This window comes from Cajanus cajan, chromosome 1 (genome assembly GCF_000230855.2).
Source record: "Cajanus cajan strain Asha chromosome 1, NIPB_CcT2T_4, whole genome shotgun sequence".
NCBI lineage: Eukaryota > Viridiplantae > Streptophyta > Magnoliopsida > Fabales > Fabaceae > Cajanus > Cajanus cajan.
Genome location: NC_138517.1, coordinates 3372818 through 3444906, shown reverse-complemented (window position 1 = coordinate 3444906; position 72089 = coordinate 3372818). Strand labels below are relative to the sequence as shown.

Genomic DNA, 72089 nt, shown 5'->3' with positions numbered 1-72089 from the left:
GAGGGAACGCCAAAAAGCTTCCCAGTTTTACTTGAATATAAAAGCACGCTTCAAAAGTTTCTTCTTAAGACCTTCCTTTTACTGCTTTCTGTGTGTATATTTAACTGTCATCATGTAGATAGTTAAGTTATAATTGTTTAGAATAAATAGGGGTAATTTAGTAATTTCGCACTATTATTTTTAGAAATAATCTGTCATAGGGAACCCGAAAGGGGCGCTGTGGGGTGCTAACACCTTCCCCACGCGTAACCGACTCCCTTACCCGACTCTGGTTGTCATGGCCGAAGTCGATTTTTGAATCGATTGCCTTAAACTTCTTTTTCCAATGTTTTGAGTAAAACATTGGTGGCGACTCCATGAACCCTTCCTTTTTATGAAAACCGCTAATCCATGGAGGGTCCCGCTTGGGATTAACATGGATTGGTGAGCCTTTTAATAAAATTGCTCGTTTGACAAGGTCTCAGTTTGAGAATAAGTCATTCTAGCAATCCATATTTTTAAACAAATAAAAGAGTCCAACCATCCTTCGCGAATGCCGAAAGCCCGTTTCGGGCCGATGGCGACTCCACTGGGGAAGCCTCGAGAGTCAGTCCCATTTAGTGACAGATTATTTTTAACAAATAATAGTTAAAATTACTTTATTACCCCTTATTTGTATGATAACATGCTTTATTTATTTGGCTTTAATAACTGTTGTTTGTTTAATTTTCCGCAATTGTTTGAAATACAAACTGCACACGAACCTTTGCACACAACAGTTCCCTCTATACCCGGGGGCATGAGTGGTAAGCCATAGGGAGTGGATGTTAGTACGGCCGGTTGTCGAATGGGTCTATAGGTGCCCGTAGACCGTTGTCGGAAAACATCACTCAAGGTGATAACCATGAACTCAAGTCCGACAGTGCGTTGGAGCTTTCCATCGACTTACGACGAGAGGAATTGGGTCCCTATAATGGGGGCACCTTGGGGGCCTCAGACCGGTGAGAACAGTTAGAACCACCTTGAATATGCACTTTTCTGCAGGATACCCCTACCTCGTGATTCGCTCGTGACTGTTCGTGGATGAGTGAATTGTTTGTGCATTTTTATGTGACATTGTATGAGCATACATTGCACCTTTTAAACATACAACATTCCTTTTTAAATAATAAGAATAAATAGAAATAAGAATCTTCCATTACATGGTGTTAACATCTACCTTCATCACATTCATATAGGTAGTTTCCCTTTTCACCCTAAAAATACAAAAAAAATATATATATTCAAAAAACAAAGAAAAATGATATTTACCCAAAACCAAGCAATATCATGCATCATCTTAGGGACATCCCGAAAACATGATAATGCTTAGTTCAATAAACACAATGCATGCATATTCAACATCATCATCTCATATCATGCATATAGATTATGGAGGGATCTAGGAGTCATTCATTTCATACATCTCTCCTAGTAATCCATTAAAAACATTAATAAAAAGAAAGGATCAATCGATGCGTATGTTCAGAATGGATCGCACGCCATTTGTTATTAAGTGTAAGCCAACAACCGCGCCAAGTGAACGCACATCAACTCCGTTGTTGGTAATCAAGACGAATAAAGGGGAAGGTCCGACACCGTTAAGGATCACCGCTCCAAGGCCTTTTCCCTACGAATCAAATAAGGCTGTGCCATGGATATACGACATCCATTCTTCTGCCGACAGCGATATTTCCAACATCGCTGGACTTGGGGGCATGACTAGGAGTGGCAGGATCTACACTCCCGAAGATCTTCATGATAAAGCCCCCAAGAATAAAGAAAAAGAAGAAAAGAAAACCGAGGAAAAAGAATCCGAGGAGGAGACAGACGAGCTGTTAAAGTTTATTCGACAGAGCGAGTACTTCATCGTGGATCAACTTCATAGGACGCCCGCAAAGATTACCCTATTGTCGTTGATCCTAAGCTCCGAACCGCATCGACAAGCTCTGTTGAAAGTCTTGAACGAGGCATATGTGTCGCATACCATCTCCCAAGACAAGTTTGAGGGGATTGTTAGTCACATCACGGCTAATGATCACCTCACTTTCACCGATGAAGAGATCCCCGCCGAGGGACCAAATCACAACAAGCCCTTGCACATCTCTGTAAAGTGCAAGGAGTATCACATCGCAAAAGTCTTGGTAGACAACGGATCTTCCTTGAATGTGATGCCAAAAAGAACGCTCGAGCAAGTGGCAATCAAGGGAGTCCAAATGCGCCCGAGCAACATGATCGTCCGAGCTTTCGACGGTTCTAAAAGAGAAGTGGTGGGAGAAGTCAATCTCCCAATCCAAATTGGGCCCACCATCTTCAACGTCGAATTTCAAGTGATGGACATTACTCCCGCATACAGCTGTCTCCTCGGCCGACCTTGGATTCATGATGCGAAAGCTGTACCCTCTACGCTCCACCAGAAAGTCAAGTTCATAGTGGGTGACAAGCTGGTGACCGTACAAGCTGAAGATGACATACTCATCAGCAAGCCATCTGCCATACCTTATGTGGATACAGCGGAGGAAGCTTTAGAAACCGCCTTCCAAGCATTGGAAATTGCCAATGTCGAAACGTTTCCCCGCGAAATGAAGAAGGTAGCCTCCATGCTCACCAAGAACGGATACTTGCCCGGACAAGGACTTGGCAAGGACTCCCAAGGAATTCCCGAGCTACCCACTATCAAGGATAATCCGGGGAAACAAGGGTTAGGATACAACCCTAATAAAGATCAAAGGACGAAGAGGAATCAAGATCCTTCTCGACGTTCTTTAAGCCAGATCTTTAGGAAGGCCGGTTCACAAGCGTCAAGGCCGGTCGTCGTCATCAAGTGCGCTTCTCCTTCCAATAGGGATGTATAGACCTGATGACTATTAGAGATTACTCCTCGGGGACAGCCCGACCCCCGAGCCTCGATAGGGCACATGTTTCCACTATGATTATAATAAAATCATTCTTTATATTATTTCTTATTGCTTCTTTTCTTGCTTGCAATAAATCTCTAGACCACATTATTTTAACCCTGTTTGAATAAGCATGAATGAGGTTAAAATTGTCTTAATAACAATAAACCCACATCATTTTTATGTGGAAGTGTGTGTGACAACTTGGAGCACCTTCCCTTGGCCTTGACAAGTGCCATCATGGATAAAAAGAAATCTTTTAAAATAAAAGAAAGCTCGGCAGGAAACCCAAAAAGGGGGCTGCGCAAAAATAAGAGCAAAAGACCCGCTAGGAATCCCACGAAAGGGTGACCTAGGCAAAAGTTAGGGTTGCAAAAATGAACAAAAACAAAAGTCCGTTAAAACGCCACAAAAGGGTGTTTTAGGCAAAAATAAGGACAATCAAAAAACGAAAATAAATCCATGATGGTACCATGAACTGAATTCAAAAAGAAAGGTTCAAGGGAAGTTATCTAAGTTGTCAAATCACAACGTCAATAACAAGATTTGATTAACTTCATAAATGCTTAAACAAACAAGCCTAGACACAATAAGCCTACCTTGGCCAGCCATTCTTACAAAAACCATTTTTCAAAATGAAAATAAAAACCCCTCTAAAACACAAACTTTCAAAAAATATATACCTTTCCTTTCTTTTCTCTCTTGTCCCAAGCGATTTTAGGATAATCTAGTGGAAACATGGAGATATAGTGGTCAATAGGAGGGTTGACATGTCTTCTAAAGGAAGGGAAGAATCACTGGGTTGGTGACGCCCATAACACGCATCATTCCTCGGTTACAGAAATCGGCAGCGCACAGCCCGTCTGGAGGAATGGCAAAATTCAAACAGAAAAACGCATCGGTTAATTCTTTTGAAAAATGAATCAAATAGAATTAGGTGCATCATACCGCATACATGCATACAGATGATAGGTGTACTGGAAGATCACTTATTCTCTGTTTATTGAAAAAACCAAAAATAAAAAAAATCAAACTTCAGAAAAAACAATGCGCCCGTACCATGTTCAGTACACCCGTACTAAAAATAGGGTTATGAACAAATTTTCAACTCAATACGGGCGTACTGAAATGGATATGGCCGTATTAGCCACAAAGAAATTTTCAAAGACCTCTTCATGAGGCAATTGCATAAAATAGAAAAAATAGAAAAATTGCTTGTGTATGACAGCGGCAAACAAAATGCAGAAATTCAGAAAATCAATAAAACGTACAGAATAATTGAGCCTGGAGAGGCTCGCCGAAATAATACTCCCTCGTCATACAGAATAATTGAGCCTGGAGAGGCTTGCCGAAATAATACTCCCCAAATCATACAGAATAACTGAGCCTGAAGAGGCTTGCCAAAATAATACTCCCCAGAGACATTTCTGTACAGAAAAAGCCAAAACCAACAAAAAAGGCAAAAATACAGAAAAAGCCAAAATCAACAAAAAATACAGAAAAAGCTGAAATCAACAAAAAAGGCAAAAACACAGAAAAAGCCAAAATCGACAAAAAAGGCAAAATACAGAAAATCCAACAAATCATACAGAATAACTGAGCCTGGAGAGGCTTGCCGAAATAATACTCGTACAGAATAACTGAGCCTGGAGAGGCTTGCCGAAATAATACTCATACAGAATAACTGAGCCTGGAGAGGCTTGCCGAAATAATACTCTCAGAATAACTGAGCCTGGAGAGGCTTGCCGAAATAATACTCTCAGAATAACTGAGCCTGGAGAGGCTTGCCGAAATAATACTCTCTCAGAATAATTGAGCCTGGAGAGGCTCGCCGAAATAATACTCTCTCAGAATAACTGAGCCTGGAGAGGCTCGCCGAAATAATACTCTCTCAGAATAACTGAGCCTGGAGAGGCTTGCCGAAATAATACTCCTACAAAATAATTGAGCCTGGAGAGGCTCGCCGAAATAATACTCTCTCAGAATAATTGAGCCTGGAGAGGCTCGCCGAAATAATACTCTCTTAGAATAACTGAGCCTGGAGAGGCTCGCCGAAATAATACTCTCTCAGAATAACTGAGCCTGGAGAGGCTTGCCGAAATAATACTCTCTCAGAATAATTGAGCCTGGAGAGGCTCGCCGAAATAATACTCCCCAGAGATATCTCAGCTTCCACTCACGGGCCAAATTTCCCAGAGAAAGCTATCCAAACCAGATCATCGAAATTCCCCAACGGAAGCATGATCCAAACAAAATATCCAAGTCAAAGGACCTAAACTTCCTCAGTGGAAGATAGCTTTCCAACTCAAACGAAGAGTGAAGCTAAGCCTGAAGAGGCTTTCTAAATAATACTCTGGGATACATAAGAACTTCAAATCCCCAGTCGCCTACACAGAGGCATTCCTACAAAAAGCAAAAATCCAAAAGATCAATAACAATTCCCCAAGCGGAATTTGGCTTTTCAGCCAATCATTGAACATCAAGATGATATGCCTAACAGAAGAGGCTAATCAAAATCAACGACAAAATCCCCCAGCGGATAACAGCCTACACAGAGGCAACAAAAATCAAAAAAATCAAAAAAGAGTCACCCGAATAAGGATAACCGGGATACTCCACAACGTCGAAAGGACGACAGCCAATCATAAGGCACCGCTCACATCAGAAAGAGCATCATTCGTGTCTACACCCCAGGGAAACAGAAATTCCTCAATGGGCACCAACTATGCAAAGGAAAGTTGGGACACAAGAACCTATGAGTAACTGCACATCCCCTAGACGGATCCCTGCGTTATCCAGCCCTCAGCGGCACCAAAATCAAAATCAAACCATCGAAGCAGCATCGTGGACTGTGGAGATAAAATCATCTCAAAGCCTAAGAGGCAATACTCAGCTACCCAGTTGTCGAGAGCACCGAGGTATGCACAAGCCTGGAGAGGCGGTACTCAGCTACCCAGTTGTCGAGAGCACCGAGGTATGCACAAGCTTGGAGAGGCGGTACTCAGCTACCCAGTTGTCGAGAGCACCGAGGTATGCACAAGCCTGGAGAGGCGGTACTCAGCTACCCAGTTGTCGAGAGCACCGAGGTATGCACAAGCCTGGAGAGGCGGTACTCAGCTACCCAGTTGTCGAGAACACCGAGGTATGCACAAGCCTGGAGAGGCGGTACTCAGCTACCCAGTTGTCGAGAGCACCGAGGTATGCACAAGCCTGGAGAGGCGGTACTCAGCTACCCAGTTGTCGAGAGCACCGAGGTATGCACAAGCCTGGAGAGGCAATACTCAGCTACCCAGTTGTCGAGAACACCGAGGTATGCACAAGCCTGGAGAGGCGGTACTCAGCTACCCAGTTGTCGAGAGCACCGAGGTATGCACAAGCCTGGAGAGGCGGTACTCAGCTACCCAGTTGTCGAGAGCACCGAGGTATGCACAAGCCTGGAGAGGCGGTACTCAGCTACCCAGTTGTCGAGAGCACCGAGGTATGCATGAGCCTGGAGAGGCGACGACTAATACTCACCCTGGAGAGGGCAAACTCAACCTGGAGAAGCTACTCAACAATTTTCCCACCTGAAGATACTACAAGTCGGAAGGATGGCCTTTTCCCCGGACAATTGGGTCAACTCCTTTACTTATCAAACGGTACACTAAAAGGCCGTTTGACTAAGTAAAGGGGGGGCAGCTGTAGACCCCTAAAATTGTCCGGGTCGGAAATAAGACTCGAAGACTCTCGAAGATCAAAGGAAAGTCAGCCAAAGGGACTCTTAGAAGACCGTGGGATGACAATCTGTAGGTTTAGAGGTCTTAAAGTAGCAAAAAATAAGAAAGTGGAGGGAATGAAGCCCAATACGGCCTCCCAAAAGTTCAGTACGGCCGTATTGAACATTTTAAACTACAATACGGCCGCACTGAACTCAATACGGCCATATTGAAGTTTCTGAACTTCAATACGGCTGCACTGAACTCAATACGGCTGCACTGAACTTCAATACGGCTGCACTGAACTCAATACGGCCGTATTGAGGTTTTTTGAACTTCAATACGGCCGTACTGAATTCAATACGGCCGTATTGTAGTTCAAAACTTCAATACGGACCGTATTGACCCCCAGAGGCCGTATTGCGCCTCATCCCTATAAATATGACGTCAATTGGACGTCATTCGACACTTTTACACTGAGTTTTAACCCTCTTCTTGAGTATTCTGGGTTTTTTTGAGCAGTGCTCTGCCTAGAAATCACTCGGAGAGTTGATCCGACAAAGTTCTCGAGTTCTGAGCTTTTTGCTTGAGTCTCGAACTGAGTCGAAGGGAAATCCTCCGGATTTCCATAGTTAAAATTTTCTAGGAGGGAGCGAGCGGGCTTGTAGAGCGAGGGAACGCCAAAAAGCTTCCCAGTTTTACTTGAATATAAAAGCACGCTTCAAAGGTTTCTTCTTAAGACCTTCCTTTTACTGCTTTCTGTGTGTATATTTAACTGTCATCATGTAGATAGTTAAGTTATAATTGTTTAGAATAAATAGGGGTAATTTAGTAATTTCGCACTATTATTTTTAGAAATAATCTGTCATAGGGAACCCGAAAGGGGCGCTGTGGGGTGCTAACACCTTCCCCACGCGTAACCGACTCCCTTACCCGACTCTGGTTGTCATGGCCGAAGTCGATTTTTGAATCGATTGCCTTAAACTTCTTTTTCCAATGTTTTGAGTAAAACATTGGTGGCGACTCCATGAACCCTTCCTTTTTATGAAAACCGCTAATCCATGGAGGGTCCCGCTTGGGATTAACATGGATTGGTGAGCCTTTTAATAAAATTGCTCGTTTGACAAGGTCTCAGTTTGAGAATAAGTCATTCTAGCAATCCATATTTTTAAACAAATAAAAGAGTCCAACCATCCTTCGCGAATGCCGAAAGCCCGTTTCGGGCCGGTGGCGACAGGGGCAAGGTCGAATCATACTATTTTAGAACCGAGTAAAGTACAAGGTTAAGGACCAAAATCTCTAACTAAATACTAAAAAAGGCACAATATTTGGAGGGTAGTCGACATACTAATTTCATATAAGCTTAGTTATGTATGTTAAGACTATGGTAGGCTCACACTAAAGTTGTTTTATCCTTGACAAGAATATTGAACTTCCCTAATTTAAGTGGCAGAATCCGAGAAATCATGTGTTGTGGGTTGATATCTAAATTTGTTATTGATCTAACAAGCCTAAAGAAATCACATTAGTAAGTTGGTTCGGTAGGGTCAAGTCACCTAGACTTTCTCCTTATGTTGTAAGAGATCTCTTATTTGAAATACGTGATGACGCATCATGTTGTTGTGTTGTTATGTTGACTTGTGTTAGATTTTGATATTGTTATCGTATTATGACATCTGTGTTATTATATTGTGAAGATGTTAGTTGCCGAGTTGATGTTGAATTGTGTTAGTAAACTATATTGTAAGTTAAGAAACTACCTTATTGTAAATTTGTACACATATGCTAAGCTCGTTGATAATTATTGTTAAGTTGAGTTTAAGATGTTGTTAAACTGCATTTTTGAAGTTGTTGTGTAGTTTATTCATTACTTCTATATTATTTTGTCTTCTTTTAAATTCAAGTTTACCCTTATATTTTTTTGTGGTTGGACTATGACAATCATACTTATTATGAGAGTAAGGTAGGAATAGCCTAAAGGATGGACACTTTTTAAGAGTTATGTTGGAGGATGATGGTATTGATTGGGCCACTATGATATATCTTGTAAATTGTAGTTAGTTAACCGGTAACTTAGGATTTACATTTTCAATTTGAGATTATTGTGTGTGTATATATATATATATGTGTGTGTGTACAAGAGTATTATATAGTTTCATTGAGGAACGCTTGCAACAATTTTTGACCCCTATCAATGCCAATACCACCTAGTCATCTCCATGATGACTCTCAAACATGGGGTTACGAACATGAACTCCTCAAAAACATATCTAATAAGCTCCAAACCATCCTAAACTCATTTGTAAATCCCAAAAACAAATAAAAATCATAAACTCACATGCATCCCATCTAAAAAAATTCTAAACAAAATATGCAAAAGACTCTAAACTCATTTTTTATATATGTTTTTTGATTAATATTTAAATAATATAATTAAATTCTTAAAATACTTATAAAAATAGTATAAAACTAATTTTATTTAATTTAAACATTATACTCTTAATTATTTTGACCCTTCCAAAATTTTTGGTCAAGCTCTACCAAGGACATGCACTTAATATTTGGGACTTGTCTATTTTCGTCATCTGCAGTACAAAATAAGAAATTAAGAAATGGTCTTCATCGTTCAACTGTCACAAGCCATCAATAACATATTCAATTCATAGGTCTGATATACCAACGTAGAATTTTGGAATATTCTTTCAAATTCCAATTCAAAGACAAAAGTTTTGTCGTCAAATTGATTTTTCATAATCACAAATAATCTTTAAATTGGCTTTTTTTCCTTTGTCTTTTTTACTTTTCTGTCGCATTGTATTTTCGGGAGACCTTCTTTTTTTTAAACGCAATTTTTTATTTATCTTTTGGGTCAGTTATATTAGATAGCAGTGTAAATGAGTCATGTCGGATTTTATGTATTTTTTTTATAATTACATTATAAACTATAAAATATTTATTATTTTTATTGATAACTAATTTTTGTTCAAAAATTTGATTCGTTATTTTTACTAAAACTTTTCATTTCAACTATATTTTTTTCAATTAAATATAACCGAAGTAAATTCACGTTTTAATACTTGTCTCCGATAACAATTATAAATGATATGTGACGTAATATATTCACATTGCACTAAAAAAATATAATAATGTTTCTAAATCGTTATCGATTATTTGAATTACATAATAAAAGAATTACAAATTAAAAAAACTGAAATTAAAGAGATGAGTGTAAAAGAATTTCATCTTTAATTATAGAATTATTAATTTAAGTCTTAATTGATATATTAATTACTAGGGTCAACCAAATTGTTGAGAACTAAGATAATATGAACAAGATTATAAATTATCATTTTTATGAATAAAAAAGTATTAATCGACATTATGTATATATCTAATTTTATGTGTTGTATCATATGTATTACATAATAAAAATTAACAAATTAAACTTAAAGAGGTGATTATGAAATGAAATTATTTTTCTCTAATTATTAGATTATTAACTTGAGTTTAAATGGTTAATTTTAACATCACTTATTATATTTATGTTTTCAAATTAACAAAAGTTACACTAGTCGTAGTTGAATCAACTTTTTTAAACTCAATACACTACGAGAATCTAAAAAATATTAATGTTTGCCTTTAATATTGATTTTGAGAATCTAAAAAAGATTATAGTGTTATAAAAATATTTATTTTATCATAAATATAAAAATATAATCAATATTTTTTAGTAAATTATTGTTAATTTTAGGTATGCATAATTAAACCAACTAGTAATTAATCTGAGTGACAATAAGATAAGCCTTTTAACAAATAAATCCTAATTTTATGTATAGAAAAATATTTGGTTCAAACTTAAGAAAGGACAATCCACCTTTGATTACTTATAGATTCTAAGGACAACTTTAATGGGAGTTGCTTAGCCCATCAAGTAACTCCAACCTTAGTTTCTTACCACTGGAGAGGTGTGACGTGGTAGCAAGAATTTCTTGCAAAAGAGAGAGTTGCTTAGTGAAACAATAGTTCCTTACCTTTGTGAACGGAAGGAGGCACGATGGTGAGGCGGTGGTTGGATGGCGGAGGCGCGAGGTTGGATGGTGGAGGCGCGCGGTTGGACAGCGGAAGCGCGTGATTGGACGGTAGAGGCACGTGATTGGACGGTGGAGGCACGTGGTTGAACGGCGAAGGCGCGCGGGTGGACGGTGGAGGCGCGGGTGGACGTTCTATCGCAGGTGGACGTTCCTGAGCTTTGCGAGCGGGTGGACGTTCTGCCTAGACCTAGGGCGCGCGGCGACGACGACAGGAGTTTGAAAGAGGAGTTGAAGAAAAGGAAAGGTGAAGAAAAAGGAAAAAAAACATCTCAGGAAGAAGAAGAAGAGACGTTGGGTTAAAGAAATAAAAATTAAAAATTAAAAATTAAAAATTAAAAATTAAAAATTAAAAATTAAAAATTAAAAATTTAAAAATTAAAAATTTAAAAATAACTTATGTATTTACTATTGCTTTATTTTATTTTTAATATCTACTTATTGTAAATTTTTTCTCATAATTTTTTTTATTATAGTGTAATTGTCCTTTTTAATAAAAATTTTAATTTAGTTCATAAATAATTTGAAAAAGAAATTCTAAAAGTTGAATTTCTTAAAATTTCTTATCATTTGAGTAAATTTCTGTTTGAGTTACTTAATGCTGACATAATATACTAGGGACCACTTTTTTATTTTTCAATATATGAAGCAACTCAAATAAATTGTTTCTATCGAAAATGTGTTAAGAATAAACTTATATTTTATTTTATTTCATTTTGTACACGAGCAAACATACTTATTGCCATGCATATAAAAATGATATTTATAACTAATTTTGAAGACCGATGTTAATATTTTTTAATCTATAATTTCTAAGTCAAGATAAGTAGGTGAATTTTAAATAGCATTTTTTTTAACATAGTTTGAAAAGTATTTTCCATGCTGGAGCCCAATAATTTTGACCAACTTTCACGCGTTTACACAACATGTATGTGGGTCCCACCATAGTTTCAAGATTTTGTCGAATTAATCACAGCCGTCAGATGTTCAACCACAGATTGGCTTTGGCCGACCAATCGACCATCACGTTGACTTCAAAAATTGTGCCCAACTCCATCTACTGTATCCATTTTTAATTATATTCAATTGAGGAATTAAAATTATATAAAAATATTACTTAATATATTTTTATTTTTATAAAATAAGTAAGTTCTAATTTTTATATGGTTAAATTTTCATTTGTGAAAATATAAAATAATTATGTTTAATCCTATTGTCATATAAAAATAACTAACTATTTATGTTTTTTTATATCGGAATATCAAGTAATTATTATGAAGTTAAGTGTGTGACATTATTATTTTTTTTAAAATAAAATTACAATGTATATATTTTGAAGAAATTAAAATGAAAAATGTTTTACAGGTGCGTAGATTAATATGTCAAAAATAAAGAAATTTTGTAATAAATGATTTTTATGGTTGGGTTAAATTATTTTTACATATTATTTCTATATTAATTTTAAAATAAATTTTTAATATACAGAGGAAACCTAAATTAAAGATGAAGATGATATTTTTATGGTTGAATCTATAATTACGTATTCATAACAATAAATTATACAAACATATTTACTTGAATTATTAAAATTAAATCTTAAAATTTTTATAATTAAAACAAATTAGTATTAAAATTTATAATTAATATGCGCAAATATTTTTTGAGGTGCCACAAATAATATTTTGTCTGCCTGTACGTGTTTCTTTCACAACTTGCAAGTACACTACCATTGTGTGACCGTACTATGTCTAAAACAGTATTTATTTTAAATTGATTTCTAGTTGTGAAGTTTTTTTTTAATAATTACTTTAGTTGTATATTAAAAAATTAATTATTTCACCAATGGAGGTCTCGTCCCGTTGTAAAAATGTGAAATTTTATTGGTGTGTTAATTTTATTAATTTAATTACATTTGTCATTAATTGTTTAATTGTTGTAAAATTTTAAAGATTTAGAGATTCTTATGAATTTAGTTGATTATGTGTTGTTTTAATTTAAGGTAAAAGTTAATTAGTTAGGAGAGAATATTTAAGATTTTCTTGAGATTTAAATTTTGTAAATTTTTTTTTTTTTAAGAAAGTTAGAGAGAGAAATTATAGAGTTAAAATTTCTTTTCTTTTGTTGACTTCTTTGAGTATTTAGGCTTGAGTTGTTGTGATTGTGTGCAGAGTTAGCTTGTGACGTCCTCCTCCTCCTTGTTTTGACTTGAGGTCAAAGTTCATTAGTTAGGAGATAGTATTTAAGATTTTTGTATGACTTAAACTTTATAAATTTATTTTCTTAAGAAAGTTAGAGAGAGATACTATAGAATTAGTTAAACTTTTTTGTTGACTTCCTTGAGCATTTAAGCTTGAGTTGTTGTGATTGTTGTGCAAAGTTAGCTCATGAGGTCTTCCTCTTCCTTTTTTTTTTCCTACTACTGTTACAATTCTTCTTCTTCTTTTTCTTGTGGTTTTTCTTTCTTTTTTTTTTTGTGTGGAAATTGAGGTAAGTAAAACTTATAGATTGATTATGGTTGTATTATGATTGTTGATTTGAACTTGAAATCCATATTTTGTGGTTGAGATGTTGAATTGAGAAGTAAAATCCTTATGTTTTGGGTTTTTGGTGGTTTTTGAAGAAGTTGAGAGGAAAATGATGATTTGGGCTATTGGTTGGTTGCATGTTGAAATTGATGATATATTTGAGTTGATTATGATGTATAGTTGTATTTTCTTGTGTTGAATGCTGGTTTAAGGCTAATTTTCAAGTATTTAAAGTCAAATAATGATTTACCAAGTGTAGAAATCGTCATCACGTCGAGCATAGTTTTGTGGCATCGAGCATAAGGCAAGGTAGTAGCTCTTTGTCTCATTGACGTCGAGCATGAAATTGGTAGCATCGAACGTGAGTCAATTGAGAGCTTTTTAACTTGTCCACACCAGCATGAGTTGAATAGCGTTGGGGGTGTGATTTACTTGTGAGCTCTCTAACTTGGTGATGTTAGGCCTAAGATCAGCGGTGTTGGGCATGATTAGGTTAGTGACTCTTTATTTTAATAACGTTGAACGTGAGTTTTGTGACACCAGGTGTGGTGTACATAAAGACTCTTTATCTCATTCACGCTAGATGTGGATGAGTTAGAGACTCTTTGCCTCACCAACGTCAGGTGCAAACTATATGGCATTAGGTGTGATTATGTTAAATGAAAAATTTTAACTTAGTTTATTTTGAATGTTGAATTATAATGATAATTGCTTCATATGAAGTTGTTCTGGGTTGAGTAAGTTGAAAATTGATTAATAGTAGAGTTGTATAATGATAAAATATATAGTGTTGAATGGAGTTGTGTTGTAAATACTTTATGCATGTAGTTGTATTGTGTTGTTAACTAAGGACTAAAGGAGAGTTGTTGTTTTAAAAGATGAATATTTTATTGTGAGAATATAATATTGTGGTGCTCTAAGAGTCTAGTTATTGAAAAACCCTTCTTAAGTATAATTGTCTTTTGAAGTGGAGTGCTAAATGTCCTCTAAATCTTTAGTTGATACCACATGGGGGCAAGGTCAAACTATACTAGGTTAGAAGTGATAACCAATTAAGTAAGGTACAAGGTTAAGAACCAAAATCCCTAACTAAGTATTACTAAGTGTGCAATATTTGGAACATAGTCGATGATTTAATTTCATATAGGCTTAGTTACATATGCTAAGACTATGGTAAACTCACATCTAAGTTGTTCTATCCCTTAGAGGAATATTAGGCTTTCCTATTTTAAGTGGCAAAATCTGAGAATCATAGTGCGTTGTGGGTTAATATCCACATTTGTTGTTGATCTAGCAAACCTAAAAAGATAATGTTGTTAAGTTGATTTGGTAGGATCAAGTCACTTAGACTACTTACCACATTATAAGGGATCTCTTAGTTAAAATGCGTGACAATGTATTATGATACTATGTGTTGTTTTGTGTTGTAAGTTGACATATGGTTAATTGTTATGTGAATGAGTTATTTACAAGTTGGGTTGCTATGTTATAGTTTTGTTTAAGTTGTTTTGTTGTTCATTGTTGGGTTGTTCACATGTTATGTTGAAGAATTGTTTTGTTAATATACTATTATGTGTTGTATACTATTATGTGTTACTTTGCATGTGAAAGCTTACCTTTTATAATTTCCTTGTTGTTGGACTGTGAGGATCATATTTATATGAGAGCAAAATATGATTAGATTGGAGAGTAAACTGGATTTTTAGGAGCCATGTTAAAGGTGACTGTGTCTGTTTGGCTATTCTAAAACAACTACGTATAATAATTTTTGATCGACAAATCTTAAAAGTTAATTAAACTAACTAATTAACTTTTACAATAAATTAACTTAACAATCACTTGCCCTTCGCAAATATGCGGGCAGCAACTAATATTAAAATTAACGAAGTTTTAGGTAAAAAAAGGATATTTATTAAAGAACTAAAAATATATTTTATTTTTTTACACTATTATATTTTTTTTATTGTTGGAAAGTGTAACATATTTGTTTTTACTGTAACATTAGTTACATTACACTTCCTATAATTTTTAATGCAATTTCAAAATTTCAATATAATTTTGAATAAAATTTTTAATTTATTGATTATTTAATCAATATTGGTACTCTAGTTAATAGGATGATTAAATTTGATGCATGAAGTATGGGTATTTTATTTTGTACGTAATGGTACCATACGCGTTAGATACAGTAACAGTTGGACGCGATTTATTATGTACGACTCCAATAAATCTAGGCGCAAATTGGGTGATGCTTTTTGTTCATTATCTATATTGTTTTATATATAAAAAAATGATATTTAAGGTAAATTTATATATTGTTTTGGCATTGTTCATTTTTATGTTTATTTTTTCTATTTAAGTAATTCCATTCATTCTCATAAATATATATATATATATATATATATATATATATATTTATATTTTTAATAAAAATAAAAATTTTATTTTATATAATTAAAATTTATAATGAATAAATATATTCAAATATATGAATTTTAAACTTAAATATATTTTTAGTATATATGAAATGAAGGCATTTTAATTTTAGTTATTGTAATTCTTTTTTTGTTTTTCATCCCCTAAAATTTATAATAATTTTTAGTCTTGGAAAAATAATCAAAATTGTAAATTTAAGATTTAGAATTTAGGAATTTTGGTTACTATAATTTTGTTTTATTTTAACTCTCTAAAATCTCAATCTGTTATATTTTATTTTTAATATTTATTTTAAAATCAATAAATAATATTTATGTTATTATTTATTAAAAACATATTTATTTTAAAGGTTTATGAAAAAAATTGGAAGCATCACATATGTAACATTGTATCATAAATCATTATGGAGCGTCACTTGAAAATGGTCACTCAACCTTATATGATAAACATATAAAAAATAATTAGTAAATAAAAATCACATAGTATATAATAGAAATTAAAAAACAGTACTTTCAAATTTTATAAATAAATAAAGAAAATTTTTATACAATGACCAAAATCGAAACATATTTAATGTTAAAATATAGTTTAAATTTATAATAAATAATTTAAATTTTGATATAAAATTAATTTTAACTATTAAACTTTTTTAAAATTTTTGAAATTTAAAAAGAGATAAAAAAATTAAAAGAACAAAAAACTAAAAATTAAAATATACAAATAAAAGTAAAAGGATTGTGATTTGAAATATTTGGGAGATTTTTTAACTAACTATAGAAGTAGTTTGAAATATACTTCCAGATAAGATAATAAAGAGAACATTGAGAAGAGTGAGAACATTCTTGTTCAAAGTTGACGATTTTAATTTATAAATAAGAATAGGTGCTTTATAACGAATATAAGTATATTATATTATTTATATATAATGTTTGAAAATTCAAAGAATGTATTGCATTTTCATTTAATAAGAACTAGATATATACAAAAACATTGTTGGATTTTATAATATATATTTCAAAAATTAATTTGAAATAGCTGATAGTTTTACTTTTACACTAATATTTCCATTTTAATTTTTAATATTTTGTATTGCATTCATGTATTTATGTCAAACAATGAAAGAAATCCTTTGAAGTGAAAATAAAAAGTTAAAAACCTGAGATTCTTAAATATTAAAATCTTAACATTAATTCTTTCAAGTCGTTATCTATAATAAATATTTATTATTCAATAATATATTTTAAATAATATAAAAAAAAGTCTCGATTCCGATATCAGATGCTAAAAGAATCTTTATTTGTAAAATTTATTGAAAATTAATGTATAAAAAAATTGTTGTTGAAAAGAAGTGTAAAAAAAAATGGTGACCTTACCAACAGATATTAGTTACCAAAGTTGGGAAAGTACATATAACATCCTTAATAATTTTTTTTTGATAAAAAATACTACCGTACAAGAATTCATGCATACATCCAAATTAAACAGTTTAATATCCTAAGATTAGTTAGAGGCAAAAATGATGTGACGCTGGAAATATTAAATTTGATGCAGAAGAGAAAAGTTGGAAATGGGACCCACGTAGGAACAGGAAGCATTACAAGGTGGCTGAAGCTGAATGAAGGACACAAGAGTACCACTTTGGAATTCAGATTTGAAACAGCATCTACCCTTTCCAACTTCCAAATTCACTGTGTGCACTTCAATTCCATCCAACACAAACGTCCCTTTATGCCTCTTTCAGCTGACTTTTCCTCTTCTGGCAAACAACCCTTCATGTTTTGACCTTGCTCATGCTACAGCCATGGATATGAAACGTTGACTGTCTTTGGAATTGAGAGAGCCAAACACCAAGATCACAAAAATTTGATCTTGCAACTACCCTTTTGTGTTTTTGGTGCTGGCAAAGAGGAAAGCAATGAGCTTGAAGAAAAGGGGTCTTTCAAATAACATTGAAGAGGCTGCAGTTGACTTCTTCAACCATCTCTTGCAGGAGAAGCCAAGGATTCCAGTTTTCATTCCTGTGATTCTGATTGCTTGGGCTGTTGAGAGATGGCTCTTCTCTGCCTCCACTTGGGTTCCTCTTGCACTTGCTGTGTGGACCACTATACAGGTTGTTTATCACTCCTCACTTTGATTCATTTTTACTCTTTTGTCTTTATTGAGCTTTTTGCCCTAGTATGTTTCCACAAAAGTTACTTTGTTATGGATCATCTTGCTTGCTCAATTTGGCTTCATGTTAAGATGCATTTATTTGTTTTTTTTGTTCTTGTTGAATTGGGGTAATTAAATTTACCAACATTTTCAGCTTTGAAATGTTCCTTGTTAGATGTGAGATGCCAGTTTGTTAATTTTTTCTAATTATATAAGTTTACAATTGCACAACAATTTATGAATGGACAAAACCTGGATGAAGTTCATGTGTATAATAAAAGTGTGCATAAAGATAAATGTAGGTTCCCAATGTGTTATTTCAATTGGGGAACAATACTAAAAACACAAGTTTTGTCTTGTAAATATATTGCATTCTTCATTCATGTAATATAGGTGGTATTTAAGCTCGAGCTTCCTATTCTATTGTATTACCCTTTTCAATAAATATGTTTAGTTGAATTCAAATTCTGTGCAATATTAGAGTTTGGATATTCAACTGTATTAAATACTCAGAAGGAAAACTTTGCTGTTTATAATAATCCTATCCAACTCGAACATAATTGATTCAGTGGAAGATACCTTGGTTTTTGAAAAAAAAATTCCGTGCAATATCATCTATGCGTTGTGAGTAATTGGCTGTTTGTCAAGTACTGTACTTATACTAGTTGTTAATGTGAGATTCTGCTCTTTCATTTTCAGTATGGGAGATACCAACGCAAACTGCTTGTGGAGGACTTGGATAAGAAATGGAAGCGAATCATACTAAATGTCTCGGTATCTTTTTCTCTACCTTTCCTCCCTTTTATATTTCCAGTGTGACTTTTTTTGAAGTTGACTTCAAGTACCTGTTCATATAGCCCATCACACCATTGGAGCACTGTGAGTGGCTCAATAAGTTGTTGACAGAAGTCTGGTCCAACTACTTTAATCCCAAGTTTTCAATAAGGCTATCTGCTATAGTTGAGGTGAAATTTCACTACCTTTTCTCATTTACCATATTCATTAAATTTTCATCCTTATTCAAGAGTCAAAGCTGAAATTGTTGATAAATGGATTCTACTTATTGTAGTTTCACTACACATACGTTCACATACGTACTTGTTATGCTCTCTTCAGACATGCATTTTATATTTTGATAGATGAACTGATTTAATTTCTTTCTTTTGTGTCTCTAGAAACGTTTAAAGCTCCGGAAACCAAGACTACTAGTAAGAAACCCACATTTTATTCTATGATAGAATTTTACTTGGTTTACCAAAACCTGAACACTTTATAGAGGATGAGTATTTGGTAGATTTGTACTGAACTAGAGCAATTCTTTTATAGGAAAGAGTTGAGCTGCAGGAGTTTTCACTAGGATCATGCCCTCCTAGCTTGGCTCTGCAAGGGATGCGGTGGTCAACTATTGGTGATCAGGTTTTAGTTTCCTTCGTCTTCAAATGTCATTAGTAAATAGCATTTTTATATATTCAATTAATATATATTATTCTTCCCATAATTTATAGTTTTCTAGTGGTAGGGATTGGATAAAAATTATCTATTTTCATTTCTGTGAGCAATGTGAGAAACATACTCTAGGCCAAATCTATTTTCATCTTTCCTTGATGTGATTGTACCAACACCACTACAAATACAATCACTATTTTCATTGCCACTGCTTTTGGGATCTTTATAAGCAAGTGCCAAGGAAATTTCTTATATCCATAGTTTGGAAACTAAACTTTTACTTACCAATTAAAACATTAAAGATCATAATTGACGGATCTATGAGCCTTTTGTACCGCTCAGCAAATGCCACCTAAAATGACTATATTTGACTTTCCTGCTTGTATTACCCCTGCTTTGTAAGCTAGTTTGCCTCCTTGTCCTTCATTTTTCTTGAGGTCTATGACTCTATGCTGTCCTTTTAGTATTGATATATTACTGCTTACTAGATATCAGAGATTTTGATCAAGCATTTCTGCTGGCCTTTTACAGCGATTCCTGCAACTGGGTTTTGATTGGGATACAAGTGAAATGAGCATTTTGTTGCTTGCTAAGCTTGCAAAGCCATTGATTGGAACTGCTCGAATTGTGATTAACAGTCTTCATATCAAGGGTGATGTATGTAAAGCAATGTCCTTTTCATTTTTTCTTCTCCAATGTAGATTAAATAAAAAAAATGTAAGGTGAAATAAGGGACATGTAAACAAATTTAATTTGATTTTTGAAGCATGTAATTAACACTTGTAGCCTTGAGAATTACCAACCTTGATTACCAGCTTATTGCAGTTTTTTTCTTCCTTTTAGAAGTTTCCATTAGATTTTTAGTCTTTATTTCTTCGGCCTGGTCACTGATTTTCCTTCATTACTTAGAAACTGGTTTAGTCGTTTCTTTTTTTTAAGCTAATCATCATTAATATTCATTTTGCAGCTTCTTATTACACCAATTCTAGATGGAAAAGCACTTCTGTATTCTTTTGTATCAACTCCTGAGCTGAGAATAGGAGTTGCCTTCGGAAGTGGCGGAAGCCAGTCACTTCCTGCCACTGAGTGGCCTGGTGTTTCTTCTTGGCTGGTGTGTTTCCGCTAAGTTTAATGTTTATACTCATAGAAAAGTGCCAACATTGTATTTCTTTGTGTTGAATTCCCTAGTGTCATTTATTTTTGGTGCTTCGTAGAAAGTTGTACGTGCTTTTGGTTCAGCTGCAACTTTAAGAAATAAGAACCCATTTTGACTAGCAGATATTGATGCTAATTCTACGCGTCAATGGATTTCAATCTGATGCTTAAGTTCATATGATACAAATATAAGGACTATATGTATAAAAAGTTTCCTGTTGCTAATCACGTATAATTCTATCAAGAATAGAAGATCAAGCAGGAAGTTTTTTTATATTTTCACAGAATCTAGTTTGGGATTAATTAAATTTTAATATAAGGCAGGATGTGTCCCTGTAGGTTAAACAGAAATTTAAACCAACAAGAAATAATTAATAACTAATAATATTGAAATAGGTTCATCCGTCAAGAACAGTTTCTTATAGAAGTATCAATTAGATCTTTGGTATCATATGCTCTTTGTCTCAACAAATTCTGAGATTTTTTTCTTCTAACTTTCTACGTTTTTAGCAGGAGCTTATAATGTTTTATGCTGATCGAAAGTTTACATATTATGCAGGAAAAGCTTTTTACTGACACCTTGGTTAAAACCATGGTGGAACCTCGGCGTCGTTGTTTCACTTTGCCTGCAGTTGATTTAAGGAAAAAAGCAGTTGGAGGCATTATATATATTAGAGTGATTTCAGCAAATAAACTTTCTAGGAGTTGCTTTAAGACATCTAGGAGGCAGCCAAATGGTACAACCAACGGTTGTTCAGAGGACAATTTTGATCACAAGGACCTAGAGACATTTGTAGAGGTAGAAGTGGAGGAGTTAACCAGGAGAACAGATGTCAGACTTGGTTCAACCCCCAGATGGGATGCACCATTCAATATGGTTTTACATGATAATGCGGGAACTCTTCGATTCAATCTTTATGAGTGTCTTCCCAACAATGTGAAGTGTGACTATCTAGCAAGTTGTGAAGTCAAGGTACTGTCTTTGATGTTCTTCTTTTTGAGCTAGCAACAGGAAAATATCAGTTACCGATAAGTATTATATACGTTCAGATATGAATTCTTTTTTCCAGCCTTTATTTCTTCCCAACAAGTAGTTTTTTGTCTGCAGTTGAGGCACGTTGAAGATGATTCAACAATAATGTGGGCCATAGGACCTGATTCTGGAGTCATAGCAAAGCAAGCAATGTTTTGTGGAGATGAAATTGAAATGGTTGTCCCGTTTGAGGGGGCCAACTCTGGAGAGGTACACTATTTTTTGATCATGTAATAATCAGTTCCTCCTACCCCTCTTCCTTCATTAAGAAATATAATACAGACACCTTGGTCATCTTACTGAATCATTATTTGCTTTTCAATAAAGCTAATGGGGTTTTTCTTTCCTATTATTTACAATTTACATATATCTTGATTAAATAAAATACAAAGCAAGAATCTGAATATGATTGCGTAATTATTCAATATTTTTCTTCATGTATGTCAAATGAACTTGATTATACTATCAATCTCGTTGGTTGATTTGTGAACTTGAAACACTGGTATTTAATTGTTTCAAATGGAGGATAGAGTTTCATTTTTGGTAGTCTTTCTGGTGTAATGCTTGTAATGTACCAGTATTCTGCTATCCTCTACAGCTTCAGTTTATTGTATCAAAATGTTCTTTGATCTTACTAAATTAATTGGCCTTTAAATGTATCATATTCTTACATGCATAGTCTTCTATTCTTCTTTTGACTAGTTTTTAGAGCTAAGAATGCTCTTTTGTCACATTTTGTACTTAAAAATGGATAATTGATTCACCTTTCTGATTGGGATCGAATCAGACATTTTATTAATTTCACCTTATCATTTTCCCAGTTGAAGGTGAGCGTTGTAGTAAAAGAGTGGCAATTTTCTGATGGTTCACATAGTTTGAACAGTCTCCGGAGTAGCAGCTCTCAGCAGTCAATTAATGGATCACCAAATCTTCAGTTAAGAACCGGAAGGAAACTTAGTGTAACTGTTGTAGAAGGAAAGGATCTTGCTGCAAAAGACAAATCTGGAAAATTTGATCCATACATCAAATTGCAATATGGAAAGGTGAGTGGCATTGCATGTCTGCAAGGCACTGACAGCTCTTTCATTACTTGATTAGCTGAGGTTCAAGGTTAATGATAATGCTTTATTTAATTTTGTCAGGTTGTCCAGAAATCAAGGACTGTTCATACTCCAAATCCTGTCTGGAATCAGACGTTTGAATTCGATGAGATTGGTGGTGGGGAATACTTAAAAATAAAGGCCTTTACTGAAGAAATTTTTGGAGATGAAAACATTGGTAGTGCACATGTGAATTTGGAAGGACTTGTTGATGGCTCAGTCAGGGATGTATGGATCCCTCTTGAAAGAGTGCGTTCTGGAGAATTAAGACTTCAAATAGCAGTTAGAGCGGATGACCAAGAAGGATCAAAGGTATGTTTGGAAATTGGTGATTCTTTCAATCATTTAGTTACAAGATGAATAAAGGATGCAAAAGGCTAAACATATTAAGTTGCATATTATCACTTCAATTAGTGTTTCTTTCAGTCATTTACTCATGATGTTTTTTCATGGCTGGGATATTCATTCCAACTTGCTTTACTCCTTTGGAATGGACAGGGTTCGGGTTCAGGGTCAGGGTCAGGCAATGGTTGGATTGAACTTGTTCTGATAGAGGGAAGGGATCTTGTTGCTGCTGATCTCAGAGGCACAAGTGATCCATATGTGAGGGTACACTACGGAAACTTTAAGAAAAGGACAAAGGTAGGAATACTTCATCCTTGGTTTCTTTTTCATAAAATTGAATGTTAAGATTTAAAAAAAAAAAAAAAAACCGTAAGTACTACATTATTATACATATAAAAGGGGTAGAGGGAGATTAAGAAGACATCAGAGGAAATTATTAAAAGAAATCTCATGGTAAATAATATCTGTTAGAATTTGGTTTTTAATCAAGTCCAATGACATTATGTGATTCAATTAGTAGGATAAGGCTATTACTGTTGTCATTGTCCTACATCTACATATTGAAGTGAGGTATTACAAAGTTATACAACTATTTACTATTGGGCTTTTCTAATTTCTCTTTTTCCTTTGGAATTTCTCAATGTTATCAAACTTTAATATATTTTACAGTATTTTCTAAAGGGAAATCACTAGACTTTTGATTCATATGTTATAGCCCTGTTTTTTCTCATAATTACGTGTTTCCTCTGTATTTCCAAGCTTTTATTACTTCACTCTTGCAAAACTCAAAATGCTTACTAGCTGTGGCATTGTCTGTAGGTCATATACAGAACTCTTAACCCTCAGTGGAACCAGACCTTAGAATTCCCTGATGATGGAAGTCCCCTAATGCTTTATGTCAAGGATCACAATGCATTACTACCCACATCAAGTATAGGTGAATGTGCTGTAGAATATCAAAGGTTGCCTCCAAACCAGACAGCCGACAAGTGGATACCTCTCCAAGGGGTGAAAAGGGGTGAAATTCACATCCAAATTACCAGAAAAGTTCCAGAGATGCAGAAGAGGCAAAGTCTAGACTCTGAACCTTCCTTGAGTAAACTACACCAAATTCCTAACCAGGTGAGATCTCCATACATTATTGTAAAGTGAAGACCTTTTATTAGATATACTGATATAGGTCATTTTGGATATACTTCTTCATAAACACTTTTAAAAAGAAAAATAGGAAAGAAAAATGACATAAATTTCTCCATAAGCTAAAATGAACTTATTAATAAATTAATTTATAGAAAATTTCTCCTATTAGCTTCTACAAAATCTTATTTTTAACTTATGTATAAGTTAATTTTAACTTATGAAGAAGTTTATTTCAATTTTCTTTTCTATTTTTTTCTTCAAGTACTTTTGGAGAAGTTTATCCAAAGAGACTCTATACTAATTCAACTCAAAGAATGAAGTTTTGAGCAATACAGATGTTTTTATCCTGTGAAGTTATCATTGTTATGATTTTCATATTATGCTGTTATTCTAATACATTGTGTAAACTGGACTTTATCAGATAAAACAGATGATGATCAAGTTCAGGTCCTTCATAGAGGATGGAAATCTAGAAGGACTCTCCACCACATTGAGTGAGCTAGAAACACTAGAGGATACACAAGAAGGGTATATAGTCCAACTAGAGACTGAGCAAATGCTTCTTCTCAGCAAAATAAAGGAACTTGGCCGAGAGATCATTAATTCTTCTCCTTCGCTGAGCAGGAGATCTTCTTCAGCTGGAAACTGATCTGCATCAACTTGGTATTTATTATTTAATGTTTTCCCATGCACAATATTTGCTTATGGGAATCATCAAGGACAGATTTTGTACATGTTTCACAAATAGATAGTCTTCTTATACATATAGGTTGTACATGGTTATTTGATTATTATTATTTTTTTTTGCTCTTGTAAGTTCTTTTCTGGGGAGGGGGATGCATAATAATGGAAGGAGTTACTGTACTCACACTTGCACAGGAAACTAGGTTCAATGACTCTGGCTGGATTTCTGTATAATGTCAATAGAAAAAAGAATCATTTGCTGTTATATTGTGCTTCAAAGGAATGATACATTTCGTAAAGATGAATCTGTAACTGTTGTTATCTGTTTTTATTTTCGTAATACTTGTAAATTTTGACATATTTCATATAAGCTTTTTACATCCAATAACCAATATTTAGCCCATTTTTGGTAGCAATTTTTGTCAGAGAAATTAAAATAACCCATTATAATTTTTTTAAAAGACTAAACACGATTTAGTTATGCCATTCGATTAATGCAAGTGCAACTATTAGGTGGCATTATCATATAATTTTTTTGGACAGATCGGATACATGTATGTCTTTATATATATATATATATATATATATATATATATATATAAATTTTTCAGAAAAAACTCCAATTTAATTTAGCCTGGCAGGGATTGATCAAATAAATGGAATCACAAGAATGATTTGTGGAATGGAAAGAAAAATTTAATCAAATAAAATCTTGATTTAATACAAATATATATAATTGTTGCATTAAAATAACTATTACATTATTAGAATTTAACTTATTAAAATATTAGTGTAATGAATAATTTTTTGACGTGAATTTATACTTAATTTTGTTTTAAATTAAATTTTATCTGAAGAAAAAATTATAACTAAATTTAAATATAACTTTGTGCCTTAATTTTTCACATAACTTCAACACAAAATTTGTAGTTCTAAATTAATTCTGATTTTAACATAATTAAGATTGAAACTAAAATTTTAAATTATAATTCTAAAATAATTTTGTTTAGACACTAACAATTAAGACCAAAACTTTTCACTAGCCCTCGAATGCAGAGTCTGTAGATTGACACAAAAATGTTTTTATGAAAAAGTGAATTTTAGTTTTTCTCTTCTTATTTTTTCTATCTAAAACTTGTTTCAAAAAAATTCATCCAAACATGTGAGTGGACAATATAAAATAATTTTATACATGCATAGTCATTAAACTACTTATTTTATCATTGAAAAAGAATGGTTATAAGAAGAAATACTCATTTTAATAGAAATTTACTTATAATTAAAATTAAATTAAACAATTTTTAATTATATTTAATAATTAAAATTAATTAATTTAATTTTATAAAGAATGGTCTCTAATAAATTGTATAAATTAAAAACTTTCATAACACTCTTAACATTAACATCGATTCTTGTTAATTTTAAAATAATTTTGATGAATAAAAATTATTCTTCATAAGTATGAATTAATTTTTTTGGATTATCAAATCTGAAACGGATTATGTTGATAAAAAAAAAAACTGAATCTTTTTTAATAATATGTTATTCACTGGAAAAATTGATCCTAAATGAAGAAAACATTATCGTGTTAATTGTTAGTGTAAAAAAAGGAATTTAGTGAATAAAAAATTATGAAAAGCCTAAAAATCCATGTGAAAGAAGAAAAAAGGCATGATAATATCTTATCATCTTTTCCTTTGTAGTAGTTCTTCCACTCTCTGCAACTGTTCTCTCATCAAACAAAAAATAAAAATGCATCACTAACTCTACCCTCATCAACAACAATGGCGTTCACCAACACTTGTAATCTCTCTGAATTCTCTTTCAATTCATCACTCTCATCACTCAACCCTCCTCGCTCTTCCTCTCACTTCCTTCAATCCCCATTTCGCATTCGCACCGTCGCCTTCGCTTCTCTCCCAACCCCTAAACCTAACATCTCCGCACCCTGGCTCACCAAATCCCCCTCTCCCAAAACCCTCCCCGCCGACGACCCCCCTCCCCGCGCCGCCGCCAACAAGCCGCAGAACGCCGTCGAGAGAATCGTCCTCCGGCTACGCAACCTAGGTTTGCCCACGGAAGAAGACCAACAACAACAAGAAGAAGAAGAAGAAAACGAATCTCCGGCGAGTAATCCGCCGCCGGTGACCGGAGATGAGAGGCTCGTCGAGCTGCTCCGGCGAGAGTGGGTTCGGCCGGACGCCGCGTTGGCGGCCGGGGACGACGAGGAGGGGGAGGGGACAATGCTGCCGTGGGAGAGGGAGGAGGAGAAGGAGGTGGTGGTGGTGAGTGATGGAGAAGAGGGTTTGAGGGAGAGGAGGGTGAGGGCTCCGAGTTTGGCGGAGTTGACCCTGGAGGATGAGCTTTTGAGGAGGTTGAGAAGAGAGGGGATGCGTGTGAGGGAGAGGGTTAGTGTCCCCAAGGCTGGACTCACTCAGGAGGTCATGGAGAAGATTCACAAGAGGTGGAGCAAGGAGGAGCTGGTGAGGCTCAAGTTTCATGAGGAGCTTGCAAGGGACATGAAGAAGGCTCATGACATTGTTGAGGTTCAATTTCTTGCACTTTCATGATACGCAAACATGGCTCTTGCAATTATTACTAGTTTGCAAATGATCTATGGACACCCTAGTGTCAACACCTAGAAAGAGAGAGAAGAGTAAGAGAAGCTAATATCTGATAAGTGATGTGATCTGATAAGAAGAGAGATATACAGATAAATGCATAGTGTTAGTTGAGTTTTCTTAAAGGTGTCAAAAAATATTACTCTCACTAGTTACTTCATTTCATTGTGAGAAGTTTAAATCATTTTAACTTATGAGAGAAGTTTAAATCATATTATCTTTTTATTTTCTTTTCCTCTGATTACTTATTGAGAAGTTTCTCTAGATAGGACTTTGGTGAGTTGTGAGTTGCTTTGGAATGTGCATGTTTGTCTTCCATGTCAATGGAGTCAGTAGGTTGTTACATGCTATGTGATTCAGTGTATGTTGAATGTTTTGAATTTGTGTTGTGTTTGAGGAACACGTTGACTGAATGGATGTAGTGTGCAGCGTCGAACTGGAGGATTGGTTACGTGGAGGTCAGGAAGTGTTATGATGGTGTATCGTGGTATTGATTACCAAGGGTCTGACTCGCGGAAGGAAGTTGTTGAGAAGAAAGGTGAGGGCTTTTTTGTGCCAGATGTATCGTCGGGAAGTTTGTTGAAAAGTGGAGACAGTAATGCAACCTCGTCTCTGGACAAGAGTGAGGTGGTTGTGAGGGAGCAAGAACAGCCTAAGAATGTGACAGAGGCGGAAGCAGAGTACAATGCACTGCTTGATGAATTAGGTCCTCGTTTTGTTGAATGGTGGGGCACGGGAATACTTCCTGTTGATGCTGATTTACTTCCCCGGACAGTTCCAGGTTACAAAACACCGTTTAGGCTTCTTCCTACAGGAATGCGTTCTCGGCTGACAAATGCAGAGATGACTAATTTAAGGAAGCTTGCAAAATCACTTCCTTGTCATTTTGCCTTAGGTAAGATTCATCTATTGCAAGATTTTGTTAAATTTATTTTTCTTTTTTACTTATACAAGTTTTTTCTGAAACATAATGAAGGGAGAAATAGAAATCACCAAGGTCTGGCATGTGCTATCCTTAAGCTTTGGGAGAAAAGTTTAGTTGCTAAGATTGCTGTCAAACGTGGGATCCAGAACACGAACAATGAACTAATGTCTGAGGAGATTAAGGTTTGGTATTTGCAATTTCGCAATTATTTGCTTGTGCATTCATGCTTGTATCAAATATAGTGCATCGCATTCTCTAGAAGTGCTGACTGTTCAATTAAAAATTCACGATTGGATGTAAATTTATATTAATTTTTTTGGTTATAATCTGCTTGTCTTATTAAGCTGCTGGCTATGTTATATTCAGTAAGTGTCACCACTCACTGCCAACCAGAATTATAATAATTTGTTTATGCATTTATCTTTGAGAGTTGATTTTCCTTTTCTTATAATTTTATCAGCTAGGAATAATAATGTCTCACAATTATCATGCCTTCTCCATTTTTAATTTTTACCCAAAACATCATTCAGCACTAGTTATTTTATTTTTTAATTTTATCTGAAAACAATTCTGTTACATTGAAGATATTAAACACGTTATCTGGGCTGGCTGAACGTAATGTGGTCAAATCTTCTTTTCTTTTTCTTTATCTGTGGTCATTTTATTGCTAAGACATGATAAGCTAAGAATAGAGAACTAGCTGTTATTTCTTTCAATTTGAATTTCAGAAAAGTGATTTTTTTCCTGTTATGGTGCAGATGTTAACAGGAGGTACCTTGCTGCTAAGGAATAAATATTTCATTGTTATATACCGTGGGAAAGACTTTGTTCCAACAAGTGTGGCTGCAGTTTTAGCTGAAAGAGAGGAATTGACAAAACAGGTACAGGATGTTGAAGACAAGGTGCGGTGCAGAGCAATTGATGCAATTCCATCAGAGCAAGTTGAAGCAAAAGTGCTGGCTGGGACTTTAGCAGAGTTCTACGAGGCCCAGGCTCGATGGGGAAGAGAAATATCTAGTGAAGAACGTGAGAAGATGATGGAAGAAGCTGCCAAAGCCAAGACTGTCAAGCTTGTCAGACAAATTGAACATAAACTATCTATAGTAAGTATCTATATATTTTATAAAGATATATATGCTTGAGATAGTACTTGGTTTATATCATGAGAACGTCAGACTTGGAATTCTTGATTGATCAGAATATAAATCCTACCAGATTTTTTTTTCTCCTTAATTTTTGCTGCTGTTTGTTTGTCTGCTTGCAGCAGCCTGTAATTTATATCTGCAATATATGCAATAAGGACTGCAGCATAATTAGGTGGATCCTGGATAAAATATATGCATGCATAATTAGATTTAGATGTAACTTATTTCTACTATGTATGTGATTTTGCTAAGTGCAACGGTTAGAAACACACCCACCCACACACACACACATATATATATATATAGTGTTTTTTTTTATGGTTGTCTTAACAACTTTGGACTTTCTTTGCTCATATTTACCATTCTAATGTCTGAATAGGCCCAGGTCAAAAAACATAGAGCAGAAAAGCTGTTAGCCAAAATAGAAGCATCTATGGTTCCAGCTGGTCCAGATTATGACCAGGAAACAATCACAGATGAAGAACGTGTTATGTTCCGTAAAGTTGGTTTAAGAATGAAGCCATACTTACCACTTGGTGAGTAATTTTCAACTGTACAAAAGTTGCTCCATTCTTGCAATGCAAAGCTTACATCTTTCTATGATAATCTCCAGGGATACGTGGCGTTTTTGATGGTGTTGTTGAGAATATGCATTTGCATTGGAAACACCGAGAACTTGTAAAATTGATGACAAAACAAAAGACTCTTGCTTTTGTTGAAGACACAGCAAGGCTACTGGAATACGAGAGTGGTGGAATACTGGTGGCAATAGAGAAAGTTTCCAAAGAATTCGCTCTTATTTACTATCGTGGAAAGAATTACAAGCGACCCATTACTCTGAGGCCTAGGAACCTTCTAACAAAGGGAAAGGCGTTAAAGCGTCATGTAGCCATGCAACGTCATGAGGTTTCTGATTTCTATATGACAAAAATTACTAATCTATTCATGACTCTTATATCTTTGATGTTACATTTGGTCTTGTGTGAATTGTGCAGGCTCTGAGTCAGCATATTACTGAATTGGAAAAAACTATAGAACAAATGAAAAAAGAACTTGTAAGTATTGACTTATCATAATTTATTTGGTTATTTTCTGATGTAGAGGAGAGGTCACCCCAAAAAGTCAGGCAGTTAAATGACTTGATTGGTGGCTGAATAAATTGTTAGTTCATTATCACCACATGAAAGGACTGGCAACCCCCACCCAAAAATATCATGTTTTTCATATTTTATTTTCTGGGTTATAGAATTTTCAATCAATACTGACAGTTGAAACCCACTGCTTCTGCACATAGACTAACATTATGTTATGGGGTCTTCTTTAGTTATTTAAATTCCAAAATATGAGACTGGTCATTTGAAGAAGTCATCAAGTGGCTTCTGAATTCATTTGGGGTGTTCTATATCTGAATATCTTATATCCTTAGTCCTTACTTCTGATTTGTCCCAACGCTAGCATTTATATTTTTGAAGAGTTTCACACTGTTCAGTTAAATGTGAAGTTGTTGACCTATTAACATGTCAGAATTGTGGTTTATGCCCCATTTGGTTTAAAAGTTACATAGAATTGATTTTGAACAGTTGAATGTGATCTAGAAGTGTGCCTAAATTAATCTAAACTACATTTACGTTAGAATGTGTTTTTCATTGGAAAATGTGAGAATTGATTTTGTAACTAAAACAAACAAGGACTATCAACTAGGCTAACTTGGTCTTTTAAATTTAACCAGGGTATGACTCAAGATTCGGATGTTGAAGATGGGTGGAGCACAGAGGAAATGGATCATAACCAGATAGACAACATCTCAGGATTGACCCTAGTAAGATGCTCCTAGTCTCTGTTCATTCTCTTGTCTGATTTAGTAGTTTTTGCCAATTTAGTACTATTTCTAAATTGTAGCCCGGGCATTTGTAATTTCCTTGTAGTTGAGTTTCTCATCTAAACTCACTTGGTAAGTTTTGGAATTTAATAAGAAATAGTTAACATGCAATATCATACTGCTTATAACATTTGCTTATCAGCTGAAAGAGGGTAAGGAGGAGAAAGATTGATAAAAAGAAATAAGAACAGAAGTCATTTTTAGTTACAATGACAATTACATTGTCCAGTTGTTAATTTTCAGAGTGAGGAGGAAGACTCTGATGGTTTTGATGACGAGGAAGACTCTGATGGTTTTAATGATGAGGATGACTCTGATTGGGAAGATGATGATGAGGACTCCGAGTTCTCAAAATTCATAAATGATGAGCATCCTTGAAGGCAGGTTGACATATTTGCATTGAAGTTTCTTGGATCACATCTTCCATTGACTGCAGCTAGGAGGTATTAGCTTTGCTATTGATCATGTAGCTCATAAGTTAGCAACATTCTGCATTTTAGGAAAGTATAATCTCCAGTTATGCAATTCTGATGCCATACCCAACCTTAGCTCTGTGATTCTTGCATTGTCAATACTATAATTAGTTGACCTTATGGGCAGGTTGTAGTACTTGATGTTTGTTCAACGGATGAGGCATTTTTTTTCCCTTCATAGGGATTAATTGCATAAAATGCAGTAATTGTCCCTACATGTAGGATAATCAAGATGCAGGCTAAAAACAACTTGTGTGGTTCTTCCTCTATTTACACATTCTGCAGAGCTGAAAATATGGAGTTCCGTTTATTCAAAAGTTGTACAAAGATGTGCGTAGATATCATTTGTGGTCCTGCAGCAGCTAAAATCCGTCATCCATTATCTACTTGCCTCTGGTTTTTCCATCGTCTTTTTTGGATGCTGGCTGACTTCTGATCAGCATGGACAAAATTTCTGGTGTATACCGGAGTCTGCCTCTCATTGTAGTTGACCTCATTGTTGTAAATCCTTCATCACATTGTAATAGGTTACATGGTAAAAAGGATAATTCCTTTCTTGTATTTAATATATTGATATTATGCCTTCCTGAGATTTTATTTTATTTATTTTTTATCTTCAATGCCATGGATTAGACAATAAATGTACTATGTTGATTATTAAGAATCAGATCATAGAGAAGAATAATTGACTGAATACACATCGGATGAATGTTTATATAGATTTATTTCATAGATTACACATGAATATAAAAGGTATGATTTCTCATAATTTCTAACATTATCTCTACATACTGTATTCAAAATCAAGATAAGATGATATCAAAGATTCTTAACATTGATGCAACGGATGAGGCACAATTTGGGTTACAGCCACCAACCTCGCTCTGGTGCTCATCTACATACGTTGCTCGCGTGTCTCTGTAATAATTGATATCATGAATAAAGTACTTATGGTATCGAACTTGTGTTTTGTCCCTCAACCAAACTCATTGCAATGTTACTGTGACAAGATGAGTACTAACGAAGAATCATAATCGTCACCAGGTGTAGAACCAACAAATACTTGCAAAATGGGTACTTTTGATTCTTCATGTAGAAGATGTTTTATCCCATTTGAAGCATAGGCCGAGTCCAGCCATATATTATGCAATTTATGCTTACATTCATCTCAATTTTGGGACAAACTGGTATAGGACTCTATTTTTCTCAGGCTAGATTGAGCGTTATCAATATTTGACACGCCTACAGCTAAATACATTCTTAAGCGTACTAATTTGCCCCAAATTGTTGCTTTACTGTATGTTTGCTTTAACTTAATTTTAAGCAATTTTTTTTTTATAAAAAAAATTATAGCTTTTTGAAAACTTTAGGAAAGTAAGCAATTATTTTCTCCATTCCTTCATCTTCCCCCAACAAAAGCTCTCCCAAACATGCTCTAAATGATTTATTAATATTACTATCACATTACTTACTTTCACTTCCATTTCATTTCTATCTTTATACCCCCTAATTTCTCGTATACAGTCCAAAAGAGTTTACATTTATCATTTTCCTCTTCTAAATACATAAGAAAGCAAAATGGCTTTGAGTGAAAGTGACAAGTCCCAATAAATAGTAGCGTATGCTTGGATAAGCATAGGTTACGCACCATTACATTAAAATTCACTCAAAAACGTGGAAGCAACTCCTTATTGCTTCAGATAGTCATCGTGACATGGTAGCATGCATGCAACATAAATTAACTGAATTGAAATGAAGGAAGAAGAGAGAAACCAAGTTTTATGGAAGCTTCTACTTGTAAAAAAGAAAAAATACAAGCACCCAAACACCTGTAAATTGCTATTCAAGCATTGAACATTAAAGTGGAAATTAGATTGTTTATCTAACTTCATTTACCATACAAGTTCCCCTAATAAAACATGAACGCAAACTAAATTTAATGGCTACTTTTGTGGCAAAGCAATATCCCAAGGTGCTTAATATTTGTTTTTTCTGCTGCTATGCTCGTCAAGCCAAGATATAATATCACCAAGCACGTGAAATATAGTTTCATCAGGTTCACCCTCAAGTAGAGTATGGAAAGCATCCTTGTAGAGGCAGAGTTTCTTGTCCTTAACTTTAGCTTTCTCGTACAAAGCCTTGCTAGCTGATGGATCGGTTATTATATCAGACTCTCCATGCATGATCAACAATGGCAGAGAAACCTAGCAATTAAACTTCTTCAGTAGGTTTCATTGACAGAAAGTTATACCATATTATTTTTATGCATTGAATTTTGTTTAGAAATGAAATCACCAAAAAATGAAGAAAATTAAGACAAACTTGAATGCTGTTGTTTCTTTGGCTTTAAAGAATTTGGTAGTTTGTTTCCTTTATGATGTGTTTTTTGGGGTTACAGTTCACTTTTGAATTCTTCTTCAGCATTTCATATGTATAATCTATGAAGCACCAACTTCGACACAGACATATGACATGACACATGACATAATTACAAACACCGAAATATGGTTAATGTCCAAAAAATAGGACACAAAACACGATATGAATCATATTTCTTAAAAGTTAAAACATCAAGTAATTCTTATAAAAATAGTCTCCCAATAAATAAAAAAAAGTTATGATTCTTGCAATATTTATAATAGGTTGACTTTTTTATTTTATTTTTTAAAATAAGAGTGTTATATAAGTGTCTAACTAAGAACAAGATTTGACATCATTCTCTCACTTCGTGTTCAAGTCATGTTAAAAAGATGTTAAAGTTGTGTATAAGTGATGTTTAAACAAAAAAAATAAATTTAATTGTGACACGATGTAAATGTGTTAAACACGTGTCAAAACGTGTCTGACAAGTGTCATGTCTAAAATGTGTTAGACACACCGATACGGTACTATGTAAATGTATTGGTGTATAATTTATTTTCATATTAAGAAAACTAAGAAGACAATTAAATAGTACTAAAAAGCAACTCGGTGGAAAAGATTTCATTTACTTGTTCCAAACGCTGTTCTAGCTCCTGTGTGGCGTTTAACAACTCCAATGCAGTTCCTAGTCTTGGTTTATCCTTATAGAGTAACACATTATAGGGTGCCTGCATGAGCATGTCACTCAGAAAAATCATTAAAAGAAGAAAAGACCAACATGAATCATTTCCTATATTTAACATCAATCTAATTCAAGCATGTGGTACACCCACCAGTTTTCTCTTGTTCTCATCTCTATATATATTCTCTTTCACCTCTTCCCTTTGTGGAACTAACTTAGTTTTGGGGAGAACTTTAGCTACACCAATCAGTATTTGCTTCACCAACCAGTGTGGAATCATATCCTCTGCAAACTGTTCAAGAAAACTGGTTAGTATACTTACATATATGGATTAAGCAATCAAATAAATTTTAGCTCTAGTGGAAGAGTTTGTTTAGATAAACTTCTCCAAAAGCATTTCTAAGACAAGAAAATATGAAGAAAAAATGAAATAGATTTTTCTATAAATTAAAAAAAATTTGTATAAATTATAGGAGTTTCTATAAATTAACTTATGTATGGTTAATTTTAACTTATGAGAAATTTATTTTACTTTTGTTACCTAGTTTTCTCTCTCTAAATATTCCTTAAAAGCTTATCTAAATAGACTATAAATTTAAGGAGATACACCTTACACAAAGGTGCAATAAGAGCAGCACCGTTCCATGCATTTGGTTGTTTGAAGTGAATATTCAAAGCAATGGCTCCTCCCATTGATTCACCCAACAAGAAGCTTGGTACATCTTGATACTTCTTTTGTTCTGTCATCCAAAAGCACTGAATTATTCATACATATTCAAACAATGAAACTGTAAAACCAACGTAAGGATTTGTTCAAGGGGAAAACTTCATGCATGCATGCAAACATGCGAGAAAAACCAAGACAGAATGATACTAATAAAAATGAGAATAAGGTCAAGGAAGCATAGCTGTTGTGTGATCTGAAATCAAGGAAATTTATAGACCTTACCCTTAATTTTTGAGAAATGTTCAACGACATCATTCACTAGATTTTCAAAGCTAGGAATATAACCATGAAGACCATCAGAAAGGCCAAATCCAGGGTAATCCAATGCAAATACTCCATATCCCGATGATGCTAACTTCCTTGCAACTCCTAAAGGAAAATACAAAATACGATGACACTATTATCTATCGCATTTCTACATCAACAAATAAAACGAAAATTCTCATTTATTATAAATATTCTCATGCCTTCAAAGTAAAATGTGCAAGTGTCTGCGTAACCATGACAGTAACAAATGATTGCTTTCAAAGGAGATCTCTCAGGAATCCAACTTTTTGAGAATATTTTTAATCCTCTAGAGTTCACTTCATAAACCTGTAAAGAAATATTTGACATTATTCACTAAATTAATCATATGTACTTAATATTAGCTGGAGAATTGATGTAATTAACTAGAGCAATCAAGATAAAGTTTAAATTGATTGAGACCAGATGATATAATTAAGAATGAGAGTACTTTACCTCTTTCATCCTCACCCCATCTGCTGGTAACTGCATCGAATTTCAAAACAGAAATAAGCTACAATCTTCATTAATTGTTTTGACATTTTATTATATGAAAAAGAAATATGAGCACCAAATGGTTAAAGTAAGGGAATTTGATTTATACATTTAGGAAGACGATCAAGACATATGAAGACTTCGTTCATACAGAACAAACTAATTAATATAGATATTTGGTTGGGCATGGTCTTGCACCCGTAGTATAAACCTCAATTGTTTTCATACAGTTGAACTCAAACACTGTAAAACCAAAAAAATATAAACACAATTATACAAGAAATTGCTCAATGATAGTCATTTTCGTGCACTCTCGGTCTAATTTTTTTTTATATTATCAATTAATTAGAAATTATTTTAAATACGACTTTTAAAATAGTTGTTATATAAAAGTTAATAATTTTATTGGTTTATAATTAAATGATAGTATACAAAAATTACACTTGCATAATATAAAAGTTAATATTTTATTTTAGTTATATCATTAATTGCAAATTTTGCTCTTCATGAATTTAGTAAGACTTAACATATTGGATAGTTCGATAATGATTGGATGAAAAATGATCTAATAAATTCAATAATACTTACTTTGGATAGATTCTATTACTATTATAAAAATGAGTTGAGTCTCATAAAGTCAATGTTGTTCTTCTATTTATATACTTCCTCCATTTTTTATTAATAGTCGTTTTGATATTATTTTTTTTATTTTTTTATTGTCACTTTTTTAAAATTAATAATTTATTAATTTTTTTTATTTATACCTTTGATAATTAATGTGTGTTTATTAAACAATGTGTTTATTTATTTTTAATATACTTATTTCTTTTCTAACCACCTAAAAGGTATAACAGGAAAATAAGTAATAAATATTTTGAAAAACTAAAATATCAAGCATTTTCTTAATTCTTGTGCATAAACCTTAAATGTCAAATAAAAAAATAATGGAGAAAGTACTTTATGTTGACTTTATTTTTAATTGATGTGTGGCTTGAGATTTTGTATGGAGATGTTTTTGTAAGTGATTCTTAAGTGGAAGTCTAGTAATTTTGGGTTTGAGATGTTTCTTTGCCTATCCTATTCAAAAATAGAAAAGAAAATATTTGATATGAAAATTTAATGTAAATGTACAAAACTTAATTAGAACCAAACACACATGAAGTGTGTTTTGTTTCCAGTTAGAAATCTACCAAATCCCAGTTCAATAAGACAAAAAAAGCTACTTCCTAGTTTAGTGTTTTGCAATGTGGTGTTTTTTATTTGCAATGTTTCAAGTTTGGTTTCCAAACAGCTAAATATTGTGATCAATCGTAATTGTGTTGCGATATGTGGTTGTTGTGGTCTAGCACTCACCAACACAATCTGCAACCATGATGTGTACGTAGTAGATCTTCACTTAAAACTATACATTGAATCATAAAAAAAAAAAGGTTAAAAATAATTTGCTTATAAAAAAAAGTAATAGTTATAAAAACAAAAACAAATTTGTATCTTTAAAAAACATACTTCAGTAAAAACTAATTTAACCAATAATTGGCTTGATTGGATTCTCTCGAGTAAGTAAAATCAAGTGTATTGGTTATCGATATTACACCGATTCGTTTGATTTTAATTTCATTTTTTCCTTTCAAACCGACATAAACCAAACAAATAACCCCTTATAACTAACACAACCTTGAAGTTCAACTGTAGTTTAATGTTTTTAATTTGCAGCAAAACAAGATTAAAAAACAATTGTTCTTGTTAATTGTTCCTGTCTCTTTTAACAAGATCTCTAGTTCTTTTTCCTTAATGGGTTTCGAACGGAATGAGCAAATATGTTAGAACTATATTCACTCACCAATTTATAGTTTTGAATTAGATAATTGGTCTCACACTGTGATCACATTAATGTTGATCAAGAATTTTCTCCTTAACAAAAAGTTTTTTTACTTGTCAAGATTAGATTCGGTAACGGGGGTTTGTAACAACTTACACATTCTTTTCAAGTAACAAATTAATTAGACCCTTAATTTTTTTTTATCTTAAAAATTATTTTACCAACATGTTATTCACTTGCTATTATCAAATAAATAAATATATATAATTTAACATTAATCAACTAATCTTATAAAAAAAAACTTTCAACAGCTTATAATAAACTTAAATGGTATTAACTTAGTTTATAAATTAATTTTACCCCACAGACTGAGTGTAAGTTTGTGCATCATATATTAAGTCCATAAACCTTCTTTACATATGCATGGATTTAGCAAGTAGACACATTACCCGAAATAAGCAATGATCAATGGAAAATTGAACATCCTTAAAAGCCTCACGAGCACGCCTCCTAGCAGGTGCCTCATCCAAGTTAGACAGAAAAATAGTTTGCAACTCCTCACTCATAATGTCTTGTATCTCTTCTTTTGTGGTTGCAGCCATATTGCTCCTTAAATATCTCCACAAAATGCTACTCGTACAATGTGACTCAAATTATGAAGAAAAAGAAAGAGACTAACAGTAATATTGTGCAAGAAGTTGAGAGTGGGAAATGTGTCTCCTTGCTGGGAAGTGGGAGTTAGAACTTAGAAGGAAGGGTTGGGAAGAGAGTAGAGAGAGGTTCATGCATTAAGTAACAAGTGGGTAGATGGCAGTGGCTAGAGCAATGTATCACAGAAGTTTGGTTCCAAAAATTAATTACAAGTAGATGGAGAGTTAATATTTTCTCACCTTATGCATTTATGATTCGGATCCACTTTTCTTCACCACTTTCCAATCTCCTAGTCCATAACATTAAACAATACTACTACTACTTAATTAACGCATTTCCATAACTCAAACCCTTTTTAATTTACAACAATCTAAAAACATTATAAACGGATTAAAAACATGTTAATTGATTCAATAATAGAAATCTATAATTCCCACTGGGGAGTTAGGACATTTATTCATTATCAATGCATGCGGCTTCAGTCAAACCGAAATAGAAAGGCATGGAAAATGTCCCTGTCAGAACTGAATAGGAAATTATAGTAAGTTATTATGGTATGTATATATGGGTGCACATGCATGGTCACACCAAAATCAGCAAGTGGCAGATTAATTTCAGACGTACTTTAGTAACAAAGAAATTTTTTCGCCTCAGAGTCACTATAATTTATTAATTAATAAATGACCTTATTAATTAATACGGATCCTCTCCTGCAGAGGCAACACTTATATTTACTCTTTTATTTTAGGCTTAATTGCATTTTTTATCTCTCAAATATTGTAATTGTGCAATTTTGATCTTCAAGATTTTAATTGGGTAATTTTGGTCCTTAAGAAATTGTAATTGTGTAATTTTGATCTTTTAATTTTTAATTGAATAATTTTAGTCTCTCAAATGTCATAATTGTGTAATTTTAGTCCCTCAAATATCATAATTGTGCAATTTTAGATAAGATATGTATATTTCTAAGTAATATACTTATATTTTTGTAAAAGTATATTAATATATAATAAGTTATATTTATCAAATTATTAATTTATCTATAAATAAACTAATAATATTATTGATATTAATTTATCAGTAATATTATAAAAATAATAATATATAAATTTTATTTATTTAGTAATAATAATAAATATATATCATTTGATACATTAACGAAAATTATAATATACATTAATTTGAATAGATAAATAATTATATTTTTTAAAACATTGTATATATATATATATATATATATATTAAAATATTAAATTTGTAATGGGAGAGACTAAAATTATATAATTATGATATTTGAAGGACTAAAATTGCACAATTATGATATTTGAGAGACTAAAATTGTTCAATTAAAAATTAAAGGACCAAAATTGTACAATTACAATTCTTTAAGGACTAAATTTACCCAATTAAAATTTTGAGGATCAAAATTGCACAATTACAATACTTGAAGGATCAAAAATGTAATTAAACCTTTATTTTTTTATTTTATTTTTTGGTTAGAAAAATTTAAATTGTAAGACACTTTTAAACAAATATTAATTTTTAATTATCAACTTTAAAACACTACATAAATCATATTATATAATAAATAAATATTAAAACAATTTTTTAAGATTCCAACTCAACATACCTTCTTTCCGATGAACCTCCTGAATAAAACAAAAGTGCCTCACTTGATATACATGTCAAAATTCCTCGATTTGAATAAAATTGTTTTTATGAAGATAAAAAATACATATAATATTTGTTTATATATATATATATAAATATGAGAAGGATCAAATTATTTTAAAAGTAATTCTTGGTAAAAAAATATTTTAATTTAACGATTGGATTATTATAAAATTTAGCATATATTATGAATTATTGAGTGAAATAATTTTATCAGGAATTTGATCTCATATATATATATATATATATATATATATATATATATATATTTAGTCTCTCAAATTTAAAACTAGTTTTTTTAGTTTTTGAAATTTTAAAAAATCTTATTTTAGTCTTTATATTCAAATTTTGTTAAGGAATCTATTAAGTAGTGTCACATAAAATCTACTTACTAGTGTCCATATTAATAAAAATATTACATTAAATCCAACTAATATTGCACAACTATCTTAATTTATTACTTTTAAATATGTTATTAGTGACTTAAGAGATTAAAATATTTTTTAAAAATTGCAAAGACTAAAAATATATTTAAGCTTATAATATATATATATATATATATATATATATATATATATATATGTACATATATATATGATTCATTTACTCCAAGTATACTTTACTTAATAACTCATGTTCTATATTAGATTTCAATAATTCAATTATTAAATTTGAAAATCATTTGATACTTTGTTTCATTAATTCAAACAGATGAATAATCATAAAAATATTTTATACATTTATTTTAATTTTAATTGATGAAATGGAGTATCAATCAGTTTTCAATTATTTTTTTTTAAAAGGATGTTAAGTCTCATTTATACATATGTTTAGATAGGAATTATTGAACAAATCCACTCATCCCATGCACTCTTGCAATATAATTATTCTCTTTTTGATTCAATTTTTGTGCAGATATGGCTAACCCAAAACTCATCTAACAATACCCTGATACATCTCATTTTTTGTGCAGGTATTGAGTCAAAGAGTTGAGGTTGAAGACCCATTTGATTGAAAATTAAAAGAGCTAAGGAGCAGGAGAAGCATCATTGTGTCGGGCGCAGACTACCCGCACCGGGCTTGAGAAACACAGAGTGCATCACCTCTACACTTTAGCATTGCGCCGGGTGCAAGACTATCCGCGTCGGGCGTGATTCAAAACAGAGAGCACTCAAAACTCTCTGGAAGACATTACACCGAGTGCAGGAGTATCTGCGCCGGGCGTGCTTCGAGATAGAGAGTAATTACCCCTCTGGTAGACCATGCGCCGGGCATGTAAACCCTATCCTGACTTGATCAGTTCGTATTTGAGCAAAGCTTCAAGGATTTTCTACCTCATTCACACATTAGGTGACTTCTAGGAGTTGTGGAAGGGATTCCCAGTGCTTGGGACCGTTCGTGTGTGGGTCTTTCCTTTGATTCTTCCATCTCTTTTTGTTTTACCTTCATTGTTTTGAGCTGTTCTACCCATTATTTTGTGAGGTTAGATGTAACCAACGAAACTCTCTTGTAATCTTCACTTTATTAACGATATATATGTTGTTTCCACTACTAGAAAATTATTATTCTACGTCGGCAATTTTACATCGGTTATATGAAAATCGATGTAAAAAATAAACGCGGTGGCACTTTCGTAATTAAATGTAAAAGGTTGGGATATTTACATCGGTTTTAAAGGCGACCGATGTAAATGTTCAATATTCTACGTCGGTTTCTAATTAAAGGATGTAGTATTCACGTTGAACTTGTACATTCTCCCGCAACACTGAACCTCGACATCACTCAAACTCAAAACCCCACAACCTCAATATTCATCTCCCAAACTTAGCATCTTCAACGGAGAGTTCCCTCGTCAGTCCATTCTTTGAAGATTCCTTGAAGAGGCGGGTTTGGTCACCTCGCGAGGGATTGCGTGCGCGGAGGGAACGCTGGCGGCGGCGGCGGAGGTGGTGGAGCGAGCGGATCTTGCTTGAGGTGTGGCGGATTTGGACACATGGAGAGGGATTGCGCCACCGCGAAGGGAGGCAGCGGCGGCGGAGCGGGCGGTGGTGGGGGTTGTTTTCGGTGCAGGGAGGTTGGGCATTTGGCAGGGATTGTAGTGTTGAAGGAGGGAGGTTCGGTGGTGGTGGTGGCGGTGGGGTTTGGTCGTGGGGGGTGGTGGGGTTTAGTCACCTCGCGAGGGATTGCGTGCACGGAGGGAACGTTGGCGGCGGCCGCGGAGGTGGTGGAGCGAGCGGATCTTGCTTGAGGTGTGGCAGATTTGGACACATGGCGAGGGATTGCGCCACCGCGAAGGGAGGCAGCGGCAGCGGAGCGGGCAGTGGTGGGGGTTGTTTTCGGTGCGGGGAGGTTGGGCATTTGGCTAGGGATTGCGGTGTTGAAGGAGGGAAGTTCGGTGGTGGTGGTGGTGGTAACGGTGGTCGTGGTGGTGGCGGTGGGGTTTGGTCGTGGGGGTGGTGGTGGGGTTTGGTCGTGGTGGTGGTGGTGGGGTTTGGTCGTGGTGGTGGCGGTGGGGTTTGGTGGTGGTGGTGGTAACGGTGGTCTAAAAAAATAATTAATTTTTTTTTAAATTCACATCTACATCTACATCGGTTTTCTGACAACCGATGTAGATTTGAACGCAAATCTACATCGGTTTGTTCTACATCAGTTTTATAACCGATGTAAATTAGCTTCCAGAACCGATGTAGAACAGTGTTTTTGTAGTAGTGTTCATTCATTGTTGTGTTATATTTTTATTCTTAATGCTTGCTTTGGATTGATCCTCCTTTGCTTGATATAGAGTCCATTGGGTATTAGAAAATAGCCTTTTGAACTAGCTCTGAAACAAATACCTAGTGAAAAATGTATCTAGGAATGGAGCTTGACCCATTAGTAGTCTTAAACCCTAATCCGTAATGCGGGTGTAGGTATTGGATACTCAAGGAATTGATATTCACTATCTGCACCTAGGCTCTTGCTATAATGGATTAGGTTTGAGTAAACTTATGGGTTGACTAGGCAATGAATGTAACAAGAGAACAAAGATTCATCAGTGTGAAGTTTGGTGATACCTGACCCCACAATTTTACAAAATCACAGTACCATTTCTATATCTTCCACACACCCATACAAATAGTTTTATTGGTTTTAACATTCTAATAGTCATAACCTTTATTTGAATTGCATGACAACTTATGAAAAATTGAAATTATTCTTTAGTCACAAATAGTCATTAAATGCTTATTTTATCTATTAATTCCCGTGGATACGATTTAAATTTACTACTTGAACGGCCGGTATACTTGTCGTGTTTGAATCCGTTGATAGAACAAAAATGATTTATAACAAAGACAGAAACTAATGTCAATGAAAAACTCAACAAAGGACATCAACCATTCTTGGGAATTTATAGTATAGAGGAGTTAGGAATTAGATTGCTATAAGAATTACTTGAAAAAAGAATTACTTTTTATCCTTATAAATCAATTTAATTATTTAATCTAATGATTTTAACAAGTAATTGATTTTGAATTTAATGGTATATATTGGTATATTTTTTTTTCATTAAACTTGGTTCTCAATTGTACACAGGGCCGTGGCTAAGGAAAGGCCATTGCCTTGGGCCCCGATCAATTTTTTTTATTATTTAAAATAATAATTTTAATAATGCAAATGATTATGCAATATATTTTATTATATTATAATTAACTAATAAATGCATAATTATTTAAAATTTATATATACGCACATAAATATTATAATATATATAAAATTATTAATTTGTCAAATTTTATTATAATTTAAATTTTATTTTACATTTATTTTGAATTTCAATAAAAAAAATGGTATCAAAATGAATATAAGAATTAATTTCTATAAAAAAATTAATAAAAATAATTGTGATAAAATTGTAAGAATATCATGTTAATTTGATTCTTCTAAAAAAATATTTTATAATTTTATTTATTTTTATAAATATGTTAAATTAATTTATTTTATTATATTCACACCATATTATAAAATATTTTAAAATATGAAATCACTTTAAGAAAATTATTTGAATTTCAATAAATAAGATTTTGAAAAAAAATATTATCTTAATTTTATATTAGTGATCACAAATTTTTTCTCTAATTTAAAATTTTTAGAAATTACTAACAAAACAAATTGGTGTTCCACTAGAAGTATTAAATATATTAAAAAATTAATTTATTAAATTTATGCAATATATGTTTATAAAGTACATTACAAAATAGTGATTGAATTGGTTATCATTAGATATTGAAACTTCTTAATTATTAATATTTAATTAACAATTTAATTAATTAAAATAATAAAAAAAATTATTTAATTAAATAAAAGTAAAACATAAATAAAAAAATTTATTTTAGACCTAAAACTTATTGGAGACGGGCCTGATTGTACATAACTACTTGGTAATAACTCTTCTAATCGTTTATTTAACAAAGTTGGGAACACTGAATATGACTTGTACATTTTTGTTTTTTTATTACAACTTGTAAATACATGAAATTTCATGCATATATATAAAACACGAAATGAACTGTGTGTATGTGTTTAACTATTTTCATACTTTAAAGTAAAAAAAAATTTCAATATGATTACAGTTAGGTTGCGAGAAGCTGGCGAGCGCCGTGCGAGGAAGCGACGCTGCCACCACAATTTTTTTTTTTTTAAAATATATTTCTACATCAGTTTAAATAATAATTACTCATGCTAATAACGGGGAATGTAAAACACATAACATATATACAAATGGTTCCTTCAAATTTATTTAAATTAAATAGTAAATATTAAGTTACTTTTTTTTTTTTTTTTTTTTTTTTTTTTTTGTCTAACTTAATACTACAACACATGAAACCTAGGACGATTGAGGAATTTTCCTGCTAATGACAGAACAGCAAAGGACTTTAACAATACTAGCTAGTGATTTAAAAGTTGCCTATTTTGGCACCCAAATACAACATTTGACGATGAATGTTTACAACATCAACATTTGAGTTTAGTTTAGCACGAAAATGACAATTTTACAAAGTCCCAAATCCCAATATTTACTTTGGAAATGGTAACCATTTTATTCATAGGAGTTGTTGCAGTTGGAGGGTTGATGTTTACACAATGTTAGCTTCATGATTTAAACAGATTCACCAAATGGAGTCCAAATGGAATGGTTGCTCCTGTTGTTGCTGCTGTGGCATACATTCTAAAACTCTAGAAGAAGAGGCAGTGAAATTTGAAGTTAGATCAGTTCCAACATGGGAACCTCCATGAGGCATATATGATGCTGCTGATGCAAAATGATTTGTGGCTACCGCTGCTACAGCTTCTCTTTGTTGATAACTCCTAAGTTGCAGTGCCTTGAGAAGCAAAGAATTCACAGAAATACTTGGATTTATCAACCCTGAGGGCCATGTGAGAGATGGAAGAGAGGGAACCTCGCTTGCAACTGGCCAATTCATGGTCAAGTTCATGTTTCTGTTAACACTATTATTGCTGATATCAGCATTGAAAGTTTGTTCTGAAATGTTGTTGAGTCCACATGATGAATTTGCAATGTTATTTAGATTGGTAAACTCAACATCACCAAATTCATTGACCATTGAGGTTGTGTCACATGGGGACTCTGGTTGGGAGGAGGGTGTAATTTGTTGTGGTTTTTTCACTTGTAAGCTCTTTTGGAAAACCCTGCAAACCACCCATTCATCCTACAAAAGCAAACATCAACAAAATGCATGTTAATTCTCAAATCACAAAACCTAATAAACATTTGATGGACACATAAATTAACATACATATACTAGAGATATTATTGTATAAATCAAATGTATCCAAGTTTATTATGCTAATACCACATATTGATAAGTTAAGTATTTACTATTTACATATGATTAATTATGAATAAGAATTAGAATTATATATAAAAAAATTTATATAAATCACATATATTTTTTTTATGGAAGATAATTATGTTTAAGTCAAATACAATTATTTTAAATAATAAAATTTTCTTTTTAAGTATTTAACATAAATATATACTTAAGATTCAAATTCAAAATTATTAATTAAGTTGAAATATATCCCGACAAAGTGTGAAAAAGAATAATATATATGTTTAAAATATTTGTCAAATGTGATGCATGAAATAACTTGCTAACCTTGGATGGTCTAAAGTGGTGCTTGTTTTCTAGTCTATATTCATGCATGACCCAATTGCTTTTCTCACCCCTTGGAGCTCTACCCCTGTAAAAGACTAGGGTTTTCTTCATTCCTACCAAAACCCCAGCACGAAAAATTTCCTTGTCTTTCCCTGTGGTTTTCCAGTACCCTGATTCAGTGGCTCGGTTTGTTCGAAGTCCGGTTGGATACTTTCGATCTCTTAAGCTGAAGAAGTACCACTCTTTCTCCCCCATCGAGGCCTTGCCTGTTACCACACACACAAACACGTCAATCATATATGATCATTATTTAATTGATTTTTTTTTCCAATATATTTTCAATTTTGATTTTTTTTGGTCCAAATATATATTTCCGAATTAGTTATGCACTAGAATATTATAGTTTATTATGTGCATCGGTTGTAAACCACGCAGCAGAAGTAGAATGGGTCAAACATCAATTACGAAAAGAAAGCAACAAAGACTTTGTTGATTAATATAATTTGCTTGGTTGATGAAATTGAAAAGGCTCTAAAATGATCAATCGCAGACTCCAAAATGGATATAAGTTTTATATATATGTATCAGTTGAGAAACTTAAGCTTCTGGGATAAGAAGTGAAAAATTATTAAGACAAAGAATCATATAATCTTAACTCCTAAAGTTTTATATATGTATCAGAAAATGAATATTACTAGTCTTTCAATAATAAGTTACATTATAGTTCTTCTGAAAGAATCAATATGCCAGAAGTTTGAGGCAAATAAAGAACATAACATAAGCTTGCAAGTTAATAATCATGCAACCATGACAACAAAAAACCGAAGGTATATATGATGATGATAAATAACGTTGAAGAAAAAAGAACACTCTTAAACTATACCTGGGAGGTCCCAAGGTTCAGACTTATTGAAATCAACAACTGCTATAGCTTTGGATGTGAAGCTGGAATCAGAAACCTTCCTTGTAAGATAGCATGTGATGAGCTCTTCGTCTGTAGGATGGAACCTAAAACCAGGAGGCAGATTTTCCTCCATCAGATAGATTGATGAAACCAACCTGCAGCAGCTTTTGATGCCCCCTTGAATTGAAGAAGTTTGGTTTACCAAAAAGTGAAGAGGGGCACCACAAATATAACAAGTACACCAATGAGTGACCCTCAAAGTAAGCTCAATAACATCACCAAGATGAGCTTTTAAAGGCCTCTTCACTTTATGGTTTTATAGCTCACCCTTCAATAATAAGCATTTCATAAAAATAAAAATAAAATCCTAAAGAATTAACTTTGATTGATTCACCATCTTTAATAAAATCTTAACTTTAATTACATGTTTTTCATTCACAAGAATTAATACCTTAATAAAATAATCCAAACCTAGTTTCACTCTTATCAACTACATGTTAGTCTTTATATTTTTGTTAAATATAAAACTAACCCTTTGATTAATATGATATCCAATATGTAAACACGTACTTCTTTTTAATTGTTAATAAGGTTCGACAATGAAAGGTTTAGATTTTTCAAATTGTTGCTTGCATTTTCGTATATTTACTGAACAAACCAAGAATAATAGCTGCGACTTTGACTGTATCAATGTGGTGTGTTATGTGTCATATTCGATATGTGATGTGAAAATAGATTATATTTTTCGAAATTAATTAGGAAGACTATGTTAAGTTATTTGTGCACGAGGGGGGTAGAGTCTCTGTTACACCATATTTGAGATATATTAATTTCCATATTTTCTATGATCCTGTCCAACCACCTCACCCATTTCTACCCACCACAAAAACCTTTCACGCTAGTCCAATGGGAACATGGACTTATCATAGCCATATTCTCTTTAATTAATTTTTAATTATTCACACTTGTATGTTGTCGACACTCACACCGTCATATATCTATCTCTCATAGTGTATGGAAAATTACAAATATAATATATATACATATGATCTTGTAATTTAACTCATCAGATGTTTGCCAAGGCTGTTTAATTTTCTTAATTGCCAGTGTGTAGATTACATGTCGCAAATTCATAATAAATATGTGAATTATATGCTTCACCAAAATTTAAATAGCAGTAGTTAATATTAAGGGAAGCATATATACAGAAATCCCAAAGAGATAAATTCAGCAAAAAGACTAAGTAAAAATGTTGGCACAACCTAGGATAAATTTTATTTTACTTTTCATATATAAACAAGGTTCGTACCTTTTTATTTTTTTGGTGCAGACGTGCACGTGGTGACTAATATTACCGAGTGGTTAAAATGGTCACCAACCCATAAGACTGTGAATATAGAGAGCCATTTATTCAAAAAAAAATTCTAAAAATAAATACTTTTTTTTTTAAAGAAAAAAGAATATTTATTAAAATTTTAAATTCTTTTTAATGATCAGAACTATAAAACGGTTTTTTTAGAAGCAACTAGTAGTAGAGAGATGAAATTTTAAAAACAAAATACATATTTTATGATTTTAATCAAAGCACAAATCAACTTTATATATATAAGAGTTTCTTAAAAATAAATCAGTTTTTTTTAGATCACTTATTATAAGCAAAATCCCTTTTTCTTAAAACCTAAATAAACTGGCCATAAGTAAGCCTTAGACCTTAATTTCATGTGTTAATATTTAATTATTGTGTCCCATAAATGTCAATCCTAACCAGAATTTTGTGATTTCTACTTAATGCACACTAGGGTTTCTAGAAGCACGCTTTCATGTTTCCATACCCTTTAAGCTAACTCCTAACAATAATAGCCTTTTTAATTTGGCTATTTGGGAACTGAAATATAAACCACAAAGTCAAAAAACCAAAGATCAAATTACGGGTAGCTTCAAGCTGAAACTAATCAGAAATTTTCCATCTGTCCTTTCGTCTCATTTCATTTGCCAAATCCCTTCTTTCTTTCCAACCTAAACATTGAACAAGACTTCTAATATTCTCCTTCTATTTGTCTCTTTCTTCTATCTTTTTGTCTTCATTCAAGTTTTCAAACACACACACTCTCTCTTTCGAAGTCCAAATTAACGATTAAACTATAATAAAATCTTTCTTCCACCGGCTTAATAATTGTACTTTTTTACCTGAAAAATTCATCAAATTAAATGTGCTTCATTTTGGATTTTGTTTTATATCATTTTATTTACCAAAGTGAGAGTGCATGTCATAACTCGATTTAATTATTTGATTGCGACTCATGTTTCAGTGCTTATAAATAAATTCTACAGTCCTAAATATATTCTACAGTCTAGGCAAACATCTGACCAGTGTAAAGAATTTTTTTACATAAAGGTAGAAAATAGACAACCTTGTCTTTTCTGATTATAAACAAAACTGCATTATGTTTAGCCATGTGCTAATCTATAAAGGAGTATATATTAAAGAAACATGTAAATACTGGTAAAGGATATCAATGGAACACCTTTGGAGGCCAAACATTGTTTGAAGCACTTGTTACATAGTTTTCTATATAGCCAATCCCGGCTCTTAAAGAACCATCTAAACTCAAAACCATGTTTAATGTACAACTAATAAGATGAGCACCCTCACCCACCCAACTACACCTAGAGTGCGTTAGGGAAGAGAAATAGTAAAAATTTATATTAATTTAATTATTAGGTGATTACATTTTTGTTCTGATTAAAAAGAGTTCTTGAAAAAATATAATAAGTACTGATTTTTATAGTGTAGATATCTTTTATTGTCAATGGTTATAAAATTGTTTCTAAAACATCATAAAAGGAAAGTTTTTATATTTATTAATAATTTATTTGTGAGTAATTGTAAAGTCATTCCTAAAACATAGAATGTGTAATGATTTATTTAATTGTTGACAATTTCTTGAATTGTAAAATAATTTATTCTTAAAGTATAATAAAAATAGTTTTGTAAAGAACAAGTAACCATTATTAAAGATGGTACGTACTCTCAAAATCGATTTTCGTCATCTTTTAATATTTGATCGGTAAAAATCACACTTTATAAAAATAGATTAGTCATTGATTATTAATTTTAAAATATTGTGTAAATTATGTTTATAGAAAAAAAAAGTTCAATTAGTGAGAGTAATTTTATATTTCTAATTTACAATTATTAAAAGATATTTTCAAAAACAAGCGGACATCAACTTTAATTTTATAACAATGGGAACTTTATTTTACCTATTTATTTACCATAAATTACAATGAAACTTGTTCTCAAATTAATAATAGAAGCATAATTTTATAACTATTGGATAATAATTAGTGTAAAATAAACTATTGGATAATAATTTGTCATACGAAACAGAAAGAAAATTATATTTTTATAAATGAAATATTTTTCAAGTATATACCATAACTCAAGAAGATACATATAGTATTTTTTATAAATTAAATTTATCAATAATTTAAGTTACTTTTTCAAAATTAACTTTCTTACTTTTCATTTAATTATTTTTCACTTAATTAATTAATATTAGGAAAAAAGATATGTGTTTATTTATCTTTTCCAATTAATCTTAATAAGAGAGAGAAAATTTTTTATCCAATTAATTTTAAACATTTATTATCTTTTGTATAAAAAGATTGTCTTAAGTGAAAACAAGAAGAAAAAAAAAAAGTGAAAAGAGTTTTATATAATAAGATAGAGGTAAGGAAAACAAATAAGTTTGTACTCATAGATAATGACTGAACTAGTCTCATTTTTTTATAAAAAAATATTTGATTTGTAATATTTGATTTGACTAAATACAAATACAAGTACAAGTAATACCCAATTTAAAAAAGAAAAAAATATAATTCAATAACATATATATATTATTCTTAAAGTCAAGTCTCAAATTTTATATAGATCTACCATTAATTATTCATGATTATGAAATATGATGTAAGAAAATAATCAATATAATAAGAATTATGACTAAATAACAAGCATGACTTAGTAAACAATACACATCCATGTATTATTCCTCATGAAACGAGTTTTATCTTCACATAAAGCATAACTTAATTAGTGATTAACATTTCATTTTACTAAACCAACCGACAATTTGAGCAAAAGTTAAAATAAAATGTTACCTTCTTTTTTCACAATAATTGAATAAAAGTTGTTTATACATTTCAAATTAACATTTATAAAACCATGACATAAACATTCATCATACATTGTTGCAGTGTGGTCTCAAAAAGTGTTATTAATTGATCTCATACTTTTGGTAACAATAATTTTAATTAAATATAGTCACAATATAATTAGAAAAACCATTATTTGTGGCCACTTAAAAGACCCTTGAAAAATCATTGTCAAATCGTTATCTATATTTTTAACAAAAAATAATAATAATTTACAATGGTTTTTCTTTTTTACTGTAAATAAAAAAATAAAAAGTTGTAATGGAAGTAAAATGAAACACAATAAACTATGCTGGGCCTAAGCATGGTTTATTGAGTCTGGTTGGCCCAATTTGAGATTTAACTTTTAGGTTTGGCCACTTTCTCCTACAAAAAAAAATGGCACTGCCTAACTGTATGTAACACGATCCAATGAACGACCTTAATTGTAGGTACTACACTTTAATTTCTATACATAGATAAAGATTGTGGATGTATTATATCTCAGTTGCCCATGTTTCCAACTTTAAGGCAAAATATTTCACTTAAGATCAGCTCGATTGATTTATCAATGTTAATGATGTGAGGTGTGACGTGACTGTATTTTCTTTTTTCAATATTTCCTAATTCATTAAAATAAAAAACTAATCTCATTCACAATAATTTATGTTTAACTAATTATCACACACAATAAAAATTGAACATAATTTTTTTTGTTAAATAAATAACTCTTACAATACGTGAGTATAGTATCTAACCACTATATATTGATTGACTAGCTTAACATGTTAGGATGACATTAAATCATTAATTATACTTATCAAGTAGAATGTTAAATTATATTTTAAATTTAATTCAGTCTTAAAAATTAATGTATAAGATGGTATTTTCTTCCATCTATATATACTCGTTACAAGAATGACATACAAAAAATGTCTCTATAAATATAATATATGTAGATATATATATATTTATTTAAAATATAGTTACGCACAAATTTAATGTTGATTTTGAATGAGATTTAATAACATATATGTTATTATAGCTTAAATTCACACCTTTTATAAATATACCAATATATTATATTTATTGTGTAAATAAAAATAATTTTTAATGACATATTATATCACTATATAATATCTGTCACATATCACAATTTTTGACTATTTTAATTTTACTACCTGAGATGTTTAACATTAACGATTATTGCTGTAATATATATATATATCGATTATGATTAATGAAATGCAATTAAATACCATCTGATTGTTAACAACAAAAAGATGAAAAGAGGCACGATGTCTAGTAAACATTTAAAACAAATAATTTTTCAACTACCATGTGTATCTGAGGCTTTCGCTCACAAAGATTAACTTCGTTTGCTTCTCTAACAAATGATTGAAACCGATCAATTATTTTTCTCTTATGTGCATTATTTTCTTTTTATGTTCTTTCTAAACATAGTTTAAATTCCTAATGATTGGATCGGTGTGGGGATGTTAAAGGGGTTTGGTCAAATATACAAGTGACCCCTACTTTTCATTTTAAAAGTAATAAACAAAGTTGTGATGAACAACTAACAAGTTGGCAAAACTACATAAAGATAAAAGAAATCAAAAAATAATAATAAGACTTAATTAAAGATGTTTTAATTAGTTTAAGTTTGTTATTATCTCTTTAATATAAAAAAATTAGTCTATGTAATTAAAAAATTGTTTTAATTGTTCATGGCTGCATACAACTTATATTGACAAAGATAAATTAAGTCTGATGTATAATATTAATTGAATTTGATATGATGTTCTAGAAGGCTTTTATAAAAATTATAAGGGCTACAAAAAGTAATTTTAAAATTAAGAGATAAAAACAAATCTATTAATATATGAGAGACTAATAAAAAATATTTAAATTTAATAATAATAATAATAATAATAATAAATTGAAGAAAAAAGAAAAAAGAAAACTCTTGAAGACAACATCTGCACTGCTATATATCTGCAATATTAATTAGTAGCAAGTTGAAAACAAAGATCAATTATGGGGGTTGCTAAAAGTATTTGCAATTATCAATTTTAGGGGCAGAGCCAAAAAACCTTTAATACATTTTAATTTGGCAGACAAAAACTTTAATATATTTTAGTTTAGTGGAAAAAGCATTTAATACATTTTATATAAGCATGCTGAATATACAATAATAATTTGATTAAAAATTATGTTATGAATTCAACTTTTTTTCTGAAAAAATAATATATCATTCTTTCCATAAAGTGAGGTTCATACCTGTCAACCTTTTGTGCATGGTTTGGTTTTGGTCTCTTCTTTTTTGCATTTGTTTCTTATGTGATTTCACATATGTTTATATAGGGAAAAATAAAAGGACCCTATTGCAAACTTGGGTTTTGTGTGTTATATCCGCACTATAAAACAAAATTTACGTGCTTTCAATGAAAAGTATAGTAGAAATGATTCCCTTATTTTTCCTTTTCCTTTTCCTTGTAATAAGAAAAAAACTATGCTCCAAAGTCCAAATGGACCAAATTTACCAATTACTAAGACACGGTTTAATAAACAAAAGAGAAAAGCTTCTACAAGTATATCAATGAGCTAAAATCTCATCTCAGACCAATTAGGTTATTTAATTATGAAAGAAGACGAGGCATGAAATGATAATGCACTTAAATTTGAAAAATAGTTTTACTAACTATTAAAAGAGTAATTAAATTTTTGAAACCTAGTACAAAAATATTCTCTCCTCATAAGCCATGAAACTTTTACGTATATAACCATGAAATGAAAGAGAAGATGTCGCATTTTTTTTTTTGAGTTTTAAATATTTAAAAATAAACATATTTTATACTAAATAAAAATAAAATAAAAAGTTGTATTAAAAACTATTATAGTAAAAATTTAATAATTTTTAAGTTAATTTAATTTTTAATTCATATAAAAAAAATTAGAATATTTTGTTACTCTTTTTTCTACTGATTTAAATAAGTTGAGAAAAATTCTCCTAGTTCTCTTTTTTTTTTTCTTCTTATTTCTATTTATTCAAATAATACATTTTTCACTTCATTCCCTTTTTATTTTTATTTTCATTCATTTTTATTTATTTATCTTTATTTCACTCTAAATTCAAGTAAAGCATTAATGTTAAAAAAACAATTAAGGAGTTTGATGTAAACCCTAAACCCTAAACCCTAAACATGTAAATCTACGTAATGGGTCAGGTCTAAATTAACTTATTTGACCCAAATTCACATATCAAAAATGTTAATTAACAAATATATATGTTAGGGTGCACTAAGGGACATATCTATATACATGTTTACATTAGAAGTCATTGAATTTATTATAACATATATGAACCCACTTGTAGAAGTCATTAAATTTATAGTCGATCTTGTTACCACTTTTTTCTTCTTAATTTTATTTTGATTATCTCCCAAAAAGTCTCATTTCAAAAAGACATATAAACTTATATTTTCTACTTTATCTAAATGATATGGAAATTTATTTTTAATTTTTAACTATCCCAATTCAAATATAAGAAAAAAAGCCAATAATCATCCTTATTCTTCCAACATCAGTAATGTAATACATTTACATTGAATCTATTTGAATACAATTTTAAAAGAACTTGAGTTTCTTTTATTAAAATAAAAGGCTTTTTTAATAATAAAAAAATCTGAAAAATTCTTTTAAAATTGTATGAAAACAGAATCATTGCATCATGTATAGAAATATTTCTCAATGAAGGTTCAAGAATTGCAGGGGCCTGTATGGGTCTATCCCTCCCTTGTGCACGTTCGCAGTTAACTTCACTCTAGCTTCAAAGAAGTTACTTTACTATATAAACATGTAGTAGAACACAATTTATACGTTTACTCTAAATTTCTTGTTTACTCTCATCACCTCTCAAGAAGATCAATGACTTAAACATATTGAAGACCTTACCACATCTGAACTTATCTCGAAGGATCCCTTAAAGACTCCTTTAAAAAGTTTCAACTCCTATTCCACACACTCTTTGACCGGTGGAGAACGATATTAAAAACAAAATAATTATTATAAAATGTAAAATTAATATAATATTATCAACATAATCATATAATTTGTAATAATAATAAAAAATCTAAACTATAAATTCTTTAACCATTGTCTAAGGCCATGATTAGCAAAATCATTTGAAAAAAATAAAGAAACCAACGACCGAATTCTAAAATTTGTTATTAACTTATTATACATGTGGTTGATGAGAATGTCCTTCAATATCCTAACTAGATATAAAAAAGCATAATCCCAAGTCCCAATATATATACCTAGATCTAGAAGGCCAACGGATCCTATTGTAAGAGAGAAGCCACAACTGTCCAATCTTAGAAACATTGATTGAGTGCTACATGACAGATTTGCCCTTGTGTTTGCATCTTACAATCAGATCATGGCGAGGGTAAAAACTAAAACCCATTTGGGAATATACTAGAGATTTGTCAGTAATTTTATATTTTTGTTCCATGTTGACAGAGAATGATAGATGTTAATATTCTACGAAAGCAACCAAGTCCACTTTTTTTTTAGGAGTTGCTTTGCTTAGTGGAGGAGTCCTTTGAGCAAAACCACAGAAAATGCCATGTTCCAAAGAAGAAGCCCTTGTTAGACTCTTCTACAATGCCTCTAGCTCCTTCCATCTTCTCTTCCTCTTCCTCTTCTCCTCTTCACTTCTTCTCATCAAGTTCTTTAACTTCATTGCCAGCCTCACCATACTCCAAAGGTCTTAACACTGCTCTTCATCCATCTTTTTTTCTCTCCCTCACACACCGTTTCTTCTTATAATTTATTAGTTGGCCATAGTTTCTAACTAATTTCTGCATGATATGCAGTAAATTGAAAATTTTAAATAACATATCATATACTTATTAGTCAGAATTATAAAACATTTAATGATCCTAACTAAATAATTTCTTGTTGCTTTCGACTTCTGACTTAAGACTTTTCTTTTCACATGTTGCAGAGATCACCACTATGAATATGTGTCTTCTGAGTATGATGAAGAAGAAGAAGAAGAAGAAATTCAAGAAAATTACCCCTATGTCCATGATTCTAATGAGTCAGATCATCTAGTAGCTGACATCATTTGTGGTGGAGAAACCCTTTTGTTTGTGCACAAGAAGCAGCCTCAGAGGACTCATTCATCTTCTGAAGAATTCACAAGCCCCCGGGATAGCCTTGTTGAAGACTCAGAAGAAAACTACTCCACAGAAACGTTGTCCTTTCACAAGTCACCTCTGGTTTCAGACTTTGAAAACGAAGAAGAGGGAGAGGAATTTCCAACAGAAGATGCTGATTCTGTTCCAAATTCTGTTCCAGTTGAAAGCAGGCCCACATCACCCATCACCCTGAACCTCCACAAAAGCGACTTAGTACATAGTGACAAAAACTACAACGGTAACTTGAGAATTCACATCATACATAGGATAAAGTTTGTTACATTATTCACATGCGACACTCGAATTGCTGACTCTATTTTGTGCAGAAGATCATGTTGAAATTGGACTTGCTGAAAACAAGAAGGTGCATGAGGCGAGTCTCACACGGGATGAGAGATTCTTTGTCATTGGTCCCACCCAATTGGAGTCTAAGAAACTCATTGTGGAGGAAAAGGACGATGAAGAAATATATGGTGATTCATGCACTGTTGGGTCCACGTCTAAGAGCTCCTCTGATTGGAGGAGCTCCATTAATTGCAGAGATTCTGGAACTGAAGACCCTTTTTCTTCCTCATCAAGACGAAGTTGCCCCAAGTGGGAATCATACACAGTTTTCCAAAAATATGATGAAGAAATGTCATTCCTAGACAGGATTAGCGCACAAAAACTTCATGAAGCTGGTAACACATTAACTTTTTTTAAAATCTTATTTTTAACTTTTCTATATATATATATATATATATATATGATAGTCGTAACTTATAAAAAAAATATATATATATTTTGATTCTCTTCTTATTTTTATCTCCTAAAAATATTTTTCAAGAAATTTATCAAAAAAAAAAACTCCATATTTATATCTTTCTTCTATGTCCTTCTCTCTTTAGGTGTCTAGTAGGACATTGGTGTTCCATGTATCATATTTATCAATCATATCAATTACTTTTCTTTCTTTTCTCTTTCAAGGTGTGTACAGCCAAAGCTGTCTACCAATTTTTTCTTAATATAAAGCATGTATTATTAGAGATAAAATATCTGCATTGGTAACTTAATCTACATTAAATAAAACTTATATTAGTAGAAAGTAGTCTTAAAGTTTAATATCATGCACCATCAATGTAAAATAAAAGAATTTACACAATAAAAACATATTATTAATATGACTTTTAAGATAATTATTATAAAAATTAACAAATTTATCAATAATAGTACAAAATTATTTTAAAATGTTATTTTCTCAAATAATTTTTCCGGTTATAACAAGTTTAAATTATAGTTGAGGATTGCTCTGACTACATGTGATAAACAACTTGATTTCAGAGTCTTTAAGGTCCATCAAGGTATCTCCGAGGTCAATTTCAGAGCGTATTGTGTACAAGTTTTCAAGTGGGAATAAAAAAGCAAGTGATGTGCGTGAGAACCCGTATCGTGAACTGGAGGCTGCATATGTTGCACAAATATGCATAACATGGGAAGCCCTTAATTGGAACTACAAGAATTTTCAATCCAAAAGAGCTTCGCGTGGCCATGATGTTGATTTGGGTTGTCCTGCCACCATTGCACAGAGATTCCAACAATTTCAAGTGTTGTTGCAGAGATACGTAGAGAATGAACCTTATGAGCATGGTAGGAGACCTGAGATTTATGCAAGAGTTAGGAATTTGGCTCCAAAATTACTCCTCGTACCAGAATATCGAGGTATATATCATATTCATGTATAATTACTACTTCTTTATTTTTCTAACTTTTGTTCAATTAAAAATGTTTTTCAGATAAAGTTTAAGAAGTATACACTATGGATATATAAATAATAATAATAATATTGTTAACCAATAAAAATTAAGATATTGAGATAACTTTTAAGATAATTAATATAAAAATCAATATTCTTACCTTAATTACATAAAAACAAATATATTATTACCTTAATTACATAAATATTTGTGATCGAAGATGTAAATTTCTTTATATTATTAGCTCATAGATTTTTTTTTTCATAAAAATTTACCATATAAGATGAATTCATAGATAGATGAGTTTATTTAAAATTTTATTATTTATAATTTATATATATCTTTCAGAATATATGATATATACAATCTTTATATATTAATTTTAAATTTTATTTAACATGAATTTTCATAATTTTATGTCAATTTATTATGCAATGTATTTACAATATTAAAAATGTATATTATTACTATGATTTAATAGTTAGTATTTAGTTTTTAATTATTATAATTCTATGTTCAAATTAGTAAGCAGCGAACTAATTAATACCGAAAAATAATCTTATATTAAATTTGCATTCAACAATAGTATTTTTGTTTTACAAACTTTAGCTACCTCTGTAGTTGCAATTGGAATAGCGTTTTCAATTATATAACTATAATTGTAACGTTATTGAAAAACTTATAATAAATAATTAGGATCTACTGTAAAGTGAAACTCAAAACTATGTTGTATTTATCACGTACCAGTGTATAGAATCGTCATGATTAACTAATTAAGATTCTTTTTGCGTGTGTTATAGAATCAGATGATGATCAGAAGGAGGATAATGGAATTCACTCAAAAATATCATCAGCTTCATTTCTTATGATAATGGAAGATGGGATCAGAACGTTCATGAGTTTTCTGAAGGCTGATAAAGAGAAACCATGTCAGATTCTTGCAGCATACTTTAGGAGAAACCGAAGACACTTGGTTGATCCAACACTTCTCCGCCTTATCAAGAAAGTTAATCAAAAGGCAATTAAATTAAATTATTCCCAATCTCAAATTATTAAATTAACAATTTCCTTAAGTGCCATCCAGATCATTATTCATTTCATATTTCATACATTTTATATCTTATAGTTGATTTTTTCCTAAAGCATTTTGTGTCTTTACTAGTATTGCTACAAAATTTTTACTGATTTTATTAATGATTAATTTATCCTCATTAATATTTCAGAAGAAGATGAAAGTGAAAGATCTTCGCCGTTCCCGCAAATGCTTGAGGAAAAGGAAGTTGAAGGGGGAAGAAGAGATGGAGATTTTGATGGCTCTAATAGACCTAAAAGTTGTGTCAAGGGTTTTGAGAATGAGTGAGTTAAGTGAAGAACAGTTGCATTGGTGTGAAGAAAAGATGAGCAAAGTGAGAGTGGTGGAACGGAAGCTTCAAAGAGATTCCACTCCACTTTTTTTCCCTGCACATTGACCCACAAAAAAGATTTATATATAATGCTTGGTGACTGGATGATGATGATGTGCATGGCTGCACCAAAGGAATATCCATAACACACTTTCTTTATTGTAAATATATATGCATGGACAAAGAAAATGGAGGGGACCCCACAAATCAAAGTGAAACGTGGGGTGGCATGGATTTTGGAGCCTGAAATGAGAGGAAAGTTGGGTAAAGTGAATGCTTATGTCATTTGATGAATATTGAAAGTGAAAGACCAGAGACAAAGCAAGGAATGAAGATAGAGACAAGAATAGCTTTAGTTTGCTTTAGCTTTTTACTTAGGGTTTATCTATTAGGGTTTTGAGGTGATTCAAAAGAAGAATGAATTAACAAGACTGAAGCACATGCAGTTGAATAAAAAGTAGTCTTGCACTCTTGGAGAAAAAAAAAAGTAGTATATCACACGATTAAGGAACGGTAGGCTTAGTGATTTTATTCTTTTTCTTTTTTCCAAATAATATTAGAAAAGGACCCCACTTGTTGGTTTTGTGAAAGAGAAAAAAGATATAAGAAAGGCATAAATCAACAACCATCAAATTAAGTAGCACCAGAACCAGGACATCTTGTAAGGCTGGCTACCAATTTAATTACCATGATATGTAATATTAATTATTTCTTTACTTTCAAAATTTTGAATCACAGATTTATCTTTTCTTGTGGGTTATGAATTTTTTTTTCTTTCGTAGAAGGCTAGTTGCCATATTTTCTCCACTATAAAAAGTCATGTCTCATAATGTAAAATTTATATATATATATATATATATATATATATATATATATATATATATATATCTTTTAGTTAGGTTTTGTTTAGACAAAATCCTTGATAAATATTTACTAATAAAAAAACTAAGAAAGTAATAAAATGAATTAAAAAAATTATAAGTTAAAAAAATCAACTAATATAATTCAACTTTTATAAAAGTAGTCTCATTTAACTTCTCTAAAATTAAAACTTATTTAATTTAAAAATAAGCTAATTTTAACTATAATTTAGGTTATTTTCTTTTATTATTTGACAACTACTTATTGAAAAGTTATTCGAACAATATCTAATTATTTTTTGTCATATACAAACTTTTTTCAATTTTTTAATTTATCCCAAGCCATCTAATTAATCAAGTAACTATACTGTTAAATACTTTTGTAATAAAAAAAAAAAGTTGTTAAATACTATTTTTATGATTTTTCACATTTTCTATAATATTAAATCATATTCGTATTACTTTAAATGGCTCAGTTATCTTTTACTCAAACCTAACTATTGTAAAATGTTTCTTGAATGGATCCTATAATAATTAATTAAGTTACTCCACGCACATTTTCATATTTTGTTATTCTTCATATTAGAGGGGAAAAAAAAAAACCAACAACGATATATATCAATGAGATAGCTTAGTTGATCGATATTTTTTAATATTAGATTTCATTCCCTTGAGTTTAAAAAAAAATCTAGTTAAAACAAGGTGTTTTTTTAAGAACAACTCGAATGCAAGTGCTCTTACATTTCTTTATTCGTGTCCTTCTTATCACATCATAGATCATTCATTATATTTGTGTTTTTTTTTCCTTATTTCTCATAATGTGGATTCTGCAACTGGAAAAGTAAAGCTGAAACTTGGCCTTTATTTAAACCATACAAAGTTAATGAAATATAGAAAAGTTACGCCATTTGATTTTGACTGTTGTGCCTTGTGCGCCAATTCCAGTTCTCCTTCCCGAGCATGTAAATTCAAAAGTAATAGTTCAATGTATTTCTTAATTAAAAGTCAAATTTGATTCCTAATTTAAGCATGTAGTGTTACTTTACTCTTATATAGGTAGACTCCTGGAAATAAGTTATATCTCCCTTTAATAGACAATAAAAAATAAAAAATACCATCATTGCATTTTCAGTTTTTTTTTTTTTTTTTTTTACTGAAATGAGGTATTTTGTTTTCAAATTTATCAAACAAGTATACTTCTTAAAAAAAAAGTTATTAAAATGATGTAATTCGAACTTTTGAAAGTCAGTTGTGCTTTAGTTTTCTGATTTTACTCTTGTGTGGTGACACATTGTCACAATTTCTAGCGATATACAAAACGGCCAGAAAATTCTTTCACGGAACCAAAATCAACTTACACACCATTTTAGTAAAAAAAATTTTACAAAGGATACTAATTTTGGTAATTTTGAAAATAAACTACTCCCTTTTAGTTAAAAAAAAAAAAAAAAAAAAAAAAAACATGTTTTCTCATATGTATAATATCCTCTCTCAATTAATTCATGACTTTTTAGAAATTCTCAATTACTTTATCAGTCCGTCAGACATGGGCTTTATAGGACCCATTTTGGTAGGTTGATGCCGTTGTGTTTAACGTACACTGTTACTCCACACCCCTATTCCTGTACCCTGAATTCCTTTAATAGTTTAATTTGTTGAGTTCTTTGATTTTTTTTCTTCTTAATTCCTAATTTGCAAATCACAAATAGCATGAACCATGAATGTTTTCTTTACAATTGATTCAAAAGTCAATTATGTGTATTCATGGATGTTGTGTATGTTTAATATTCAACATTAAAAGTACTTATATTCCAATTCAAAAGAGAGTGTATTTTTTTCATATATAACAAACTCAAGATATAAAATTATTTTAACGATAAAATACCCCAATGATTTTATTTGATTGTCATGGGATGTTATTATTAGGAATATGGGTTAAGAATATGACTTTATATCTCATCATGCAAAATTATTCGAATATGAAAATTTTCTCTCAATTATATATTTTGTTATCATCATTTTATTGGTTAATTAGAAAGGGTAATAAAAAACAAAATTATCTTTATCTATATCTTACCTAAATTAATGGGTTGGGTTAGAATTTCAAAAGACTATTTTAGTGATTTTTTTTTATAAATTTTAAAATTTTAAAAGATTTTGAAAGAATATAATAATTTTTAAGATTTTTTAGTAAAAACTTTTAAAATATGAATTTTAATTAAGACTTTATGATTGGATTTTGATAGTTTGGATTTTAACGGGTTTTATGGATTTCACAAGAAAATATAGATTAGTAAAACATATTTAATGTTATAAAAAATTAACAAAAAAATATAACATAAATAATAAAGAAAAGTAAAATCAACACAATTTTTTCTATCTTTTGACAAATAGTTGTCTCTATCTTTTGATAAATAGTTGTCTATATCTTTTGACAAATAATTGATTTAAATATTCTCTTAACTAATACTTCTCCACATATCTAAAGTTATACTAACCTTCTACATACATTGATATATTCTATTTTATGCTCGAGTCTGAACAATATATTTAAAATTATGATATTCATTAACTAGTAGCACTGAAGATAAAGATTCATCCACTGATTTAATTGAAAATTCATTAAAATGACATTTTTTGCGAAGAAAATTATGCAGTAATATACATACTAGTACAAGTTCAGTTTATGTTTTAAATAGAAATGGAGGAGCTAACTTAAAAATTGTAAAACCTGATTTAAAAATATCAAATATCCTCTCAATCAGATTTCTTAAGGACGCATGATCACTTCATTTTCATTTTGCGGGTCATTACCATGACCTACAAAATCTTGGGGATGATATTACACACCTTAAAATAGAACTAAAAATTGGCGTTTATTAGAAAACCCACAATTCACTAAAAAATATTTACCTAATTACATATACAACACATATAAAAATTAGTATGAAATTAAAAAAATTTATTATTATAAAAATATTTACCATAAGTCACTTTAAGTCCATTTCTCCTTATCAAAGCATCACTTAATAACCTGAAATCATGAGCCGAACTCTCCCACCCATTAAGAACATAGATGAATTTAAAATTAAAGTTATAAGTTGTTAATAGATATCTTTCGTGATGATTACCATAGTTACTTACATCTTACCCTCTAATCCTTGCCAAAATATGAGTACCACCAATAGTTTTGATACAATCAAAATTTCTTTTATATATTATTAAAGTTCAACCATTATGGCTCCATCAAAATATAAATTAAACACTTCAACAAAAATACAATCAAAATGACATTTAAAAAAATTAATTTAACAAAGTATTAATCATCTCAGCTTAAATTTATCCAAAATAAATGTTTTTCTTATGACATCTTAAAGAAAGTGAAATTCTTTGCTTTAGTATCAACCAAATCAGTAGTTATAAAAAGAGTTTTGTCATCCAAGTTTGGGATCTCTTTTATAGCATCCCAAATATTATTATCTTTCTCTTTCTCTGCCTTCTTATCTTTTCTCCAATATATTAGATATTGTTTCAAAATTGACAATAATAGTCCCAATGCCAATAGAAAGAGTATCTAGAACTTTGGCATAATTGTTGGTACCAATTGAATTAGAACTCCCTCTACACTTGAATTTATTTATCTTCTGATGGCTTGATTTTTCAATGGGAACCTTCAAACTTTAAAGAAGATTAGACAATCGACTACATCCCTAAGGTGGTGAAGGTTGGTAGGAGGTTTCATAATTATCTGGTTGAAAAAGTATACATCAATATTGATAAATAAAAATGTAATAAAAAAGTATTAATAGATTAAAAAAAAAGATAGGAGAAAAAATAAAGAGAGAAAGAAGATAAATGAGAGAGATGAACAAAAAGAGAAAGAAAATGAGATTGAGAAGAGAGAGATGAGGGGAAAAAAAAGATGAGATAAGGAAAAGAGAGAGAGGAGAAAGAGAGAAAATAAAAGATTAGAGAGAGCCAAGGAGGAAAAAATTAAAGAGAAGAAAAAAGATGAGGGAACAAAAATTGAGAGAAAAAAGGTCATGTCAAAAACTCAAAGATTTTTGTGGGATTGTTAGATGAGTGAATTATATGTAAATTCTACTAAAAAGTCTCATAAAATTTATCATTCATAATAATTTGTTAAAATTTATATTTTTTTAATCTCAGCAGACTTTTTTTAAATAAAAAGTAATTAAATATCATGATTTTGACAAATATATATTCCTAAAAAATTATAATTGTCTTAATTAAACATCACCAAAATTTGAAATTATCTTAAAAAATCTTAATTATCTTAATTAAATATCACATGATTTTTTTAAACAAAAAAATATTAATAAAATATTACAAAACTTTTTTATAATAATTTTTTTAAAAATATTTTAAAATTCCAATCTAATACACCCCTAATACTCAAATTCACTAAATTAATTTCATATGAGAGCATATTAGTAGTTTGAATATGTACAGTATCAATTCACTAAAGACTTTCAAACGTTGTGATATATCGCTTTGTTTGATATATACCTGCATAAACACTATGATATCATTCGTCGTGTTAAGCTAATGTTAGCTCGGGACTGGGTAGTGTACGTAAGTCATATCCCTAGAGAGATAAATTCAGTTGCCCATATGCTTGCTAGTTGGGTGTACGGAACCTAGGTTCCAATGTAATTTGGAGGAGTCCTCCAGACTTTATCCTGCTATCACTAGGAAGAGACTCTATGTCTTGAGTTGATCTGTTTGTTTAGTTTCATCCTTTACCAACAAAAAAACATGTATTTATCAATGATTATCATCTTTACATTGGGATGCTTGCGAGAAAGCCCGTAACTATTGGACCGGACTAAACACAAACCTATAAATAAATGTAACGTACCAAAATAATAATAAGAGTCGTGATACATATACCTTTTTTTTTAATAAGTACAATTTCCTTTCTTTTTTTGAATTTTTTTAAAATATCTTTAACTTTTTTATTTTACATATGTAATTTTTAATTTAATACTTTCTTTTTCACACATGATAAACATGACACAACTTCTTTCATTTTTATTGCAATTTTTACATGCATTTTCTTATGTTTCATACATTTTTTACTTATTTTAGTAAGTAATTTTACTTCTATTGATTTTTACATTACTCTTTCCCCCTCCTCTTTTCAATTTTCACATTATTATCCTCTCTTTCCCCTTTTTAAGTTATACACCCACTCAAGACGTATAATTGATGTACAACGACGTTGTAAGCGTATGCGACTTCCTTGATCATGTCAAAGGTGTCGAGACAAACATATTTTTTTTCTTAGAACATTTCATCTCTTTCACACTTTTAAAAATCTCAACATTAATTATAGTATTAAAGAAAATACTTTTTGGAATAGAGAAATTACTGTTTCATAAAGTATTTTTCATAATTGTGTTTTTTTTTTACATATTTTTTAAAAGTATTTTCCAAAATACTAATTTTATTATTTCAAAAAATAACTAAAATTAATATTCCAAAAGTTACTTTTCAAAATTGTGTTGTCTTACATAAAAATAAATTTAGTGTTCTATAAAATATTTTCTAGAAGTATGTAAAAAACCAAATTTCAAAAATATTTTCCAGAACATTAATTTCACTATTTCAAAAAGTAATTTCTAGAATATTAAAATTAATGTTCCAAAAAGTATTTTCTAAAATACTAAACTTATTGTTGAGGTTTCTCAAAGTGTGAAAGGAGAAAAAGTGTTTGAAGAAAGAACACATGTCTTGCTTGCCACCTTTGACACTATCAAGGAAGTTTCACATGATTACAACGTCATTACACACTAGTTATGTAACCGAAATGCATGTGAAAACTGAAGTAAAGGAGAGAAGGAAGAGAGTAATGTAACAATTGAAAGAACTAAAATTACTAACTGAAATATGTAACAAGTGAGAGGAAAGATAATGAGATGCATGTAAAAAAAAAAAAGTAAAGAAGATGTGTAGAAAATAAGAAGAAAGTGTTAAATTGAAAGTTGAAGGTGTAAAATTAAAAAGACTTAAATATGTTTTTAGTTATTTAAATTTAGGGTAAATTTGTTTTTGGTCCCTCAAATTTAAAATTGTTATTTTTAGTCTCTATAATTTCAAAAAATCTTATTTAAGTCCTTATATTCAAATTTTGTTAAGAAATTTATCAAATATTATTACATAAAATATACCTATTAGTATCCCTATTAGTGAAAATATCACATTAAATCCGGTTGATATTGCATAACTATATTAAGTAGTCACTTTCAAATATGTTATTGGTGACCTAAGGGACTAAAATAAGATTTTTAAAAATTACTTGGACTAAAAATAACAATTTTAAATTTGAGAGACCAAAAATAAATTTGTCTTAAATTTGAGGGATTAAAATCATATTTAAGCCAATTAAAAATTAGAGATAAAAAAATGATTAAATATATTTTAAATTTTAATTTTCAAAAAGGAAATGTACTTATAAAAAAAGTGTATATATTATGAGCCTAATAACAATAATAAAAATAAATTTAAAAAAATCTATAATTGATATGCAAGAATAAATGCATAAAATCGTTGGGAATTGGAATGATCCAATAGGGCCCAACTTTAAACTATATTCTTTCTCAGCCCACAGATGAAGTACTGTGTCTTCAACTTGAGAACTAGTCGTTCCAAAAAATAAAATTCTTTTAAGATTGGCAACCTTTTTGCACAATGGAATGGCAACTTTATTTAGTTCTTTTTAATAGGACTCGAAGATTTTATGGGTAACGTATTTATTTTTGGTTGAAAAATATATTTGTTCGATTTTTGGTTAAAAAAGAAAGAGTTTGATAAAATATATAATGTAGTGAAAAGTATAGAGAAAAACGTCATAAAAAATATTGCCGGTTCGAGAAAAGAACTCAAATTAATTAGCCGAATTAGGTTTCTAATCAACCTTTTAAAATGATTTGTATTTTGTTCTCTAACTTTAATGATTGAATAAGTACGACTGAGTCAAAGAAACTCAATGAAATTATTGATTCAATATCCATATATCATAGAATAATTATGGGCTTCAGCAACATTTTAATTATAAGGATGGAATCTAATATTCAACTAATAAGATTGTCACACAATATATACCACACTCGTTCCAATGTGCTCTATGATTGTCAATTATTGAGAATTTTTTTTTAAAGAATTTCATTTTAGTCAAGATATTAGAATTAGACGGATGACATTTTAGTCAAGAAAAATCTCACATGACAAACTTAAAGAATAAATGTAATTATAAATAATGAGAAGGAAGGTACGTGGAAATGTATAGGAAGGTTGCATGTAATAAAAAATTACGAAAAAATCATTTACACTACAAAATTATATATATTTTTTTCGTAATAAATTAAGACAGAGAAATATAAAAAAAATGAAAAAAATTATTATATGAACAATATAACTCGTAAATTAATATTAAAAGCTAATAATAATGCAGCGTGAAAATATTGTAATACATTGTTATATGAGAGCTACCAATGTCAATTTTAAGTTTTGAGTATACAAATTCTTTTTAATCAATTTAAAGAAAAAAATACCTTACTGATTTTTTATTTAAGAAGAGAGTTCAAACGATACCGGTATAACTTTTACTAACCGCTCAATAACTTTATATTAAATGTGAATTTTAAAAATTCAATCGTTAGATTCAAAGTTCATATATCTTAGATGAGGAGGGTTCAAACGACACCGGTGTAACTTTTATTAAGTGTTATATCGGTGTCGTTTGAACCCTCCTCTTTATTCAAAAGAGATTTGTTTGTAATTTACGTTCATAATGAAAAACAAAAATAATTAAACACATAAATACTGCATTTAAGATTAACTAATTAAGATTATAAGTTTGAAATGTGTCACTAAACATGACTTAAATCCTTATGAATAAAAGCGACAGAAAACAGAAAATTAAGGGAAAGGCAAAGTGTGTGATCCCCACTTATAGGCATTCTCATTCGCGCATCACATGCCATTGCCAACATTCAAAGTGCTATTTGTCATTTTCACTTTAGAAATGGAATATATAAGCCCCATTTTCGACTTTGGATTCCCTTTCCTTTTCTCCCTTTTATTGATCACGTTACAATTAAGACTAGTGCAAGTTTTGACAAGTATTAGGTTTGGTTTGACGTACATGATAGAAATACAAAAAACACTCGTAATTTCCATCAAACTAGATATATCTTTTTATGTAACTTTTGTCCAAAGAAATATATTCTTGTGATTTTTGCATTAATTTGTACAATAAATGTTGTCAATATATAATATAATATAATATCACATACCCTATTTCTTTTTCTTTGGCTGATTATCATGTTCATGTGCTGATTGATTAGAAAGGGTGCAGTGCAGTAATTTGACCTATTCTTGAGATAGAAATAAACATGATCTTGAATCACATCACATGCATTGCACACCTAACATGGGGACTCATTCCTCAGCAAAAACAAGTTAGGTGTATGCAGTTATATATATAGATGATCCATCACAGCTGTTGTGTATTATAGACAGTCAATTTTTTTTTCCATATGAAGCCAAATACTGAGTCTGCTTCTCATGCTCCTTTTTTCTATTCTTCACCACTCACTCTACTTTGTCCTTTAGAACAAAAGGTCAAGATTTTAAATCCACAAAAAAGAAGTTCAAAACTTGCGACTAATCATTCTTTAAGAATAAAATTTACATAATTGTATAACTATAGAGAAAAAAAACAGTATAATTGATTTTTTAGTTATTATAAAAAAATGTGTTTATTCATCACATATTCGTCTAATGTGATAGATTTTGGAACTGTTAATTTTTAAATCAATAATATTTAATTTTTTTGTCATATCATTGTTTTTCACTTGTATCACGTAGTTGACTAGAAATATTATGGGCTTTGAATCTTATGAATCAATAGCCTTCTACATTTTGTTAAATCAAACTTAGGCCTCATTTGTGACACTACACTTGTGAGAATAATGAGTGAGAGCACCTCTATCTTGAAATGCAAAAGTAATACCTTCACATATATAATATCCCCAACAAAAACATCATTTACACCACCAATTTTTCGCTTTGCTTTGTGTTATCTTTTGTTTTAACACAACCTTTTGGTAACATTTTGGCTTGACCTCTCTTAGAATTTTTTATACACAAATTGTCATGTGTCAACATCAGTCTTGTCGCAAACACACTTTTCAAGGACAAATTCACCTTGGATATAATGGTATAATGTAATTGGGTAGTGAATATGTTGAAAATGAAAAAGACACGAGAAATATAATAAAAAGTAGAAAGAAAATTTTTAAATTTTGAAATTGTTTTTGAATTAAGATCGCATTGCCAAATTCGTCCATTAGAAACATTTTTCACTCTGTTTTTTAGGTGTTAAAATTATATCCTCACAATTTTATTGAATAACTAATATGATATAAGAGGGTAATTAGAATGTGTAAAGAAAAATCATGTGAACAAGATGCATATAACTGAATGCTAAAAGAAATTGTACCAAACCATTTCAATTTATCAGGATAGTGATAAACTTACTTGAATTTATTTATTTTTCCTGTCTATCTTATGTTATCCCAAGCAAAGGATTAATCTTGCATTATTTCCTTTACATTTCTTGAGTATTAAAAATATGCTTGAGTGCATGTTTGATAAGGCGTTAGTTACTCCCTAGACGCAGATTTACAGAAATAGTTGAAACTAGCTTTTGGATCTTTTTCTTATTCTTGATGTGAAAATGTACTATAATGCATATCAACAACGTGGAAAGTGGAAACAAACACGCAGGTAATGTTTGTGGGTACAACGTATTTATCGATTGAAAGCATCAAGATATTTTATGCAAAAATATGGGAACATGTTTTATTTTATGCGTGATTTTTAAACAAAGCACGAATGCTACTTTTTCTGCCTTTAATTTTTGCGATGATGGTGGCCTCGGTTTTGTAGATAAGAGATTCTGCTGCATTTTGATTTTTATGTTTTAGCAATTTAGCATATGTCTACATTATAGTTGAAAATTTGTTGGAGAGTGCCAAATGTATTTTTTTAATAAAGAATTGCTTTTTATCTTTTGTGTCTTTTGCTCTCAATTCTCATGTTACTTCACCGATTTAGAGCTCGTATATGGCTATTATATAGGGCAGGTAAAGGTTTCTTTACATGTTCAACTGAATAATCTTATGTTTTATTGTTTTATATGTACAATACATAGACATTCTCGTAATATATATATTTTACACACATATATATGTTCATACATGTTAATAAGCCGGCCATTGCAATCGATGGGATCGAATTCAATCAATGAATCACAAACATACAAACAACATATTTATATAAATATTATCTCTAATATTTGGTAGTTGTACGATTCCTTGTGTTACGTACACGAGACATTATATAATATTGCATACTCTTTAAGTATATAAGTGGATTGTGTCCTCTATACCATAGTTTTTAAAATCGGTTTGGATTCATCAGTATGAGAATGCGATAATCACATAATTCAATTACTTCGATTAATTTCGATTGTTAGAATTGTTAAGTTCAATACACAAAGTAATTAATATCTGTTGTATTGACTAATGATTGTCATTGTTCGACCAGTTCTACGATTGAGATGGCCAAAACGTGTTATTATATAGTTCCTTTCCGGTTCATTGATCAGTTAAAAAAAGAAGAAAAAAAAATGTTAACACAAGTTAACTAAATCGATCTTGTTTTGTCATCCTAGACTTTCTTTTTCATAATTTAGTTTATTGGAGTCGTGAAAGGAATAAGATATTCTATTCGATATAGTTGTATCATGATCATGTAGCAAATATAAATGAAATAATGGCAGGATCCTCCTTTGTAGTTAAGTTTGTTTTATATATTGTTTTTATTTACAGCATGGGGATATTCTCTCTATTATTACAAAGGAACGTCATCATTTATGTTGTTTGTGATTATATAGTAATGATATTGAAATAAGAAAATTACAAAGGATTAAACTGAAGTTTAAATATGATTCTAGTAAAAAATAATGATGTTTTTTTTATAGAGAAAAATAATGGTATTTAAACCTAGCCAATAACTTATTTTACATCATTAATTTTTTTTATCATCGTATTATTGATATTTTTTAAAAGATAAAAAATTATAAAAATCGT

At 31.2% G+C, this 72089-nt stretch overlaps 5 protein-coding genes across 14 annotated transcripts; 3 read left to right on the top strand and 2 right to left on the bottom strand.

The window, feature by feature from the left end:
- Positions 1-17262: 17262 nt before the first annotated feature.
- Positions 17263-24978, top strand: ATSYTF (C2 domain-containing protein). Of its 2 annotated transcripts, XM_083072982.1 has the most exons (14): positions 17263-17769; positions 18510-18584; positions 18668-18775; positions 18986-19018; positions 19137-19226; positions 19788-19913; positions 20224-20367; positions 20971-21384; positions 21520-21654; positions 22266-22487; positions 22587-22856; positions 23043-23186; positions 23709-24011; positions 24451-24978. In XM_083072982.1, exons 1-14 carry the CDS (start codon positions 17575-17577, stop codon positions 24676-24678), a joined length of 2487 nt encoding a protein of 828 aa, XP_082929108.1. In that variant the 5' UTR covers positions 17263-17574; the 3' UTR covers positions 24679-24978. The 2 variants fall into 2 exon arrangements, with proteins under 2 accessions (XP_082929108.1, XP_082929110.1); XM_083072984.1 differs by lacking the exon at positions 20224-20367.
- A 1410-nt stretch (positions 24979-26388) lies between these two features.
- On the top strand, positions 26389-32450 carry LOC109796220 (CRM-domain containing factor CFM3, chloroplastic/mitochondrial). Of its 8 annotated transcripts, none has more exons than XR_014433374.1 (10): positions 26389-27259; positions 27764-28229; positions 28311-28441; positions 29018-29362; positions 29784-29940; positions 30018-30310; positions 30400-30459; positions 31134-31223; positions 31513-31726; positions 32042-32450. XR_014433374.1 is itself a non-coding variant. In XM_083072979.1 (9 exons), exons 1-9 carry the CDS (start codon positions 26498-26500, stop codon positions 31642-31644), a joined length of 2436 nt encoding a protein of 811 aa, XP_082929105.1. In that variant the 5' UTR covers positions 26389-26497; the 3' UTR covers positions 31645-32450. The 8 variants fall into 8 exon arrangements, 2 of the variants coding, with proteins under 2 accessions (XP_082929105.1, XP_082929099.1); XR_014433373.1 differs by having other exon boundaries at positions 31979-32450; XR_014433366.1 differs by having other exon boundaries at positions 31884-32450.
- A 1059-nt stretch (positions 32451-33509) lies between these two features.
- Positions 33510-38937, bottom strand: LOC109797378 (caffeoylshikimate esterase). The gene is made up of 8 exons (XM_020357400.3): positions 38575-38937; positions 36268-36297; positions 35994-36120; positions 35749-35895; positions 35409-35539; positions 34951-35091; positions 34747-34845; positions 33510-33960 (listed from the first exon to the last, which is right to left on the bottom strand). The coding sequence occupies exons 1-8, from the start codon at positions 38725-38727 to the stop codon at positions 33733-33735; spliced, it is 1056 nt and encodes a 351-aa protein (XP_020212989.1). The 5' UTR covers positions 38728-38937; the 3' UTR covers positions 33510-33732.
- Positions 38938-45359: 6422 nt separating this feature from the next.
- LOC109798032 (protein CUP-SHAPED COTYLEDON 1) lies at positions 45360-47804 on the bottom strand. Its single transcript, XM_020358221.3, has 3 exons — positions 47489-47804; positions 46606-46871; positions 45360-46155 (listed from the first exon to the last, which is right to left on the bottom strand). Exons 1-3 carry the CDS (start codon positions 47640-47642, stop codon positions 45595-45597), a joined length of 981 nt encoding a protein of 326 aa, XP_020213810.1. The 5' UTR covers positions 47643-47804; the 3' UTR covers positions 45360-45594.
- An 8263-nt stretch (positions 47805-56067) lies between these two features.
- Positions 56068-60806, top strand: LOC109796811 (uncharacterized). 2 transcript variants are annotated; one of them, XM_020356621.3, is made up of 6 exons: positions 56068-56474; positions 56715-57148; positions 57240-57590; positions 58231-58608; positions 59444-59661; positions 59867-60806. In XM_020356621.3, the coding sequence occupies exons 1-6, from the start codon at positions 56329-56331 to the stop codon at positions 60110-60112; spliced, it is 1773 nt and encodes a 590-aa protein (XP_020212210.1). In that variant the 5' UTR covers positions 56068-56328; the 3' UTR covers positions 60113-60806. The 2 variants fall into 2 exon arrangements, with proteins under 2 accessions (XP_020212210.1, XP_020212209.1); XM_020356620.3 differs by having other exon boundaries at positions 56070-56474; positions 57237-57590.
- Positions 60807-72089: the final 11283 nt, after the last annotated feature.

Bases quoted from the DNA above. Each gene is read 5' to 3' on its own strand.
- LOC109797378 (XM_020357400.3), bottom strand. From the start codon at position 38,727: ATGGCTGCAACCACAAAAGAAGAGATACAAGACATTATGAGTGAGGAG. The intron at 36,298-38,574 runs GTAATGTGTCTA...AATTCGATGCAG, and splicing joins TTGATCATTGCTTATTTCGG to TTACCAGCAGATGGGGTGAG. The intron at 35,896-35,993 runs GCATGAGAATAT...ATTTTCCTTTAG, and splicing joins TTGCACATTTTACTTTGAAG to GAGTTGCAAGGAAGTTAGCA.
- LOC109796220 (XM_083072973.1), top strand. From the start codon at position 26,498: ATGGCGTTCACCAACACTTGTAATCTCTCTGAATTCTCTTTCAATTCA. The intron at 28,442-29,017 runs GTTTGGTATTTG...GTTATGGTGCAG, and splicing joins TAATGTCTGAGGAGATTAAG to ATGTTAACAGGAGGTACCTT. The intron at 29,941-30,017 runs GTGAGTAATTTT...GATAATCTCCAG, and splicing joins GAAGCCATACTTACCACTTG to GGATACGTGGCGTTTTTGAT.
- ATSYTF (XM_083072982.1), top strand. From the start codon at position 17,575: ATGAGCTTGAAGAAAAGGGGTCTTTCAAATAACATTGAAGAGGCTGCA. The intron at 17,770-18,509 runs GTTGTTTATCAC...TTTCATTTTCAG, and splicing joins CTGTGTGGACCACTATACAG to TATGGGAGATACCAACGCAA. The intron at 21,655-22,265 runs GTACACTATTTT...TCATTTTCCCAG, and splicing joins AGGGGGCCAACTCTGGAGAG to TTGAAGGTGAGCGTTGTAGT.
- LOC109796811 (XM_020356620.3), top strand. From the start codon at position 56,329: ATGCCATGTTCCAAAGAAGAAGCCCTTGTTAGACTCTTCTACAATGCC. The intron at 56,475-56,714 runs GTCTTAACACTG...CACATGTTGCAG, and splicing joins AGCCTCACCATACTCCAAAG to AGATCACCACTATGAATATG. The intron at 57,149-57,236 runs GTAACTTGAGAA...TATTTTGTGCAG, and splicing joins TAGTGACAAAAACTACAACG to AAGATCATGTTGAAATTGGA.
- LOC109798032 (XM_020358221.3), bottom strand. From the start codon at position 47,642: ATGGAGGAAAATCTGCCTCCTGGTTTTAGGTTCCATCCTACAGACGAA. The intron at 46,872-47,488 runs GTATAGTTTAAG...GTGTGGTAACAG, and splicing joins TGAACCTTGGGACCTCCCAG to GCAAGGCCTCGATGGGGGAG. The intron at 46,156-46,605 runs GTTAGCAAGTTA...TTGCTTTTGTAG, and splicing joins ACCACTTTAGACCATCCAAG to GATGAATGGGTGGTTTGCAG.